Source organism: Athene cunicularia (assembly GCF_003259725.1).
Source record: "Athene cunicularia isolate RWA chromosome 13 unlocalized genomic scaffold, athCun1 chr13_part1, whole genome shotgun sequence".
Taxonomy (NCBI): Eukaryota; Metazoa; Chordata; class Aves; order Strigiformes; family Strigidae; genus Athene; species Athene cunicularia.
In genome coordinates, this window is record NW_020799117.1 from 15274557 (window position 1) to 15346645 (window position 72089).

Here is a 72089-nt window from a genome sequence, read left to right on the forward strand (position 1 = left end):
ATATTACATTAATAATCTTTTGCATTCTCATCAGATCTTTGAACTCCTGTGCCTGATGTTACATCATTTAGGTAACTTGCATAGAATGACTTACTCAAACTGTGAGTCTTGTGGTATCTCATCCTCGTTACACTTTGCTGTTCTTTTATAGTAGCTAATGCAGCTACTTTGTTATAATAATAATAATTTAAAAAAAAAATCCTTGCAATCCACCCAAAATGGCAGTGCTATTAAAGCAGTGCCATATGCCATTATTATTTTGAATCAGAAATCATATTCACTGCACAATGTTTAAACAGAAGTCTGTAGAATTATCTTGTGGTATTGAGCAAGGCTGCTGGCAAGGCTCTCTGACCCATCTGGAGTGCTGCAGGCTCATACAAGGCTGATTTCCAAGCTTTCAATGCAAAATAGCAGAGGGGAGGGGTCTAGGAGTGATTTGTGTGCAACAATGCATCACTGTAAGTACAGATACAGTGTATAGGAAGTATAGTAGAGATGTTACACAAGCAAGAAAGAAGTCTGACAGCAAAGGTCTGTAGCTTTAGAAACATCTCTGGACATCTAAAAGGGTTCTTTTAGTTCTTTTTCCTTCTTTGGGATAGGGGCAGAATGTTAATATTTTTTTGCTTTTGTAAACAAATTTTCCTTTATAATCATATGGGGCTTTTGCCCTTTTTTTTTTTTTTTTTTTTTTTTAAAACAGCTTCTTTCTGCTGTTATCTTCAGGCCTGCCCTGCTTGAAAAGTATTTATTTATTTATTTATTTTCTTAGACAAGGAGCTTTGGCTCCAAGTTGTTAAATTGGAACTATGAGGTATTTTATCTTAATAAGGAAGGAGTTAAAGTATGTCTTCAATTCATGTTGCTGTGAGTTAGAAATGGACAACATACAGTCCACCTGGGGATTTTTTGATTTCCAAAAGTGACTACAACATCTTTAAACTTGGCCTTTTTTCTGTTGCGTCGGTCCAGGATGCACTGTTTAGGCCCTTCGGCTTCCTATCCTCAGGTAATACAAAAACCTTGCTCTTGTGAGGAACAGCCTTAATCTATGGTACATATAGAGTGTTAGGGGACCTCCCTCTCGTCTGGTGGTATCTTTCATGGTTAGAGGCTCCATTTCCTTTCTCTGTTGAGATTCCAGTGTGTGGGATATCCTTCTCAGGGTAGGCACCTAACAGTCTCATCACACCAGCTGGCATCTCCTGCATTTGGATTTCTGCATTTTGTTTTCTGGTTTTGTTCTACAATGTGAAAAGATCATTCAGTGTTTGAAAAGGTGGATTTTATTTCAAGGATGTCCTCATTGTGGTCAGGGGCACTGAGTGTATAACCTCAGAGAAGCTTCACTGGTGGCTCAGGGGTCTTGTTACCCGCCCTCTTGAAACTCTGAACTTCTAGAAGAAGCAAGCAAGAGTTGAAAGGTAAGCAGGTAGCTTATTCAAGAAGAGATTTGAGAAGGGAAAGATCTAAGCTTTTGTTCTCAAACGTTGCTAAGTAAAGCAACTGGTGTGCTTTGCTCTTTTTTGTATTGTTCTACTTCACAAGAGGAAGGAGATGATGATCAATAGTATACCTAGAGCTACTAAAGAAAAAGACCTGTGGGGAGAATATACCTATGGAGATGTTTTGTTGGTGTTAGAATGCGTGGAGTTGGACACTGATGCACGCCTTTAGTCCTTCAGTGTTGTAAACTGGTTTAACAGAGGCACTCTGTTTGATCTGAGCATTCTGACTGACTCAAATAGCTTTGATATGTAAACACAACTTTATTTTTGATTGGGAAAACATTCTTTAGACTGTTGTAACTGTTTCATAAGTTGTAGGATCATTAAACTGTGGTTCTAGCCTGTTCCTTGATTTTTATAGGTTTTGCACTTGACATTATAGATGGCAAAATCAGTATAATGGTACTTTGTCTACACCTCATTCCACTTCCCATGTGTTTCATTAATGCTAGAAAAGCTTCCCATTTAGACTGCTTGTCACACACTCGCCAGCAATGTTTGTATGAGCTTGTACATTAATTAGTACTGGCAGGAATAAGGAGGATACAGGAGAGGAGACATGACCCAAAAATGTGTTTAAGTCATGTTCTCTCCTGAGATGCCTGTTCTCGCAAAGTATATCTTAATAACATCTGTGTCTAATGCCATGGCTTATCCCCATACTCAGTGGGTTCAAGCAGGAGGATTAATAATGATTATTTCACCACTACTGTAGCAATTTCTGGTTACCTGAAAGCTTTTAATTTACTTTCCTGTATTCATTCCTTTAAACTGTCTATTTTAGTACCTTTTTACTTCATTAGAATTATCCCTTACAACCATGACTGCTGTAGCCATAGCCATCATTTTCTTTCCCACAATACTTTTGGAAAAGCAGGTTTACTCTGTTTAAGCAGTGAGTAGCTGATGGCCTGAAAATCTGAGCATGACTGATGCTGCACCTAAAAGAAACAAAAGTTTAAGGAAAAAAAAAAAAAAAAAAGAAGTATGATTCTCTGTGCTTATGGTTGCTTCTGTTCCTAGCCATGGACAGAGTGGTCACAGATTGGCAGTTCCATCCAAATAAAAGAAACCCCTTAGAACTTAATCACAAGCCTTAACATTTTGAAAAGGTACTTTCTTCTCTTGCAATGTATTTGCATTTCCTGGATCTGAAGATTAGCAGAAGCTGAAATAACAAAACTGCAATAAACGGATAACACCGAACAGACATTAGTTGTGGAAAGGCATCAAGAATTCCAAAGTGATGTATTATCACGAGATGTCAAGAACAGTGTGACTAAATATGACACCAAACTAATTTATAAAGCTTTTACTGTTGTTTCTGTTGTAGTGTAGCTCCTTCAAAACTATCCAGAACAATCCCAACAGTTGGAGAAGATCAGTAATGTGCAGAAGCTACTTCTGTCCCCTTTAGAACACAATTTTCACAGCCTTTGCTGAATTAATATCTAAAGAATTCCATATTACAAATGACTGTGCTCATATGCTATCTCTGTAACAAAAACCTGCTGTAATATTGTAAGGTCTCTTAGACAAAGCTGGAGACTATATGGCTTCTGCCTTGGGGGTTTGGTAATTTATAAAACATTTGTGGCATTTCACTTTTGATAAGAGAAACATTTTAGATCTGTTAGACTTTCATTCCTGTTTTCCCTTATTTTTTTCTAAAATCCTTTTTTTGTCTTTGCTCTGCTACATGAAAGAATTGATGTAGGTAATAAACCTGACCTAGTTCTAGTCTTAAAACTGCAACTGACAGTAACTTGTTAGCAAGTTTGATCTCCTGTGAACTAATGAAGGCTTGGGTGGTAGCCTCTCTAGGAAGTAGATGGTATAAAAATTCCTCAACAGGTAACTTTATAAATTGGAATGAAAAGTCATAAGAAGAATGTCAGCAGAAATACTTTCTTAGATCGCAGGAAACTGGTATCTTTCTGACATACACAATGACACACAGTGGAACTACATCAGAGGCAGAGGTATTTTTCTGTTTCTTAGAAAAAAGAAAAAAAAAAAAAAAAAAAAAAAAAACAACAAAAAAACCACAATTATCAGCTTCAAATTATCAGTGATCCAGAAGAGACTGTATAGGAGTTAGTGTTGCAGTTCTTAGGGTAGTGGGGAAGGGGGGGAAGAATACAGCTCACAGCATACTCATTGACTAAAGCTCGCATCAAGAATGAAGATAATTTAATTGGCAAGTTTCAACAGCTGACACACATCCATTCTAAACCAGGAAAAAACTCCTGGAATGAAAGTGCTTCTGTCATTTATAAGGAGTTCACCTGCTAACTGTATTGACCAGTGAACTAAGCAGCTCACTGTGTTGTCCATTGAATTATGAATAAAAGTGAAACATAAAGCTCTAGAGATAAAAAGCAACATATAATATTGTCATTGGAGATGCGTGTCAGTTACCTAGTGCTGTATATAGCAACCATGACACTCAAACAGTGCAGCCTGAAGCAGTTACTAAAGGAGTACATAAAAAGAATATTTGCATGTCTGGGGACTAAAATAGTTAAGTGGAAGTCATTAAATATGTTGTGATGTACTGTACCGTGATCCTGGTCCTGCTAATGCTTATATGCACAGATGGCTTTCATTGTATTCAAATCCGAATTGGCATATAGCAGTTTGCAAGGTTATTGGCATAACGTTGATGGCTATTGGACTAAGGCTGTGTCTGCTTCTGAAGCAGGCTTCTGAAAAGGGCTGTACATACTTAAAATAGTCATAAAAGGACTTGATTGTGGGAGTACAAAGGAAGGCGTTTCCACTTCTCTGCCTTCCTGAGCATACAGGGAGTGGAAAGGATACAGTGCCAGATCTTTGCATGCCTGAGTGAATAAAGATGCATTTCTGTGTCATCTCACATATACTCTACCCAGTTAATGTGCTAGGTATGAGCAAAGCAACAGTTGCAGGGCTGTGGCAGATTTCTTCCACTGTGCAGAAGAACAACTCTGAAGTCATTATGCTTATTTTTAAAAATAATAAATAAATCTATATTAGTCTGAATCTACTATCTATGCTTTTGCTGGACTACTGCTGAGAAGCGCAGAAATCCAACCCAGTTCCTATTTCACATTTTTTATGTATGGCTTAATTTGAACATCAGGTTTTGTCCAGAACAATAATGGTATGAAATTCTGAATTTTGGTAAAGTTTATTAGTAGAAAAAGTGGATTTAGATGTTTCCTTCCTAAGGTTTCTGAACGGTAAACATATATGGGTCTACTGCATGTGGACCTTACTGAAACTTACTGTAATCACAGATACTACTGCTGGCTGCAGTGCTCTTCAGAGCAGGCCTGGTGTGATGAGTGGATAAAAGTATAGCTTCCATCTATAGCTTTTGTTTCTTGTTCTTTTTGTAGAAGTTACAGCTAATGCATCATAAAGTGCTAAATCTTCTTTTAATGTAAATGCCACAAACCAGAAGAGGATAAAGGATAAATAACACAAATTTTGGAATGAAGACTTTAATTTGCATCTGACTATTTTTGTTATCAAGACTTGTGACTTTTCTACCCTGAATTATATTCCAGATGAAAAGTTATAGAGAATACATTCATTATCTATGACATTTGTTTATACCATAAAGCACACAAAGCAATCTTTAACTATCACTGTATAGGATATCAAGTTATCTTTAATTATCACTACAGAATTTGTTGCAAAATCAAATACTGTTGCAATCAACATTCATTATACAATAGCGTGATTGCATCTGTTCATATTACTAGATAAGCAGAGAAAATCAAAACAGTGTCTGATTTACCCACTAAAACAGTCTGAACAAAATATTGTATCTAACTCTCTTAATATCTCTCAGTGACTTTGATCTGATTAAAGTCCAAAGATACATAACCACAGATGCAAATTTTCTTGTGCCTCATAAATTAAATACTGTTATATTTCAACAGACTGAATAGCTGGAACCATACTCCAGCTGACATGATTATAGGCATAGTCTAAACTTATGATCGAGAGCTGTCTAAATCTCTGAGGCCGCAGGTGCAGGATTATAGTAAACCCCATTGAAACATACAGTATTCTGCCTAAATGCATGAGTACAAAATTAATTAGGCAGTTGATCACATAATAAAAGTATGATGGATAATCTGATAGAAACTACCAGCTCAAAGTCAATAACAAACCTGATTCTCTTATTAGATGCAGCTGATTTTCAATTCCTCTATTTACAGGATTTTGTGCTTAATAGAAGATAAGAAAAAAAAGTTGGGGTTTTTTTTTTTGAAAATGAGAACTCAGTTACAGTATTTATCTCTGTTGGAAACTATAATGTGTAAGCAATGTAGAATTTGTAGACAGACATATCTGCAAGTAATTCTCTGAGATACTTGGCTGAAAAGCACATCAAAGCATGGTGAAATAATGAGACAGGCTCCAGCTGTTGGATTCCAACAGCTTTTGATTTGTGCTCTAGTAGAAGCTCCAGGTTTTGATTCTCTGTTGATTATTTCCATGGTACTGGAGATGATTTGTGCATTATTTAAAAAAACAGGCAGTAGATAGCAAACAATGGTGAGTTTGCAAACTGCATCTGAAAGGACATTTTGCTTTCTGATATAAATTATTGCTTCTTATTCCTATGCTCTCCATGACTAGCTGCCCTAGTTAAAAAAAAAAAGACATTGTAAAATATATATATGTAAAAGAATTTATGAAAATAATAGAAAAGGTCATCAGAAAATGGCGTGAACAGAAACTCTGGGGATGTCAGTCTTCAGGCAGCTTGCTACTTTATATGTAGAGAGGCTATTGTGGATGGTGTTTTTTCATAGCCTTTGCAGGGCACATCCTACCATGAGTCTGATACCATCAAGAAATTACTGCCAGTAGGAAGCAAGTACCTTGAAAGCACTTTGGAGGCTTTATGGAGGACATGAGTTTAGAGTCAAATACATTTATCATATTGCTATGTGAATGTGCTAATGTCACTGTGGAGATAAAGGTCTTGCTCTGGAGGAAATTCCAAAAATCGTGTTCTGAACTGCAGTCTCCCTGATTTGTCTTTAGAATGACAGAATAAAAATTAGAACACTTCAGGGAAAGCATTGTTTCCCAGTTTTTCCCTGGATTAAAGCTTATGTTTGTTTCTGCTCTAAATTTTAGTTAGCGTATGATTTGATGATGTGTTAAAGGAAGGCTGCTGCTTGTTACCAGAATGTCAAAACTCAACCAACTATAGAGAAAAATGTTTGTGTAATTATGTACCATGATTTTTTAAAGTGTACTCTTTTTCTGGTACAATTGCTTGATGTTTCTCTGCAGTTTATTCAAAGCCTATGGTCTTGAAAATGTATTATAAAAAATTCTTCGTTTTTAAAGTAATCTAATGTTTCTATTGAACTAGATTTCTTATTAGAGCAGGTTTTGAAGTTCTATCTTTACTTACAAGATGAAATCAGAGTAGGCAACGTTTGCATCTACAGATGCCATTTAACAGTAGGATCTAGCTATAGTTAATATGCCTGCCTCAAACATTCACTTCAGAACAAGTCCATTGTAATTTCAGTTGTTGAATCCCATGACCTCTGTGTGTGTGTGTGTATCAGCTGCTAACTAGGCCATACTATTCTCAGCTATGCACTAAAAAAAATGTTAGCTGCTAAAACATTTTGTGAGGAGCTCTGACTGAATTGGCTTGATCTGAGAAGACTTGGATAGATGAATCCTTAATTTTTGCTTGGTTTAAACCTATACACAATTTGAAACTCTACAGTCCTGCCCAAACCTCAAGATTTAGTGACAGAGAAATATGTGCTTAAAACTTTGGGGAAACTTGAAAATAGAAGATGTGTGGAGTTTACAGCTAAGCAGGTGTTTTCAAGACTAGTAGATGAAAGTTAGGAACATACATCTATTACAGATGTCTTTCTGCTTTTAGAGGACTTTGAACAGGGTGTTGTAAGTATGTTAATCATATTAAAGAGAAGTTAGTGAAATCTACAGCTTGCAATCGTGATGTTCTTTTCTTTAGTTTCCATGTATGATAATTATTATATTCTATCCTAAATGTCTGACGACTATCCTAGAAAGAAGCCCGTGTTTGATATTAGGGCTTGTCTGTTTTCAGTTCTATTTGTTTTTCTTTTAATCTTGGTAATATTACCCTTCCCCTCTGAAGTGTAAATTGTGAAGCTAAGAAGACGATGAAGGCACATCTTAAGCAATTTACTCCCAGTCTTAGAAAGATATCTTCAATCTACATGATATGAGCTAGTGCTCATAGACTCTAAAAAAGTTTTGTGGCCAAAGACAGATGATTAAAATTTTATTTGCATATTTGCAAATTCATCTTGAAATTTTCAGGAACTGATTTCTAAATATTTAAAAGATGATTTCCATGGTAGTGTGTGCCACTGGAGGGACAAGAAATAGGAGTTGTAGGTTAGAATTTACAGATCATCTAGCCGTGAGTTTGTTCTATGACACTGGTATGTCTCTTTTAGTCTGACTTCTCTCCTTTTTCTCCACTGTGGAAACAAAGTGCTTCCTGGCTACTACTATCCAGTCCAGCAGCATTGTACAAATACTTGTTTAGTTTAGGCCATAGACAGTAATTAATCTAGAGAATAACAATGCATGTTCCACTCTTTCTGTTAAGTTAATCGTGTGCATGAGAAGAATGTTGTTGTTGCATACAGTTGTATCATTTTGTTAAGCATTCAAGTTTGAAAAAGAAGATCCTTCAGAATAGAGTATCAGCAATTTTACAAGCAAAACCTGATCCACTGAGAAGTATATCAAACTTATCCCACTGTGTCATTATTAAATAATTTAAAAAACATAATTGAAGGTGCCAGAAGCCATTGACAACATTTGAATAGTCAGCACAGTCTTCACACCAACAAGCAGAAACTGTCAGAACAAGTTCTAGCTCACAAGTATATCTGTAAACTAGCAGTAAAGAAAGCGAGTTTCAGGTTTAAATTGCTGTTTCACAGGGTTAAAACTGGTCCTCTGTGCACTTGTAATTCACTTTCACTTGGAAAAAAAAAAATGTATCAGCTATAAGTTACATTGATAGCTTATGTAGGAAGTAGTGATACCCTGCACACTTGTAAATAGGGGAGTGCTAAGTCCATTTTGGTACTAACACAATTGTCAGAATGGATTTCTAAGCACCTTCAAGTTGTACTGAATATTAAGATTCGAATAATGAATATGCTATTGGAATATGCTTATTGAGCACTTTGGAGGCTAATCTAGGTGTCCATTTTTTGTTTTCTAAACTAATCTTTGGTTTGATTTTTATAGATGTAGTTCATCACTTCCATACTCTGTGTTTAAATGATAAATGTAGTACCTATGAAAACAGTGACTAAAACATTACGGTACATGCCATCACAGAATTTGGTAATGAATACATAGTCAAACATCATTGTAGTAACAGAATGTCATTTTAAAGATCACGGTATTTATCAGGAGAAAACAAACAAAGCAAATGGCTGTGGTAGTTAAATAGAAAACAATAAACTACTTTTTTTGATTAAGAAAGATCTGAATTAATTAGATTTGTGCTTTAATAATTCAAAGCAACAGATCTGTGAAGATTTCTGTTCTCAGAGTGGTTAACTAGTCAGTAATATTGGCTTCAATACTCCCATTTAAAAAATGACCTTTTAAAGATGCTCCATAAAATTAAATTTTAATGAGTGGTAATAAATGGTGATACTTCCATAGGAGGAAATGCAATACTAGCCTGAAGCTTTTGCTGTATGCCATCAGTTTCAGTACTGTGTTATGTATCCTCTTTCATTATTTTCAAGCATAGGAAGTATGATGGTAATACAGCACTTTAAAGAAATGAAAACACCTTTAATAGTATACTTAGTTCAAGCTGTCTTCTTGACTGAGTAATGGTGCTTTCATGATGCTTTTTCTGAGACGTACTCTTTTTTTTTTTTTTTTTTTTTTTTTTTGTAAATGGGACAGTATGCAATTTTAAGGTTCTTACAGTTTCCTTGTGACTAACTGAATGAGAACTGGCTAGTTGAAGAATACTTTCAGATCAGCAGCATCAAAACATAGGTGTGTACTGCTAAGAATTGTACTGTCTTTTCCCAAAAGAAAGAGAAAAAACTTACAAGCTAGTGACCCTTCCAGTATTAAAAAAAAAAAAAAAAAAAGTTTGATGAGGGGCATGAGGAGAGCAGAAGGCGAAGCAAAGAGAGAGGAGGGGAAAGGAGTGCCAACTTGATCATTAAACTGGTAAATGGTACTAGAATATCAGCCTCCCTACTATCAGCAATGATTGGAATCAATCCAGGAATTCAGAATGGGTCTGTAAATGTGTCTTCAATTGTAGCCTTTGGCACAGATTTATATTCTCACTCCCTTGGGCACTGAATTTCATTTCCCCATTTGCTAAATGAGAACAATTTATCCTAAATCAACGATAATCAGAGTAAACACTATTATTAATTTATTGTTTCCAGGCTAGAAAAAACACTAAAATGAAGCTCTTTCCTTTTATCAGTGCTTTCCCTACCCCTTTTGCCCTGAGGATCCTATTAGCAGAAAGCTGAGCAACTCTGTTTCATCAGAAATAAATTATGCCTCACTTTTTTAATGTAAGTACTGAAGGGTTATAAAGATTAGAAATACGTTTGAACCCACTATCACTTGATGTTATTTTCCTTGATGTTCTGAGCTTCTTTAGGGGAATGAAACAACATGTTCTTTTGAAAGCAAAGAGCAGAGTTGCTTTAAAAGAACACCAGCACAGATTTTGGTTGATACACAAAATAATTCAAAATCTGTAAAGAAATAGTTAAAGTAATATATAGGCAGTCTGAAAGAGAGCTGTCAGAATTTTTGGCATGTATAAGAGGCAGAATGCTTGCAGGGCAAATAGGTGGCAGAACTAGTCACCCTAAATTTTTAAATGATTAGAAAACTGTAATTCCCCAGAAACAGTAGGCTAATTCTCACTTTCTTCATAAAGGAGCTAAGGATGAAAAAACACCTTTTAATTAATAAGCAGTGCTGGCACTACTTTGGTAACAAGCTGCTGTAAATGAAACTCTTAATTGCCTCAGAACAGAGTATTGTATACAAATTTATTTTACTCTTTAAGTGCTGTTCTTTGTTATTGCTATTTTACATTTTCATAGGAAATAAACATAGCTTGGCCAGCCTCCTTGTCACTGGAAGTAATTCCTGTCTGCTCACCATTTGTGGGTAGCACTGAGGTTAAAAAGCAGTCTGAAACATTCCCTTAAGCCATCATGATAGCTAGACTAGTTAGCTCTCAGTGCAATCTAAATCCAAACTAAATTAAGCTGTGTATGAAGTTTTTAATATTGAGCTTATACTTGAAATTTTATAATAAAATTGTATGATGAAAGAAAAGAAAAATAATTAAGTACTTAGTTATAAAATCATTGTGTAAGGACAGTGTGTCTGTACATTTGTGTGTATATATATGAGACCTTTTTGCACAAACTGTGAATAAAAGTATTTAGGACTTTTCTATAAAGCAATGTAAATAATACTGTTTTCTTGTGGGATGTGTTCTGAGATTTATTTTTTTTTTTTTTAATCTTCAATTATTTTCTTTTGGCTGTAACTGTCAGAGAGACTTCTGAGTTAGGCAGGAGTTGCATCTTTTACATTCATAAAGAAAGCACCAGAGAAACATAATTGGCATATGAATATTTTGAATATGGGCAGTGATGATCCTTTGATTTTTGAATTCTATGGACTCTTCTTTCCATTATTAGGAATTTTTGAAATACAAAACTGTAGATAGTTGTAATTTGTGAGGCATACCTGCATTGAGACCACAAGGAAAAGACCTGTAGATGGATCTGTACTTAAGGACTGTAGAGACTTATTAAAGACTGGAGAAACAACTGTTTTCTTACACAGACATGTTCAAAATGAATGCAGTGATTTTGGTTATGGGAAAACTTGAAGCAAGTTGTAGAATGCTATTCAACAATTTTTTAACTATGTCACCTTTAAATGCATGTGAAAAAGCCTGAATCTGGGATATTTATATCAACTTAAACTTTACCTTGACATAAGCATTCCTGTTTTCTTCTTTTTTAGAGTTACGGAATGAGTAATAGTCACCAGTTTTGAAGAGTGTAGAAAAACAGACTGGTGAGTAGTGAGACATTTCTTTTTTTAATCTAGAGTGGAGAGTGTATTTATTGTGAAAGAAAAAGTGTTTGGAATTGTTGTACTGGAATGATTTGATGGTCTAAACAGTTCAGCAAAAAATTATTTTTGCTGCTTAGCATAGTGCCTTTGTGATACACTTAGTGCACATACAGACATGAGGATTCTTGATGTGTTTTGTTGGTGTGGTTTTGTGTGTGTGTAGATTGCTTTTAGAGGCAAAAGGCATTATGAAGTTCAGCCTTTGCAGAACAAGAGGCACTTACTCTTGGTAATAAGTCTTTGCCGCATTGGTTTGTAATGGAATCAACAAATATAAAGACATAGTGCTATTGATTTTTTTCAAACTATTGGGTGAAACTTAATTAAAAAAAAAAAGAACAGAATTTAAGGACACTTGTCATTTTAAATTTATTGGCTGAGATTATGAATGTTCCTCTGGCACAGATCAAATCCTTGCCAGCCAAGGGATCCGGTAGCTTCTTGTTTGTAAATGTCACCCATTAAGAATATTTCCTAGTAACGGGACTTGACAGTAGAGACCAAGGATCACAGGCAGATTCCTACCTCTTTCACCTTCCTTTAGGTGCAATCTAATTGCTCTAAACTCAGCGCACAGATTTGAGGAGTAATGCTGATTGCTGTTCCAAATTAAGTGCTTTGTTCAAAGTAGAGCAGATGCAGCCCTTCTGAATTCCCACAACAGATGGAATAAGGAGCCGTATTGCAGAATATTCTGGAATGGTTAAGAGTTATGACAGATTTGGCTTTAAATCCCTACTTTCAGGTAGGCAGAGAGAAGCTGAAAAATTCATTCTCTTATCACCTAGAAATGGCTTTTTGACCCTTATCATTATGAGGTGAGAAGAGTGCACGCTAGTGTTGGATAAGTTGCTATTTGTACAAAATAACATTTGCTAATAATAGGAATCTAAATGAATGTGATGCTCCACACTCTGATAGTTAGGACACAAACTTCTGGAATGTGAGAAAACAGATGAAAAACTATTGAGGTCAGAACATCGTGACCTACCTTTCTTATGTTTGCCTTTGGAAAACAGCATGTTTGAAACACCAAGAAAGTGGGAATGTCCTTTCCTGTTTATAATTCCATGCCTAACCTTTGAAGTACATATTTTTTTGTTCCTTCTTTTTTCTTTTTCTAGTGGTTCTAAAATTTAGTATGGTAGTATGCTAGCTGTGAAAGCATGAACTATCATACCCAAAATCTAATTAAAAGGAAAAGCAAAACAAATGGCATATGGAAATGGATGCATTAATATCTTGGCAGGGGTATCTTAAGGTGCAGTTTCAAGATCAACATAGACCCCTCTGAGTCTGTGCTGCAGTCAGAATGGCACCTTTGATTTCCTCACCTCTGACCCTGTAGTCTGTCTCCCCTAATATATTGGCAATTGCAGGGGTGCAGTAGCCTATTCAGAGGGAGGAAAATGCCCCCCAAAAAATCAGACTGCTGCCCCCACCCCCCCAGGACAACTTTGTCATTCAGAAACATAAAAATATTTTTTTCCTTTAGGAATAGGTTTGGGTTTGATGTTACTGTGCAGTTCTGCAGTCAGTGCTGCCAGTGCCAGGGGAGAGGGAGGTGTGGAGTAGCAGATGAACAGCAGCTTTGGGTACTCCTAGATCAGCTTGAGCCTATTGTGGAACTGCTCCCAAAAATGCTCTGAAGTCAACACAATCAAGAGAACAACTCTGTGAGTTAGAATAAACTTTGATTATGGTATAAACCTTAGCTCATAAGCCTCTATGATTCAGCTTCCTATAGGATACAATTTTAGTTTTATCTTGAATCATAGTCCAGCAGTAGATATAACTGGTATAAATGGTGATCTTTCTTTGATGAGTGGCACTTACGAAGTACTGCAGATATCATTAGGTGCAATTTCACCCAATCAATTGCCTAATAAGGTAAGTTAGTGTCATAAAAGTGACTTGAGGTTTCTAGTAATCCTCACATTTACTCTTTTGCAGGCAGAATAAAAATGGCACAGCTCAGTTTATTAACAGTTCAGATTTGACTTGCACTTTGGACATTTTTTTGTATACTTATGTTTAAATACATTTGCAGATAAGGAAATTTAGTATTGTCATTGTGATATTAGTACAAATTCTTTTTCTGAAGAAGTCCAGGAGCAGTACAAAATTCCAAGAACTGCATATTTAAAAATAAATAAGCAAGGTGATGATTGCAAACTACACAGACAGTGTTTATATCTTGGTGCCTAGCAGGCAAAAGTTTGCAATCCAGAAAATGTGCATAATCATTTGTGTTATTCAAGGTCATCACAGTAAAGATAGCAAGTAAATTTCAGAGTTATCTTTAAGATTATTAGGACTGCTGTAAAATCAAGCCCTGACATAAGGAATAAAATATGGTTAAACATGAGCCTAGACAGGTTTGTGACAGATAGTTATTTAAGATAGTTTTTCTTTAAATAACTCTTCTGTTGATCCATGAATGAAAGATAAACTGAGAAATAAACATATACATGTATATTACAGAATATTTGCAATTACTTGATTCTTTGAAAAGTAGAAATCTGAAAAAGAAACATTCTGGGAATTATAAAATAAACATTCTGGGAATTATCTGACTTACAAATGACTGTAGTCTAAAGGAATAGTGAAAGACTTACTCCAAAATTAAAGAAGAAAGAAAGAAATAGAGTAACTTCAAATGAAAAATCTTATTTTGTGAACACACACCTCTCACTGTGGTCTTTATTTCCAGTGTCAATGGCAAAATGCACATATTAGTAATCTACAGTTTATTAATTTTAATAATTAGTTGGTAAGATGCGTCAAACTTTGGAAGATTTCTCATGTCGATAATGTTTAAATAAAAGATCCACGGCTATATACAGCTGATTCATTCACAATGTATATTAATCAAGTTTCAGTAAAATGCCAGTGATAAAATTTTAAAGTGAAATAAGAGAAGAATATTTCAGCTTGAAGAATATATTGGACTAACCTAAATAAATCCACATGTCCACAGCACAGATAACACTTATGATTAATGTAGGTAGAACAGTTTTATTGTGTACTGTTATGCATCACAGTAATAATTGCATGGACAATAGTCCTTTAATGAGTTACGTCTCATTTTGCTTAAAACAGAGCATAAATGAAAAGTGATGAATAAAATATCTTTCACGACAATTATAAATAAAAACAGATGCATTAAAAAAATAACAGAATGTTGTCTGGAAATCACATACTGTACAGGAATGTCTTCCCTGTTCAGTTTTTTAGAAGAGGATTTCCATGAGTTACAGTAGAGTTACTGTAACCAATAGTTAATTACATTAACTAACCAACAGAAATCTTGCACTGGCCTTCTGCTGAAGATGTTGCCCTGGAATGGGAAACTGATTTACAGTTTTACAGGGTAGATGGAGTGTAGTATATTTGCCTGAGGTGCAGTAATTTAGATTTCCATCAACTTAGCTTGGAGATGTCACTTGTTTGGTTCAAGTTGGGCAGCAATTGGAAGGCATGTGAAAATGCAGATGGAAGGGAAATCAGTGTGTAACAAACACAACAGATAATATAAAAAAAAAAAAAAAAAAAAAAAAAAAGATGAAAACGTTTCAGGTTTTCTTTTAAGTCCTTGCTCTTGGAAGTAGTTTTGGGGAAATTTTAAGTTAGCCTGTGACTGAAGAATTCTTGTTGTTGCAATGGCACTGTTTTAGCAGCAGTGCAGGGACTGCTGCCCGTCTCCTGAAGGGAGTTACCTAATTAAATACTTTGTATTAGCTTTCTGAAAATATGTTGGAACTTTCTTATGTGTGGTTCCTCCATACAAAGTGAAAAGTCTGTTCAAATAAAAAAGTGTAATAGACTGTCTATTGGAAGTCACAGTTCTGGGCAATAATATGTAGTTTTTAAATTATAGCTAGCTGTACTGGAACTATATAATAATCCGACACTGATAGGTAGCTGCAGTTTGGGTATGTTTTATCGTGCAAGTACTGCACTCTGACTTTATAACTAGGAATTTTGGAAATAATATTTCAGATGCACTTTAATTAGGGCATATTTAAGATGCCAAATCCCAACATTTGAGTGCTGTGAATATACTGCAGGGTGAAAGTCTTGATTTCCTGCATATCCCTAGATTTTTGTTCCATTTCTAAATTTCAAGCTTTAAATAAATAGCTACCTCTTAGTATTATGAACCTGGAATCTTTCATGTGTGTGAAATAACTAGTGTTGAATAAGAAGTCAGAAATATAACCTAATAGTCACTTCTTATGCTCTTCCCTTTGTATTTCAGCATGGAGAAGATTTTAATGTCTGTAACAGTAGAAATTACTATTTGATATCAAAAACCTGATTGTATTAGGTGCAGTATATACAAAGAATAAAAATTTTCTATGAAGAAGAATTTAATATATAGTTTTTGGAATTGCATAGTTTTTAAAGATACATGTCATAAAATCAGTTTAGTCTTTTGGATTCTGTCCTTAAGTAATGAACGGGCTTATAAACTTGCGATTTTAGAGGCTTAAAATGTACAGGAATATTTTATATTGCTATGGTAATTAAAACAACTTATTATTTCCTCTTGATTAAAAATAATAAAGATCTGTAATGTCAGGAACTGTTTTCCTATAGCTATTTTCACAAAAACTGGTCATTGCTAGAAATTGATTTTCTGTATAAAAGCAGAAGTGGGGAATGGAGGACAGAAAGGAAAATGGGTTTTAAGAAAAAAGGGTGGTATCCTAGCCAACTGCATCATGATGACAAGGGCGTGATAGCACATCATAGCAAGGAGCTAGAGTAATTTAGTGTAATCATATGTTTAGAGAAACATAATAAGTAAAAGGACCAATGAATTCAGGTAATCCGGGTTTTGCCTCAGGGTCCTGTAACTGACTAAGCATCATTTTGCTATGTAATAATAATACATCATCTCCTTTATGCTTTCTGTCTTAACTGTTTTAAACTACATACTTATCAGGTCAAAAGCTAATGCATATTGTGTATGTGAACAGTAACCTATTACAATGAGTGTATTTGTCTTAGTTGCTTAAATAGCTCCAGTGCCATATGCTCCTAATCATTGCTAGTGACTTTTGCCACTTATAGTGTAACCACTACGTAATAACAGCCATAGAATTTGGTGCGTATATAACTTAAATATATCTTCTGTATAGCTGATATCTGTCTGAGATGAATACTGTGCATTCCTTGTAAGTAGTTTTGCTGAAACTATACTATCATTTGAACACCATACTTGCATTCATATTATTTTGCTATAATCTAAAAACTTCTCATAAAAAGAGGGAGGGGAGAGTGCTGTTGTCACTAACATTGAGTAGCATTACTGAGAATTTCTCTTCCTATTCCAAACTCTCAGGAAAAAATAACTTTTTCTAACAGTGAAAATGGAGAATTTTTAAAAATTCTCTAATCTAAAAAAATGTGGATTAAATACTGGAAAACTCAACCTGTCAGCTAAACAAGCCTGTATAGCATATTGCTTAAAAATTTGAAGGTTACTTTAGAATTTGGATATGTACACAAGATCCAGATTCTCCAGTTAATGAAGTGTTTCCTCTCAAAAAAATTCTCTCAAAAGCTTCTTCAGAACAGTTCTAATACTTTCTATCTGGCAAGAAATATAACGAACAACCAAGCCATATTTGAATTTTTCTCCTCTAAACCTGAACACAACAAAGGAAGTATACTCAGATGGAACTGATTTTTTTCAAACTTTCTTCTTGTTCTGTTAGTGCATGCCTAGAACGTTTGAGAGAACACAAGTGTATTTCATTTGTAGTTTCATTGAATCTGTTTTCACTTTTTTGCCAATTCAATATGGACATTTGAGAATTTTTTAATGTCAGTTTTCTATCCTTTTTAACTCTCCCTTTCTTTCCAACTGTGCTCACTTATTTTATATGTATCATTTCACACCTGTATTTTTCTCTAGTGGAAAAAATAGGCTAGTAAGACTGTTTACTTTCTGAAACTTGGAGGTTTTTTTCATCATTTTCCCTAAGAGGATTAAAAGAAGGGAAATGTAGAATGCAGTACTGGAAAAGTTAGGAATTCACTGTATTAATGAAATGCTTGGCAGGGGTGAGGTGGGGTTGGCGTGAAAACCAGATTCCATCTTTCTGAAAAAAAAAAAAAAAAAAAGTTGTCACTGAATCTCTGTCAGGAAAAAAAAAAAAATCATTTCTTTCTTAGAAGAGAACATTTAATAACAGTAAACATTTGTCTCAATAATCCCAGTGTGCAAATAGGTGTTGAACTTGTGTTTTGATTGTTTTGGAGTGAAAACTGAACTCTTAAAATGCAATTTATACTTCTGGATTTAAAGCAAGTCCATAATGATTTTGCAGTGCAACCTTCAAGGTAACATAGGCCACAGCTAGTAATTCATATTGGATGGAATTATCTTTGTACTGTTGATGTCTTTTTACATTTATGATTTTAATCTATCATTTGTATTGAATACACCTGTGAAAAATGCAAAAACTTAAACAAGGACTCTAATTCTCCAAATATATTGCTACATAAATTAATTACTGTCACTAAGGAATTTGGGGGTTGGGGGTGGGTGGTGGTGGTGGGGGGGGGTGTTCCAAGTTCAAGAACAAATAGTTTTTCTGAATAGGAAGTATTCAGAAAATACTTCCCTTGCCCTTTATGTGAATTCTTCCCTACTTTAATCAGAAAAGATCCTACTAACATCCTGCTTGTGCTAAGTATCTCCTTCTCTGCAAAAACAGTGGAAGCAATAACTGGGGAAACTCCTCGTTGTGCCTTCTTTCCATGCCTGTTCCTGTTATCTCTTGACCTTTCCTCAGATCCCTCTCTGTATCATTTTCAGGTGGTTTTGAGCAAAGTAGCCAGCAGAGATTTTGATTTCCATTCCAAACTAGAGGAAACCAGCAGAGGATGGTAGAGCAAAGCCATCTTTGTGAACCTCTTTGAGGATTAGAGCAGGGACCAGTGTAGCATTGGCAGCAGCATATATGAGGCAGTCTCCTGCTTGCCCATTACAGGCCCTAGACTGATGATTAAAGTTTTTAGTTACGGGCAGCACATCTATCTTCCTTAGGTATTAATTGTTGAAATGGAATGTATTGTAGATCTTCTGCAACTTCACTGGAGTACAGCACCCAGGTATCATATGGAATGATATAAATATAGAAGTGTAAGATTTTATAGTAGTTTGGTATAAGCAATCCCTGTCTCTTGCCTGTGAACAATTCACAGATCTGTTGTACTCCTACACAAGTATCCACTTGCACCTACTGGACATTATCTATGAAATGCAGTTACTAAACTGTCATTTAATATAGTTTATTCAAAGTGGGTGTCAGCAGAACTAAGTATTTGCTCTGGAAAGTTAAAACCAAACTAACAGACCTTGGTGACTTAACAGATGTTTACATGCAGTTGGGTACTGAATGCTTCCAAAAGGAGAGCAGCCTTCAAGCAAACACCTTTACAGCAAATTTCAGATATTTTGGCTAGTCATTGCTGTTGGCAACTTCATAGGCTTGCTAACAAGATTTACAGCAGTCAAGACTAACTCACTAAGGTAAGATGTTGTCTCAGTGACAAAGACCACTGTTCCTCTCCAATAGCACCTGATCCAGTACCCGTGTTAGCATCAGAAGCAAGGGGAGAAGACATGTCATTTCAGACATACAAGGTATCAGACTGGGTCGCGGGGGAATGACTAGCTGCCTTGCCCTGCCTTCCTAAATAGCTTATCACCTTTGGGTAGACCTGTCCCTGTGGCCATTTCACAGTCTAGGAAGTTCTATTTCCTATTTATTTAATGCCAGCATGTGATTATTTGCATGCAGTTTCCCTCCTGCTTTGCTTTATTTCCCTTAATCAGCTTGCTCCAATATACACATTATTTCTCTAGGCAATGTATTATCTCCTTTGGGCTGTCTTACATTCTTTCTGATTGCAGTTCTTTCTATTTCACACAGTTTGTTACTGTTCCTTACCATCTATAATACATTGTAACCATAGATACCATGCACAATTCAAACATGAATCTTCAAGGCTCCACATTTTCTCTTGTAAATATTTTGATGAAAAGAGTGATTATATTTTAGATCAAGGCTTCAGCAGAATATTAGTTAAAAACATTAAGAGAATTAAAGCTACATGGTCAGCAGTGTGTATCCGTAAGAGTACAGGATGAAGTTGAATCTGAGACCCACAGCTACTGCATGTCAGCACAAAGTGCTACTGAAAGGTACTTTATTTTTGTATTAGTGATCTCTCAAGGGCTGATCCAAAGTCAATTGCAATGAAGGTAAGACTTTCCATTGATTTTAATTTGCCTTGGAACATAGATCTTTTATAGTTTTAATTAATAGCTTCAAAATTGTGTTTTATGTAAAGTGCTCAGGATGAATATAAATGTAAAATATTATTATTCTCCATTCCAGACTTAAGCAGCATTCACATTGACTACTCTGAGAGTGTTCAACTGCAGAAGTAGTTTAACTGGGTTTTTTGAAGAGGAAAAAAATCCCATGCTTATTATGAGAATATTTTTGATTTTAATATTGTCTTTACTCTTATTAGGGAACTCTTTTGTAAGGATATTTAAAAGCAGAAGTTCTGTCTCTGTATGTGGCTATTAAAATCATTATATGTTTTTAGGAGTAAATAAATTTAGGAGAGAAGAAATGCATAATGCAGCACCCTTTTATCAAGGGCATATACCACGCACCAGATGGAAAACAAACTGTGTTTACAACATTACCACTATGGCCACTGACACTACTAGATCTACAATATGTTATAGCAGCAGCTCCATTAACCTTGCTAGTTCTGTTGGAGTTGCCTGGTAGTTTGCCCAATCTGTGTTTGTTGTCAGCAAATGGATCAAATTAGGAGATTTTCATTCTGTTTATTGACCTTTTCCCTCCTTCCTCAATTTAGGCCATAGTTCATTCAAAATTGTCCTACTATTGCTCTGTAAAATACTGCAATTAGTTATCTATGGATCTGTCTGCTACTACATATGTAAATTATACTGTCCTACCTCATGGGTGAAACTTCAGGAGAACAGCTGATAGCAAATGTGCTGTAAAACCCCAGATCTTACCTAGTTGATTGCCACCTTATGTAACATGAGTTGCCTAAGCTGTTAAGCTTTACCTGTGTTAGGACACACTGCTGTCTCTAGGCAGGCTTGCCCATAGGGTCTTTCCCTTTTCAAATAAAGGAAGTTTCACCACTCTTATTTACTTATTTAACATTGTCATGCTTATTTATTTGAAATTTTTGGGGAGCAGGTGGGGATGTTTGTGTTTTTAATATGAATTAACTAGAAGAGTGATTCTCCTTCCCTTCCCTCGATGTCTTCACTCCAGGCTAGTGAAAAGATAGTGGCTAACCTGTGGCCTGTCCTGATGGAGATACTTCACACGATAATTCCATTATCAGTTTAATTCAGCAGGAACCACTGCAGTCCCATATGTCACTAGGCATTGTTCCCACCGTGTGTATGTGCTACAGAAATTCACTTACAGCCACATGTCAACCCTAGTCTGTGAACTGATCCAGCCCAAATGAAGTGTTCTCTGCTGCTCTGATTTTCAGCTAGATACATTTCTTGCCTCACTGTGTGACTGCAAGAGCACCACACCACAAGGGAGAGAAACAGAACCAAATGCCTTTGGGTGAGGAGAAGAGCAGAGTCACCCTTCTCCTTAACAGAGCTTGCCAGGCTAAACTGATTGTGGACTGAGATGTTACATTAGCCAGAAAATGTGAATGACTTAGGGAGCCATTTTCAATTGGATTATTATTTGGAATTGAGGGATGTCCTCCATATATCAACTGGAAGACACCTAAGCTATTTCTTGACTTTCTTTATCACTTTTTTTTTTTTTCTTTGGCAGTTCAGTTTATTAACATTATAAAGGAAACAAAGCTGTAGGGGTAAGAAAATTATTTCAAAGACTGAGAAAGTAGTAACCTGATAGCGGCTCTGTGCAACCTCCCTTCCACTCCTTCCTGTTGTGTGAGTGGCGCTGATCAGGCAGTTGTGATTTAGTTCAACACTACTTGCCACAGCAAGCTGAATAACCTCCTGACCTTCAGTTCTATTGTGATACACAGGTTTCATTTTCTCTGAGCTAAAAGCAACTTATACTGATGGGAAAATAAGGCCTGCTTCTCAGTATAGACAAGATCAAGACATCGCATCAGGAATCAGGCAAACTGAAATGGTAGGGGTTTTTCTACTGTATAAAAAATGGCAAATGTGCACGTTAGCTGTTTTGTTGGTACCCTTACATTCACCTACACCTTGCGCAGAAAAAAAAAAAAAAAAAAAAAAAGTTTAGATTGCTGTATGAGAAATAATGAAGAAAAAAAAAAAAAAGAATTTTCTGCATGCATAGTTGCAATATCTCCATTCTCCTTAAAGCATGTACCAACATAATGTGGTCTACCTCAGGACAGCCAAAGTAACACATGATTCTGAACATTTACACCCAATTTATTCTTTAAAATTTAAATAACATATGAAACAGTTTGTACAACAGTTGTAGTAGCAATGATAGGAAGGAGCTATTTTCTCTATCCATGAGTACTATTTTTGCATCTTAATGCAAAGGTTATCTTGCATTGGATCTGGAATTTCACTGGATTGGCTAAAGCCATTTGGCGGAAATACTTAGTTTGTGTGCCTTGGTAGCAGCTTGATGTTTTCAGATATGGTGTGATCTAAGCACTGAAAAAAAGTCCGTAATAAGCATCACTGTTGGTAGGAGCAGGAAGGTAACAGATGTAAATGAGGTTACATTTATGAAATCATCAGTTCATCATTGTAATTGCAGGATTGGTTCTACCATGAGATAAGTGTTGACTGTATACTTCCCTGGTTTTATCAGGGGACAGCATTTGAGATACAGCTTATTCCAGTAGGAACTGATGCATAGTTTATGGACATATATAAAAGTAGTTTGAGAGCTTCCCTCCACCTCTTATTTCACAGATGGCATGATGTCTCAGACTGTGGTACACAGACCACTAAGCTGAATCTAAACCTTCCTTTGTAATGCCTGTAGGCCACACATTCTTTCTGTAATGTATCTGCATACACAAGTGAGTAAAAGGATCCTTTATACTTAGTCAGGTTTAGTCCATGGGTACCCTTCTATCAGAATAATACTATACCAAGAAAGTTAAGCAGCTTGTATTTGAGGTAAAACTCAAAGTCAGTACTCAGATCTTTCCAGTTTTGTCTTTCTGGCATTTGCTTGACAGACTTCTAAAGAATGCAGTACGCTGGGGGAAGACCTGTCCCTCCATTGCTGTACTAAATTAAACTCTGTATTCCTAATGGAGGAAGGTGTGTACTTTCCCAGGTAAAGGTGACTGCCTGAATTTGATTTGTTCTTGAGAATTAGAGAAGACAAAGTGCCTAGCAGCTTTTTTTTTTTTTTCTAGTCTGTCTTAAAATATTTAAGAACAGCAACAAATATTATATACACCTTTCTTCTTCATGGATATTATTAGAATTATTACAGTAAGTATTCATTCTTAAAGATATTAGTATTATCCACATTTCTCTTCCATATTTGCTTTTAACATGAGAAATAATATTTCTGCTCATATTGGATATTATTCCTTCTTAATCTATCATAACTATTTACAAAAATTTGGTTCTGCCTGAAAATACTATGCGTAGGTACATGTGTATCTGCTGTCTATGAGATTTCTTTTATTTACTGCTGGAGTTGGCTTCTCTGCAGAACTGTCAAAGCAGGTGAAGCCAAACAGTTGTGGAAACCTCCATATAAACTGTCATATTTACGTTTAACTGCAGTACCAGGCTGAAATCTGGGATGTCCTGTCACGGCAAAGCTGAAATAGTGCTTTTCTGGGTACCTGATAATAGAAGGGGTCACTTTTTAGAACAGCTTACCTTAGAGGAAATGGTTTAAGAGAGGCACTGGTGAGCTATCAGTCATTCGAGCCTTTTATAGACAGTTCTTTGTCTAAAACAAGACAACAGGGAAGTCCAAATTGATAGCTGAGTCCTACCGATACCATTTGTATACTCATTCCTTCATGTACTTTGCAGTGTTTCTGAAAGATAAAATAGTGCTTAGGTTGATGAGAAGGAGTGGATAGGAAGAATGGGGTTTTAAACCATTTGGACATAATGAGAAATAAGGTATCTTACAGTAGAATTTATTTGTTTCTCTTTTTCACTGACACTCCGGACATCATATTCTTTTAGAGGCTTTATTATGAGAACAGTTTTATGTATAATGCATGTGGGCAGGTATGTAAAGGAGCAACAGAAGGGAGAGAATTAAAAAAGAGAGGGAATCTAACAGCCACAGAGAAGATACCAAACTTCTGTGAAAGCATCAGTCAGGATAGGAAATGAGAATCTTTCCTAGCAAGGAAGAAGAGCTGAATAAGAGTACTCATGGACTCATGACCCTGGTTGCTCCATAGTGAGGTATTCTATCTTTGTAATTTTTCTGCTATTTTGGTCATGCATTGGAATATTAAATATCTATGAGGGATATTTGGTTTTACTCAGATATTATTGCAGTTATGCTTGTGGGCATAGATCCAGAATCATGCAAAAAGGACAAGAGTGTATTGTCTTCATTGTTGTCGTCTACTGGATTGCCAGCATGAGTAGAAGTTGAAGTACTAAATAAGCAGACAGGAAAATGCATTAGACAGAAAATTATTGGTCACCTAATAACTGCAGCCATTTTTCTGCACCATAACTGAGACTGTGCCCTTGTTCTTTATGCTTTTATAACATCTTGATTTCATTATCGGAGTTCTGTCGTTATAGACATGGCGCTGCAATCTATTCGCTCTGTAGTAGCCTTTGCAATAAAGAATAGATTAGACCTGTTCTTCAAAAGATTCATTGGCTCCCAGAGTGTTGTGTATACACTATTGCTTTACAGTTCAGGGTGGTTTGGGCCTCAGGGGACACTAATTTCTGCCAGATTTGTTGCAACTTGTTATTCAATATCTTTGCCAATGATCTGAGTCTTTTAATTGCTAATCAAGGTTGCAGTTGGAAGGAGTGAATTGCAACAGGGATGAATTAATACATGAACACAAAACTGCAGTGTGACTTAGTTAACCCAGCCAAATGTACAATACTTACTTCTAGGGAAAAGGAGTGTAAGTCACAATTACTGAGTAAGGGAAGGTATCATGGAACTGGTTGACTGAAAATATATGAAGACATTAGAAGACAGCAAAAGAAACAACATAGTGGGGGACTATGTTGATGCTGTATGTGGGTCCCTAGAGTACAGACACAGAAATATAGATACCTACTGAATGTAAACATGCCATCATAATGCATGTAAGAAAGAATCTGACCCATGGGTGATGCATGAACAGAAAGCATACATAAGAACATGTTTGGCTAGGAATAGGAAGAAGGCATTGCATGTCCTTAAAACAGCATTAGAACTGTTGCTATCATATATTGTTTCCTACTTTTGTTTGCTTCAACAGAAACACAGAAAATTGAAAAAAGAGCTGAAAATAACTTGAAGTCTGAATGTGTGCTTTTTATTAGTAGAAAATAAAGTGCTGTGTTACAGTGAGAAAATGTGTCTTACCACAAGACATGAACACACAATTTTCAGGAAATTTAAACAAATTGATTTACTTTGTCATTATATTGCTGCACAAAGGATATCATGAAAGACTATTACTAGGTTCTGTAGCTGATGGCATTCATGGGCAGTGAGAGTTAATTTTGGAGGAGGGGTTGAAAAAACCAAAGCCATAAACCCAGAGGGGAGAGTGAGAGAAGGAAAAGGAGAGTGCTTATCTCTAGTGGCTAGCTGGGAAGAGAAATAAGAGCAACCCCAGACAAGTGTCCTTGTCTGGCTGTTCTCTCCAGTGCAGCAGGTGGTGATGATGCATGTGATAATGACTTCCACCATGCTCTATCCCTGCTACTGTCTACTTTTCATCAGGACCTGCTCAAACCCCATTGTTTGTGCCCACTTACGATGATACTAGCATTGACTGGAATTTGCTGGATCCAGTGTGTTGTATGCTGAATGGTTTTCAAGCTTCCATGTGTATACAGTATTGGTTACTACTTATCCTATGAATTATAGTTACTATACTTACAATGTTATCTACTTCATTAGGCACTAAGTTTTTGTTTTCTCTAATACAAACTAAAACCTACCAAGTTAGGAGTAAGGAAATGAGAGAAGGGCGAGGGTTATCACACCATTGTTGCTGCTTCCCACAAGAACAAAACAAGATAGAATAACATCCCTACTGATACTGGGGTTTGCAAGTGCAAGGCTGTAAGAATAACAGTATGAAAACAGCAAGCACACAGCTCTGCCACTTAGCCTTTGGAAGAACACAGGAACTATATACAAGCTTTAAGAGCTGTCAGCAAAGGCCCATTAGAGAGATTTCAAATGTCTGACCCTTAGCATTAGAAAGGCTAAGACACCTAAAGCATGGTGCAACTGTGACTGCTGTTCAGAAGGACCAATGTATTGTGACCAACATACAGGGGAAGAATATTGCAATCTGGTCTGCCTTCGAGGGTGGCTCCCCCATCCAGTGTCTTACTCCTGCCTGAAGTAGGGGTGAGGTATCGCTTGAGTGTGGTAGGTGGGACAGTATAGCCATATGGATATCAGGACTAGCACTACAACCGATGTCAATAATATCACTGCTGGGTGTATAATAATAATATCACCAGTGAAAAGGCTGATGATGACCATGTACTGAAGGTGTCAGACCAACCGGAGGTTAAGGTTTATTGTAGCCTTTTTTTTTGTTTTCCCCCAAAGTAACTTCCTGCATTCTGTCAAGTAGAGATCCTGCAAATAAAGTGCTGTGGATATAAGCTTTTCTCAACATCCTCTGTGCAACAGAATGCATATTATTTCAACTGTTTCAGACAATAGGAATTATGGAATTCAAGTCCTTCCTTGCCATTGTATCACGGTAAGGCATGTTATGTAGCCCTGTAGCAACCTGACTTCTTCCCTAGGATGCCCTGACTAGCATGGAAGAGTTATGCAGCAGTTGTGTCATTGGTAAGCTCACTCAGCTGAGGTGACTTTTTCCCAACTGCTTTTCTTTCTCCTTTAAAAATGGAAGAGCCTGATACTGTGTGGTGCTGAAAGCTGCATACAAAAGAAAGTTAAGAGACAAGGTGAAGCTATGTAGTTCTTTAAGAACTGCATGATGAGACCTGGAGCCCCTTGGGATAGTATGTAATATGTAGAAAGATGGACAGAAAGTGCTTCTTAAGGATTTTGTTTATTCTTCCATGGATTTTTATGGGTCCCTTTCCTGATTTAGCACTATTAGTTGCTTTGAGTTTGAAGGAGCATCTTGATGACTTTGCCATTAAGAACCCCTGTGTGGGATAAATCCAAAGGGAATCGAAACATTTAACTAAAACTATTAAATCAGCACCTTTTCAGTACAGCTTGGAGTGAGATTTCTCACCGGATGAAGATCAAGGCAGGCAGGGGAAGCCAGCTCAGTCCTAACACTTTACAGGATTAAGGTTTTCCTTGCAAATTGGAAAATTGTTTCTTCATGGGAAGACCTACATATCCTAACTAGACATATGTGAGCTTTCTATGTAATTAAAAGTCAGTCCTTAGATTTTATAGGCTGCAATTATTTTGTATGTTGAAATTAGATTGTTTTCACATTTGAAAAAGTAAAATAAATTAGAATAATTTATACCCTCTTCTTTTTGAAAGATCTGAGTACTCATCTCACTGAAATCCCTGATAATCATGAATCTTCATAAACGATAGATCAAAGCTATTTTAAAAGGTAAATTCTATAGGGCTCTCTCATTTGTACTGAATTGTGCTGTTTTGCAGCTGAAAGTCTATAGAAATTTCTGCAAGGCATTAACTAACTGAAACATAGAGCCTCGCACAGAGGGATCTAATGTCAATAGTGGCTCTAGGCATTTCCTTAAAAGAGGTATTAATTAAAATGGATAAATGTCTGGATTCTTCTGATTGTTTTGATTTTTAAAATTTCAATCTTAAATTTTATATGGAAATAAGTATTTAGTCTTATTAAAATACAACTAGAGGTACAGCTGTACTTACAGGACAGAGCTAATGACAGCTATGGCTTTTCATGACATCTCTTTGGTAGGCTTCAGAATGACCTTGTCAAAGTTAAAAGCTCATAACATTCGTATTTTGTTTTTATGGTATTATGATTCTGCATAACAGTGCTAAAAACAAAAACACAGTATAATTATACTGTCAATCAAGCCACCAGAAAAGCATTTTCCACCAGCTTTGCACCTACTAAGCTGTAAATAATTTATAAAATTAGAACTCATGACTAAGTGGAGGCATTTTGGGGCTAGTTAAGCACTTGTCATAGCTTTGTGGTTTAAACAACCCCACACATCGAGCTCTGCTTCCTTACTTCTATCCTGTGAGTGTGAAAATGGTCATTTGTTCTTGTATTGCTGTGTGTGCACCTAATAAAAATATCAAGCTGTCAACAGAGCTATGAACAGGTGTACGGTGTATGTTGTAATGATGTTTTATTCATTTGAATTTCCAACCCATTTAGCCTCATCCAACCAACAACAAAAATATTTTCTTCATTATCTCCAATTAATGTAAATGTCAAATGTTTGAATATATTATCACACTGATAATTCACTACATTGGTTGATTTGTGGAGTATTTGCATTAAAGTGACAATTAAAACAACAATAAAAAAGTAATCTAGACCACATGTTATCTGTTGTCATGCTGTTATAGAGATGTTGAACTTGTTTCTGTGAGATCTCCTTTTGACTCTGGTAAACAAGTTTCTTAAAGCCTTTGAGTTTACCATCAATTATATCTTGTCTCTTTAAAATTTTAGTAATTGTTTTGTATTCATTTTTAAACAAGACTTACTAGTTGTCCACTGTCTGTTCTGTTACTATATATAACATGTAAAAATTTAGTTGACAGATACTAATCTCTCATAATGGAGCTGTTCAGAGGGCAGAAGAGTGCTTTATAGATAAATAAAAAATAATGTGTTCCAATAGGGTAGAGACAATAAAATAATTACTAGATGTTTATCTTTCAATAGCTCTCTCTCCTTTAACTTATCTTGTGCTTATTTGTGACTTAGTCTTTGCCTGACTGCTCAATTATAATGTGGAAGTGAATACTTCTCACCTATTTCTTAGTTCTGTCTTTACACTTAATTAAACATTTTTTTATAGTAAGTGGGACTGAAACTCTTAAAAAATAGAAAACATTTCAGAGACCTGTAACACAGGTCATAAAAGCCAATGATGCCTAAAATTGGGCTGCCTAATCTCAATTGAAAATTTTGACTAGAAATTACTTCTACAGATGCAAATATACTTTAGTTGTCACTCAAAGTAATGACTGAACTATTCCTTTTTGTTTGTTTGTTTTGTTTTATCATATGGTACTTTATTCATTAGTAGATACTGCTTTTGGTCTTGCTGGAGAGAGTGGGCTGTATGTCCTACCGCAGCACTGTGGCACATAATATCTCAGGTCAAGGAGCAGTATAGATGTGTCAGCTGACTTTGTGCCTGGATGAGTAGGACACTGCTGTGTTCAGGACAACACTGCTAGGATGTTCTGCACATATCTTGGAGAGCACACTTTGAACACTAGAAACAACAAAAAAATACTGAAGTCACATCCTAATTACTTAGCACTTATAAAACTCTTGTTATTTGGTTTGATTGGTAGATCCCTTGATTCGATCTTTATCAAGATTTGGAAGACATTTTCTTTATATCTTTGTCAGATTTTTTTTTTTCTGTTTGAGTCTTCAATATTCTATGAACTTTACACATACAGATAATTTAAAATGGCCCTTTTTCACAAAGAGAAAATAACCCTGGAACCCACAGAAAATACATCTCGTCATCACACATTTTGCATGGGAGGAATCATGTGGTGGGGTTATTACACATTTTCATCCCAGTTTTGTGCATTATCAAAATGTGTTCTCTTGAGAATATTTGATATGTTAAGTTTGTTACTGTTCATACTTGTGCAAGTGTCCATGGGAAGTCATAAAGTGTTGAAGAACTGGATGGTCTGGAGTGCAGCAGATGTTGCAAGAGTATCTGGGCTGCAGTTAGTTTAGCTTGTAATAGATGAAATTAGATGCAAAGTTGGGGCATAAATTTTAGGCCTTAGATTCATAAGATAGCAAAAGTACGTTAGTACCTCTGATTTAAAATATAAAACTGAAATACTCGATATGGAGAAATAGTGGTAGAAATGTAGATAGGGAAATGCTTATACTTTCTGGATACTTCATGTATGCAAAGACATAAATAATAAAAGGTTCATGTTATTCATTTTCTAAAGAAACTCCCCATCTCTGTGATTTGACTTTAAAGCTGCTTTTGTTATGCCTGCAGTGGTTCAAATAAAATTTCTTAATTTTTAGAGGTTGGTTTGATTTGTTCGGTTACCTTTGCAGCATCATAAACATTCAGAGAACCAAATAATGATCCAGCAAGGTATAAAGTAGTTGGCAGTATTAATAACAGAGGAGGGACCTGAAGGGGAGCAGGGGGAGAGTATTCCTAGGAAGAGCATGCTTAAAGTTATTCCGTTTCTATAGCTGAGCTCACAGGGGACTGTCTTGTGTGGTAAAGCTTTAATGCTTCATGATCACACAGAAAATTTAATCCTACTCTGGTTAAAAATGCCAGCTTCATGCCATTGCAGAAGGAAACATACAGCTTATGAATTTGTAGAATAAATACAAGAAGAAAATATTACAATATGTGTTCATGCAGGCTAACAGATTTTTAGAATAAGTTTATAGTATAAATGTTGATAATAGCTGAAACGTACTGTGTAAAAATATGCAAGTAAAGAAATGGGATCAAGGTGTGAGAAGATCAAGCAATCTATTGTATAACTTATAAACCATTCCTCATCAAAAGATATAGTGCTATATAGCCTTGTTATGTGTGTAATATATGGAAGACAATATATTCTAGTTGAAAGGGAAAGAAAATTAGATGCAGTAGGCAAAATCAGAGGTAGCATAAACTGGAAATAATAAATGCATCTGTACATGTGAGCAACGATTTGTGGGACAATGTATTTTAAGTTACAGAGATTATACTTTCTCTAATGGCTTCCTCTAATTTTATATCATGATAAACTAAAAGTATAACGAATCTTAATTTTGTATCTGTAGGCTATTCTGAATTACAAAGGAGGGGTGGAAGGCAGAAAAAAAAAATCCAACCCTTTCCTTAATTCTTCAGGAGGTTGTTTTTTTTTAAGTTTCGCTTAATTGGTTTCCCTTCAGTTTTGCTAAAGTCTTGGCTGCTAACATGTGTAACTCACAAAGTTGCTCCTGTATCAGGCACTGTCACAGTCTCTGTGCATGCCTTCGCTGCTGGGGAGGTGGGGGCACAAATGCATGTAAGCCTACTGCCCTGCTACCCTTTCCTGTCACCATATCTTGAGGTGCTTTATGGAATAAGAGTTATTTTATGACAGGAGAAGCAAAAATGCTTCCATTTCATGGTTGTTTTGAGTCACTCTTTTTATGTTCTATCCCTTTTATCCACACTCTTCTGTGTCAGTATCTTGGCAGTTGTTCTGCTTTGGGTCAGGCAAGAATCTCAAGAGACTACAGTTCAAGTGTGCCCAAAAAAGGGAAAAAATGGCTCTTTTTAATATGACTGAAAACCTTTTTTGTTGTTGTTCTGTTTTTTTATTTATTTTTACCTAACAATATAAAATTTAATTTCAGGACATTACATGATTCAGTTTCAAGTTTCAGTGGGATTTTTTTTTCTCAAAACAAATTAATTGACCTATCCCTAGATGAAAGTTATTTGTTATTCCCAAATTCTCTGTTGGTTCTAGATGTCCCAATGATTTTCTCAGATTTCATGGCAGTTAGGATTATATGTAAATAATGGGAATAAAAGGAAAGGATTACAGTGAGTAATGAGAATTACGTATCTTCCCATTTGATTCAGGGAGTATATCATAAAGAATATATTTAACTAGAGCTTTTAGAATACTCTTATATACAACAAACAAGTAAATCTAATTACCTCACAGTTGTTATAATCAACTTTCATCAATGAGTTGAGTAAATAGCTATGGCTACATCATAGCTGACACATCTTTCCATACACATCAATGTAAATCTGGTGGATATCAAAATGTCAACACACAATTCACTGTAATTATGGACTATCTTTTCAATTATATTTTTACTTCCAATCAATTAATAGGGTCAGTGACTTCTGATCTTTTATAGAGCAACAGAGAAATACAGATAAGGGAAAATAAAAAACATAGTGGAAAATAATCTAACAAATTTTTAGTGTTCAGATTGTATATTACCAAGAAGTAGCCAAAAAACCCCCTAACACTGAACAAGAATAGGAAAAAGCTAAAATACTTCTAAAATGTCTTCCCTTGTGTACTTTCCCAAGAAGAAATAGCATGAGTGTCCCAACTCTAGTATGTTTTAAGTAATTGATGTGAACATTTTTTCTGATGATTACTTTTGATGTCTCTATCTCAGTGCATAATAATATTTGAGCCTCGGGCTGGGTAATTGTATCTTCTGCTGTCTGCATTAGAAATAATGCTTAGATTCATGTGCTTAATTCTACAGTCCTTGCTCTATTTGTAACATTCTGCATCATAACAAAAATGTATTTAAATAAATATGGTTTATGTTATATTGTTTCTGAAGTTATTTTAGAGTAACTGTAGTACGTGGAGAGACACTAACTAATCAACGTTGTGTCTGGTGCTAAAATGCAACAGTAGTGTATGTAAGTGGAGACAGATAAGCTTGTGCAGCTTTGAGAATTTTTAAAACCAGCATATTTTGGGGCTTTTATTTTAGTAATATAAAATTATTTCTGGCCTGCCCCTGAAAATGCTGAGTTAATGAGATCACATGCAGCAGGAAGCTCAAATCTGAGTTGAAAAGTAAAAATATGGTGTGATTTGCTCAAAATTGTTTTAACATCTTTTTTGTGCTAATGGTTGAATGACTTCTTAGAGAAAGGGGCCTCAACAATGTGTTTCTACAGCTCTGTATTCTATAGCAATCCGTTCAGTAATCCTTGCAAATTAGGGCTGCTTTAGGGATGTGACATGTCCCAGCGGCCACCCCAGCAAATGATAGCAGTCAGGAAGTAATAAGCCTCGGCTATTCAGGGTCAATGATTTATGAACCTAGAAGTAACATAAAGAATAAGTGAAATTTACCTTACTAGATATCATAACAATAACAAAATGGAGACTTTGTTTTGTGTCAATTGGAGTGCTACTGGTATCTACAATATCTTCCAGGAGATGTAAGACCAGATTTACAGATGGACAGTCATCAGCCTCTCAGGTTTTGAATTTTTTTTCCTAAAGTAGAATTTGACTTTTCAACTTGTGTTAATTAGTGCACAGGCACACATGGTTATGCACATATACATAGAGAATATTGATAGGTGTGCACTTCTCTGCTTGTAAAAGATCTGTAACCAGTGTTCTGTTTATAAAGCTGATAAAATATTGCAAGATAAAAAGGTTTGCAACATGTAACAGTGGTGAGTTACCGGAGGTTCACCTATTGCATAGTGTGCATACTCACATATTAAAAAAAAAAAATAAAATCACACATTAGCAGAGCCAACAGTGTTTAGGTTCATCTGGTTCTTGGCGCTTTGGGAAGACTATAAATGAAGAGTTAATTGAACAACAACAAAATACAGATCAAGACAATCCCACAACCCATTTTTCGATAATTGTTTCGTCTCTTAAGAGAACATTACCTCTCTCACAGATGGTCAGAGTGATGCATTTGGGGAAATCAGCCAAACTTGGCTTTCTTCCTGGTCTCTCTGCTTAGTAACTGCAGCATTTAACCCCAGAATTATTATTTAACTTTGCTCCAGATACCATTTTAATCAATAATACTGGGCTTCACAGTTGGAAAACTCTTTTAAGGTCTCTGAACACAAATTTATTTTTTTTTTTGGCCTTATGGAAACAAACTCTGCAATGTTAAATTTGCTTCCTTTCAGATCACTGGAAAAGAGATTCCTGAAATATGACTTGTAGAAAGGTTTAATGAATCATGTAAGTGTCATACTACTAGGAAATGATCTTCCAACAATGAAATCTGTGGTGCGAAGAAAAAAAGATTTACTCCCACCTCATACATAGGAAGGAAGATATATTAAACAGTTGAAACACTCATGTAGAAGCTGGGCGACCTGACTGTTAGGTTGAGTTCTTTCTCTGAGACTAACATGCAGGACTTAACTTCTCTATGTTGTAGTACATTATGCTCATAATAGTACATTCATATCAAGTAGCTTTGGTGTAAACTTGAATGTGTAAAAATGGTGAGGTGCTCAACCAGTAATAGGGTGGGATTGTGTAAGGACAGCTTAATGCTTCGTACATGTCTGTGTGTTGCAGTGGGGAAACAGAAGTTGTACATGATTCAGGGTACCTGTTCTTCTCCACTCTCAGGCAGAGTGATCTTCTTCCATCAGAAGCATCCCAGTGTCTGGGGCGGAGGGACAGGTAGAGAGATGGGGAAACATCCATCTTGCCCACAGCAATTTCCGAGTCAGGCAGAATAGAGGAGCTTGACATGAACCCATGCTTTTCAATCTCTTCAAAATTTGTGAAATCTCAGAGCTTCCATGAAGGTTGTACAAATACCAGTTTCAGAATAGCATGAAACTGCAGCTGAAGCAATGACACTTGGTGACTTACAGTATAAACTGCGCTCTGTTAACATGCATGGAAAATCATCCCATCGTCACTTCTGTAAAGAGCATTTAAGATATTTCAGATGACCTGTAGTTTTGGTTTTTTACCCCAGTGCTGTTCTGTACCTTGAAGGCAGTGTTTGTTCAGTAAGAAGTTTGTTCTTTATCCAGTCACTACCATTGTAGAGATTATTCCCTTTCTTGCTGTTTCTAGGTAAACTGGGCTTCCATGCTTCAGGATGCTTTGGTTTTGGCTCCAAGCCCAGCATCTCAGCACATTCCTCTTAATGGAGTTGAATTTTTCTGTCTCTGCCTGCTTTTCTCTTGGCTGTCTGTCTCTCAGTCCAAGCAAAATTTTATTTGTATGATAAGCATGAACAGGCCAGCCCTCATCTTGCATAGCTAGAAATTTCATTTACTTCCAACTCTGCTTTGCTTCCCCTCTATAGAGCTGAGATTAAGCTAGTTCTGATACTGTCACACTGCAACATAGGCAGGAGTAGGGAGCCTAGAATGGCAGAAAATATTTTAGCAATAATTGAGCCAGAAAAATATTAATAAAAAAAAAAACAAAAAAACAACCAAACCAAATAATTCCTTCAGGTAAAATTGTATTTATTTTTTGGAAAAAGTAAATATAGATGATGGGTTTTTTTAAGGTGCTAAAAAATTAGCTGTTTAAAAAATCTTTAGCCAAGAAAAGGAATTAAAAAACAAACAAACAAACAAAACAAAAACAAAAACAAAAACAAAAACAAAAACAAAAACACAAACAAACAAACAAACAAAAAAAAAACAAAAAAAACACCACGAAAACAACCACCTCACATTAACTAGCTCGTAATACTCAATCAACTGCCAGGTGCATTTAGGGCTACTTGTATTAATCTTCAAGTGTCTTCCAACACACCCATGGTTTTTTCCAGAAAATGAAAAATTCTATTTCCTTGCAGAACTGGGCTCCTTTCTGAACACTTCAAACCATGGACAGGTCTCCTTTACCAGAACAGTTTGAAGCAACCTTTACCACATGCCACATGTTATCACTCTCTGAGAGTTGACAACAGAGCTTTTTATGTTTGTTCTCCCTAATCTGTTAGAGTAAGAAGATCTAGTTTAGTGAAAGTGAGCTCTTTTTAAACTGCTTAGAATAACCTGCGTGTTACAGATTAAGAGGTTATGGAACACACAGATGAGCAGTTCTCTGGCAACTACGAGGGAGTGTTACTCTGATCTGGAGTGGGAAGGCAAGTGTCTGTCCCAGTGGAAAAGCTGTTTGCATGGCTGCTCATCTGTTAACACCTCTGCTGGCAATTATTCAGCAGTTACTGGGGGAGGAGACTATTTAGAAAGCAGAGTGTTATGAAAGAGGATCTGAGGTATAACTGTCCAACAGCTGAAGCAATTAAGTAGTTAGATATGCTGTAAAGGAAGCTTATGCAGAATGGAAATGTAAATATTGGTAAGGCAACCAAATGTTAAAAAGAAATAGTCTATTTTAACAGATTAAAAATAAATGCCTCACTATAGAGATAAGCGTTAAATGTTGTTTCGTAGCGTGTTTATTTCAGAGTAGCTGTAATATATTAATGCAGGAAAGTTTGTGATTTGTTCATAATGAACAATTCTGTTTGCTTCTAATTTTCAGATCTCTATTAAAAAAAAAAAAAAAGAACAAAAAAGGAAACAAAACAGTTCTATCAAGTAATTGCTTTTATTCAATTCCAGTAATAATAATAATAGTGTTTAATGCCAATATTCCAAAGGCCAGTATGATTTAGTCATTACCTATTTAGAGTATTCTCTCAAGCTATCTATTAATTGGTTTATGTTAAGAACAAATGGTTTATGTTTGAACAAGAAAGATTATTTGTATACTTTTACATGTGGATGTCATTCCATACAGAGCTCTAAATCCCACTGAGATGTGAAGCCTTTAGTCCAAAAGATTACCATGCAGGAGCGTAAGTATTGTAAATAGGCAAATGGAGCCCTGTCTTCTTAAAATGAGAATTGTGTGTCCCCGTGGCCTATTATAGGCTTGTTAAGACATAAAGCCCTAAGAGTGGGAAGAGGGCATTGTGAATGGCAGTGGGTAGGTTTTTTCTGAGTAAATTACTGAGTTAGTGGGAGTAGCTCCTGTCAACCTCTTATGCCTTTGCAGGAAAGGGGATCATGGAAGTGTGAACTAGCAGTTGATAGTACCAATAGCCTTCCTAAATTTGGAATCAAAAAGGTGTGTCCAGTTGGTAATGGTATCTCTCTGTGTTTTAGAGACTACTTAACGACTATTAGGTAATTTCTTTAAGACATGGCCAGGACTGGGTAGAATGATGAGAAATCCAGCTCTGTTGATCTGTGCATGAAAAGATGGAGCTTCATCTATCTGTGATTTTGTAGAAGTTTCTTGTGTTGTGTCTCTTACCTCTTCCCCAGATGTAGCTCTCTTATTTTGCTTCTACATCAGTTAAACTCTTAGAGGTCCAACCTGCACTGGGAGTATTTCAGGCTCCTGCCGTGAGCAAGAACATCTTCTAGTTCTACTCTCTAGCATTTTTAAAAAACAAGAAATAACTCCTTTTATTTATTTATTTATTCGTTTGTTTGTTTGTCTGGGTTTTTTTGTTTTTTGTTTTTTTTTTTTTTACTGGCATAAGCTGGAAAAATGAAGACTTCCATAATCAGAAAAGATTTTATTTGGCTAAAAGTTAAAAAAAACCCAACAAACAACTCATGTGGAAAATATATATATATGTTTGCCAATTTAAAAAATAAACTAATTGACAATAATGTGTATACAGTTTCTTCTCAGATTATCTTCTTCGTTTTCAAACTAGGGACAGTGGAGCTGTCTTACACCAAACCAATATTTTTTTTCAAATAGCTCTGCTATGAGCAGGAGTTTACCATGACTGTTTTTTTCCTTTTGTGTACTCTAGATGCTGAAATTACGGGCAGACTCCATATGAGTGAACAGGTTCTGAAATACAGACTCTCCACTTCTCTAGGGACAGAAAAGACCTTAAGGGTCAAATGGCCTTAGGTTCACTGCGTGGTGTAGCAGACAGATCAGAGACTGAAGTACCATGTTCCTTAGGACCTAGCTGGAAGTGGAATATGTACAGAAGATGTTAGGACATGACTGGGGACCTCTTAAGCTCCGACTTCTTTCCAATGAGCTGCAGAAAGTAGGCTTAGTTTGAGTTGCATCTCTGAGCCTTGCATCCTGAGACATACCTGTTCTTTGAGAGATTTGTCTACTCTGTCTATCGTCACCCAGGAGAGGTACCAAAAGACAAGTTTCAGAAACAAAGGAAGTTTTTGCATTCTTTCAAGGTTGAACGTGGAGAAGAAAAAAGAAGTGAAATGTGGAATTCTCTTGCCTTTTCGCTGCATTTTCATTTTTTTACGAAAATAGTAGAAAATACATAAAGAAATTTAACTCTTTAGAAGCTGCATAACAAAGCAATTTTGCCTGAATATAACAATAAATAAAGTGTAAACACAGTGTTTTTTGTAAACACAGATTTTTAATTAGGAAGAAGCAGCTCTGCTTCAGAGCCAGACTTATTTCCAGGTCTGCACTCCGCCAAGACTTTTAATTGGTCTAGAAAGAATCAAGAACTTGGTATGAGTTATCAGCTTTAGAGAGAGGGAAAAAAAAAAAGAAAAAAAAAAAAAAAAAAAAAAAAAAAAAAAAAAAAGGGCAAGGAAAATAGATACAAAACAGTTTTTATGTCAGCTAGGGAAATACAATTAATCTGTCAGATAGCATACATATACTACTCTTCAGGTCATTAAATAGTTGTTCCTCTATTAAAAATATTCTCGTGTGAATTTGGAATAAATGGAACTTTTTTTTTCCTCTCTGGTTCTATTTCTAATTCTTTTAATAACACAGTTTATTCAGCTGGTTTTTTACATGTGTGTTCTGGAGCATATCTACTTTTTAAATTTCCACTTTTCCTTTATTATATTTCTTTTTCCACCTACCACAGTTGTTGTGGTTTTTTTCATGGTCAGTCTTTTTCCGCTTGTCCCCTTTTTACCTCTCTATATCTTTCTCCTTTTGTCTTGCTTTGTTTTTTCTTCTTTTCAATAATTTCATTTACTTTCATTTTGTTTGCTAGCAAGTCTATAATGGATTGCTTTTGCCAATATATATGCTGAGTTACTTGTTTTTTTATTACCATGACATTCACGTCAATCTCACTGATAGTCTTAATTTCTTTTATCTTTAATTGCAAGTTTTTTAAAATTTTCCTAATATCACTGGAGACTTATTTCAAGAAGATTATTCGACCAGTTTCTGAAGATAGTGAAAAACTTGAATAAACAATAAGAAAACCTGTCATTACTTAGTAAATGTCTACTCCGTGGGCTATTTGTGCCAGATTTTGGCAGATTTGCTGTCACTAATAAAATTAATCTACTATGTCATGTAACATACTTTGTTTACTATTTCATGTCTTAGAAAAAACATTGTCATGCCATTCTATTTTCTTCAATAGCTATCAGAAAATAGTAACTGAAATGAGTATGTAAGTAGTCCCTGTTGGGAGAGCTGTAGCTGAATACTAGAGTGCTCAATATGGCTTAGAGGTTTAGGTTGCAGTTTTCTCCATTATTTGCTGCTCAGCTTTTTAAAGCATAGTGCAGCTCTAATACAGAAAAAAAGTTAGTGTGATGTGAAATGATTTTTACACAATACTGCTTTATCTCATTGTTTGGTTTGTTTTTTTAGTTTGTTTTTAAACATGATGGTTACCATTTTCATTCATTGTAGGCACTTGATGGCTTGCCATCGCAGTGTATATTTAATTTGGAAAGTGGGAGTTGCCTGCTTATTCTTTTACAAAAGAATGGAAACCTTTGTTTGCAAACACAGGACATGTTCTTCTGCATCTGTTAAATATGTTACTTCCCACCAGCATAAGAAATCCTCCCCCGTAATCCATCTGATTGCTGGGGTGATGGAGGTGTTCTCCATAGCTTTCCAGTGCAATGTCAGCCAAGTTAGCTTAAACAGGTTTCCCCACCATTTGAAGCTACAGTCTGTCATTTGACTGATGAATAGGCGATGCACTAACACTTCACTTCTTTCTGCTGGTTAGCAGCAATAATGTTTGGCACAAGTGGGGTAGCAAGCACATCGCATGCTACAACACCTTCAGCCCCTCTTGACACTGGAAATTAATGTTCCCTTCCTGTGCGCCAGTTAGCCAGTGTATTGAGAGGATGGTGTCTTTGTCCTGACAGCAATAAGGAGTACAAATTACTGGAGAGAAGAGATGTGCTAAATATAGTTTACATAACCAATATCAACTAAGTCCTTTGTTGTTACCATTGAAAATACAGAAGTTCAGCATGTGACCCCATGCCCCTGGTAGGAAACAAGGAGACACACCCTTAAATACCCATGTCCTGTAGGATTTAAAAGTTTTATTCTACACCCTTTTATTTTAAAAGGTGTAGTCTTCATATAAAGTTACAGAGTTAACTAACATTATTGTAGCTCGCTGTTAGAGGTCGAATAATTGACTTTTCTTAGCAAATATAAGCAATTTTAATTACAGAGTTCAAAGAGAAAGGAATTTACCAGAATGCTTTACCCAGTATAGAGGAGAATGAAAGGTGAAGTACAGAAAATTAAAATGCTTTGGTTACTGAATGTGTAATGAGAAATGGTAGGAACTAGCCTTAGAATTTGTATATGAAGGGAAAGGTGGAAATATATTTGTGTATATTTATATGGCTGTGTGTTTGCAACATGGTGGTTTAGAAATAGATCCAGAAATGGCAGATCTATATTTATATAGGGCAGATTCAAGAAAAAATAGGAAGCTAGTTTGGAAAAGGATTACTTAAATAATTTATCAGGTTTTAGTTCTTGAAAGGGACAATAATTGCATATCTGTTGTCTTAACTATATGTGTGTACAACTGCAGTCTGAAATGCTGCAGCTTTTAAGAATAAAAAAAAAAAAAAAGATAAAGAAACTAAACTGTACTTATCTTCAGTAAATAATAAAAAAACCCACACCTTTCTCCTGTTAACCATGTAACTCTACCCTATTTTTTGGGGGAACCTTTCTGTTTTTTACAATATACAGTTTTGTGTAAGAACATTCAAGGGACAGCTCCTCAGTCAGTAAAACCACATCATTTTATATCTGACCCTGAAAAGGCAGTGAATTGTGGCATTAAGTTTAGCATATTTTTTCCCTTTGGACTGATCCAGAGAAGAGAACTTCAGTGTGTCCCATGAAACTAGTGCTTCTGCTTAGCTATGGCTTGTTAAATGTTAGAAATGTAGTGCAGGCCAGATAATCAGTTAGCATGTCAGAAGAGGTAGGAAGACTATAGGTGACAGTAGTAGAAGATGTGTTAAACCTTCCTTTATTGATGATCCAAACCTAAGATGGCTGAGAACTTAAAACTTAGCGAAAGCTTTGTGCCATCTGAAAGTTAAATTGCAGAGTGTACTGTCTTGAGTGGCAGGATTGAATATACTGTTCTACACCAGGAGTCTACTTGAGAGTGTTCATGTTGTGGAGCAGCAGATGTGCTGTTTGCATCCTTGTACTGATGCTACAGCAAAATATATACAGTACTTGTATTTTTACTGGGAGCCATTCAATAAATTGTCTTCTCTCAGTTCCTTTGGCAGTATTTTCCTCTTTACACATCTATCTGGTTGTGTTTAAGAATTAGCTTCTACTTTATCTCCATCTAGTCCAGGATGACAAACTATTAATTAACAGGATAAGCTGCTGTTTGGTACAGAGAAATTGCTGCCAGTTCCTCATGTGTACTCTGGCACAGGATTCCCACACTGTGTAAGGAATCATACGTTTCTTGTATGCAGGTACTCTGGGATTACCAACAATTTTTTCGTTATGTACAGAATTATGTGAAGAGATTGCCTAGTTAATGCAGTGTCTGAACAGTTGATGGAGGCAGGCTGTACTGCCATGGAAAGAGGCTGCAGCTGCCTTACAGAGGCTGTTAATTCCCTACTGCCCTGCCAGGGGAGTGAGCTCTGGACTTGGGGCGAGTCAGATGTCAGAGGTGATGGAAGCGTTTGAGATGTTGGTGACTGGCTTCCTTACTGGTGCTAGACTTCAAATGTGTCTGATCCAGTCAGACTGGTGTCATTGCTGACTTGAATCTACAGTGTCAGTTGGAGAGAATTACTGGAGATAGATTTTAATGTTGAGTTACTCTTTTAGCACCCATCTTGAATTACACATATTTGATAGCATACAAAGCAGGGTTTACAGGGACAAGAAGTTCTCACAGCTTTATGTAGCATAAGCAGGCTAAGCACAATACAGATGTAGGAACTGCCTGTAAATACTTTCAGATACGATTAGCTTTCTGTGTAAGTAGCTAATGTAGCTGTTACCAAGGCTTAAGCCCTCATGAGATGATACACGTAGTTCTGAAAGGAAGGACCAGGATTTTCAACATTATGTCAGATAGGATTTTTTGGAAATTCTCTAAGGTTTTTTTTTGGAAGTTCTCTGTTGCAATGTTTTTCATTGTAAAGATGGAATCCCAGCTTCTTCATCAATAGTGTGATGTATAGGAGCTTTGCCAGACAGAGTATTATTTGAGAAATCTGTAATTTAGAGACACCCTTTCATAAAGATGAAACATCCTCAACTATGACTTTCATGTTATTTCCCAGTCATATTAAGAGCTTATGAAAATCATACATCACTGGCATTACTACTAAGAAATATCATAAGGTAACTAGACAGTCCTGTAGGGTATTTCATAACAAAAATTCTCTCTTTGCCAGCTCCTGCCATAGCTGTTAATATTTTCACTTTTTAAAATTTTTTTATTCTTTCTCCCACTGGCCTTTAAGTAATGTGCTTCTCTGTTACACCTTCACATTAAAGTCAGTAAGGTAAAGCACACTAGAGTTTTAAATGTTCTCCTGCTCTGCCTGCTGAATATACTCTGTTCTTATCAGAGAGCAAAAGTAATGATGCCAACTGTGTTGGCAGCCTTTTCGCAGCCAGGTGTGGTTACATGTGGATTTACATTCTACCAAAAAGTAAAGAAAATTTATCTGTCCGATATTAAATTGAAGTAGGATGTGCTAAATCATATAGAAAATTTCATCCACTTTTATTTTGATACAATTGTGTTCAAGAGAAAATAAAATACCTTTATGAAAGAAACAAAAATTACTCATTTTTAAGATTCAACTACCTTTCCAAATATATGTAGAAGGAAACAAATTTGAAGCTCTGCACGATTATTATTGTAACACACACCCCCTTTTCATACCTGGCTTCCAAAGTGTAAAATTTTTATTTTTAAAGGAGCTAAACAGATATATATGCAAGACAGAAAATCTCCGTGTGAATTCTCATATCATATGGATCCTTATCCCATCTGCTATCTGTTTCCTTACAGCTGTCCTTTATTTCTTGCTCTTTCTGTTGAGGAGTCCTAGAACCCACCATTTAGATAGTCCCTACTCACCTGAGTAATCCACTTGGAAGCATAAATACATTTTGGACAGATTAGCTTTTAAATCTTGTCTGCTGGGAAGAACAGCTTTTGGGGTTTGTCTTTTTGTGTTTTGTCTAATTAGTACACTTTTCCAGATATTAAGAGCTATGCATAAAAAGTTGCTGTGAATGCAGCTTTTTTGCTTAGAGCATATTGTCTTTTGGTGTCTCATGTAAGTTACGAGGATTTCTTTTGTCTCTTTTCATAGCATGTAGTGCGATTAAGGACTCAGTACAAATAAAGATGTTGTGGCATGACTTAAAATTTATTGCATTTATTAAAGTATTCCAAACTCAAACTTTTAAAAATAGTGATATCAATTTCAGATATTTAAGGGGATAACTACCTAGTGAGGATTTAGGGTAAGGTTGATTGAGGAAGTAAATCTACTTTCTGAATGTCTACAAAGAAAAATCAAACGAGAAATTCAGTATCAAAAACATCAAAGACAATAATGCAGTTGCTTTCATCTCCAATGTGTGCTTGCACTTCAAAGAAAAGCAAAATGCTCACCCTTCCGCCAGTACCCCCGAAGGAGGATGAGCCTATAGTTGAAGATAAGTCTCCATCACTTCTTTGAGAGAGAACAGTAAAAATATAAGTTAAATTTTTACAGGAAAAAGCAGCTTTACATTATTTCTTTCACTGTAATGGTTAGGACGTTTCCTGCACACAAGCATCCTCGTTTCATTAAGATATGCAAGTAATTATGTACCCCTCAAACCCTGCTGTTCACTCCAAAATTTTATTTCCGTTGTTTATCTCCGAAATCTAATGATAAGGCAGTGTTCTCTGAGGTAAAGTAATATTCTTCATCCTAATTATCACTTTTGCAAGATGTGCTGATTACACACATTTGAACATGTACATTTGCTCATTCATATCCTCACATACTTTATCTTGGAATTGATGATATTAGATTTAATTCTATAAAATAATTTTGTATTAACAATTGTGTGAGGGACATGTTCGGCTACTCTAGCAATATGAGGAGAGGGAGAAAGGTAAATCAACCCGTAATGCCTGTCTAAACAGTTGCTGTGAAACCAGCAAATTTTAGGACAGACCATGCTATAGAAAATCATGCATGTAATGATTCCCCACATTGAGGTACCTGATTCAGCTCTCTTGATTGTCAGTGAAAACTCTGTCTGAAAACAATCCCCAGAAATTAACAGGGGAAAAAAATCAGGACATTTCCGTTCTGTACTTGCTTTGGGTAATTTTATTTTTGAGGCAAAGCTTATTGCTAAAGTTATGCAGTAAACTGAACGCATGAAAATATCATAACTTTTATTTCTTTGAGTGAGAACAGGTTTAAAATGGTTGTTGAAATGAGACTAAATCCAGTTTTGGCTTTTTCTCCATGCTGCTTTAGCTCAGTTTCAAAGCTATCACTGATCAGGAAGCTTGACAGGCACAGTGTTTGCAAATCCTCACCAATGAGCAGTAACAAGATTTAAAAGTGAAACCTTTGAATAGAGCCAGTTTGCTCAGTCAGCTTTATAAATTCAGTTATTTAACCATCTGCAAGCGAGACTATTTTTGTCTATCAGATCTAAATCCTACAGTAGTAGGAGAGTCAGAGCCTAGTGAATATCATCATATAAAATAATTGTGCAGACATTCAGTGTTTTCATAACATACCAATCAGCCGAAAAGGGATTCACAAGACAGTAAGCTGAACAGGTTGCTTTTAAATGAGGGTCCATAGGAATAGAAGTATTTGGAAGTCACTGTATTGGGGAAGTGTATCTTTGGCCTTTGTTTCTTGTCCTTCTGTGGCAAGGACTAGACAGTAAGTTTAACCATCAGGCATTTAACGTTCTCCTTGCAGAATGTACATGGCCTGAACTGAAACCTTGTAGTCTGGTTGCCAGTCCAGTAACTCAAGTACAAATAAGGTGGCAATTTTCATGACTGAATTACGGTAATAAAAATGCCTTTAAGCACAGTAGGTGTTCTGTGTTATATTTATGTCAATGGTAAATTTTAGTATTTTGGCAATGAAGATTTTTACTTTTTTTTTCCCCCAAAGATGATTCCTCAGTTAGAGATCCAGGAAGCTTCCTCACAGTTTCAAGTATCCATTCATTCACCTAACTGTGGTGTCATTTCTGAAAAAACAGAAAGCAGAACACAGAACAGTATTGATGCAAACTCATGTAGCGCTGACATATTTTGTTGGACACTCTCATTGTTGTGTGAATGTATGGATACATAGATGTATTTAATATTAATCAGTATTTCTCATGAGGTGAATCATAATGACCTACTGTCATGGGGGCATCGTTTCAAGCAGCAGCAGCTTGGAATGTTACTTCAGTGACTGTTTGGGCCTCTTTGTTTTGCAAGAGAGAAGGGAAGCTATTGTTTCCTTTTCCGCAAACTTGTTGCTTATGGGCATTTTCATTCTGCCCAAAAGGAACAAGTAGTCATTAATTCAATTTTTAGTTCATGAATTTTTCTAGTCTCTACTGCACAGGTGAGATTATGAAATGGCTTGGTTTGGATACTGTAGCTTTATATCATTGCAATTTAGATTATACTCTGGGTAATATGGGGTTATACAGCACCAGTCCATATGGTAATCCAGTGTAATTAGCTGGAAATTATTATGAGACTGAGGTATTTGGAAACAGCAAGGTCATCAAGAATGGCATTGAATGATGAGCAGTAATAGAAATTTAATGATGCTTGTTAAACTGTTGTAACCAGTTCAAATGCAATCTTTTAAGAATGGGGGGGTGGGGGTGTGGGGGGGTGTTAAATTGTGATATAGTGCTGTTAGATTGTTTGCCTGAGATTTTGTTGTATAGAGTTAAGGACATCTGAATGTATTGAAATTAAAAAGAAACATGCTGTTTATATTCTTACTGACACAATGGTCTTAATTTCTTTCACATGCTATGAACTTGGTCTTTGTCAGAGTTATTTTGATAGGAACCTAGAATTTCTGCATTCAAACCCAACTTTTTAAATAAAGTCTTTGATCTAATTGCTTTTCAGGTATTTCTGCATATATGTGTGTGTAGATATATAAATACCTCTCATATATATTAGTTATATAAATAGCCAAGTATTTCATACATGTGTAATGAAATACCCATACAAGTATATGCATATACTGTATCGCATAAGTGTGCCTGTGTTGCTTACAGTTTTAGCCTGCTTTGACAGCAGACGGAATAGGGGAGGTTTTCCTTAGAGGTATCTTTCTTCCTCTGTTACATGTATGTAATTTTTTGGATATGTTTTCTGAAACATAATGACATAGTTATGGCATGCTTCCTTCATGTCTGGAGCAACTTCATGACAGTCTGTCAAGTCTACCCTCAGTATTTTAAATTTTCCAAAACCGAAGCTTTTTATTTTTTTTTATAACAGCAGAATACTAATTCACTGTCTCATGCATCAGAGATTTTTTTTTTTTTTCAAGAACAGTCCAAATCTGCTGATTTTCTTTTCAGAGAAAAGAGAAATTTTGGTATTTGTAATCATGTGTGCTCAGTGAATACATACATGTATTTGCAGAACGTGTACAGCATGCAAAACTCTGCTCTGTACTAGAAAAGATTAAGTTGCTTATGTATCCTACCCAGAAACAAACACATTTCAACAGGTCCAAAACAGATCATGAAGGCCTGGTAGGAAGGAGGCTCAAATGGGTATAGAATTGGTGGCTGGACCCAGAGTCTTCAGCGGTTCTAGCTGTCCCTCAACAGGGGTGCTACTTCAAAACTCCGGTGTTCTGCAAAGTGTAGGTCCAAGATGCTGCTCAGCTCTTTCATCTATGTTGAATATCTAGTTACAGGAGAAAGCAGGTAAACACACAACTGTCTTGTGAAACTCCTGCTTCTCTTAGAGAACTGGTGCAATGATGAAAGAGGTGAAACATAAATCTCTTAATTCTATTTTCTGAAAACAAAATTCCATGTGAATTTTATATTTTTTAATTAAACAAAGTCTGTCTCTACGACCAACCATGAGGCATTGTTCTTTCCTGAATATCTGAAGGGCTACATTTAGAAAAAATTACAGAAGAGGCAATATTAAAGACATAAGATTTCCCATTTTTGTTTGCTGTTACAGTACTTTTGAGGAACATTATGTTTTGTAGCTTAGTTGTGTATCAGTCTGCAAAAGAAATTAATGCACCTCAAATATAAATTGAAATTTATTGTTTTTCAGTGAGCAGTTTGTGCATGCTCACATGTACATGATCACAAAAAAAACCCCTAGTAGATATCTTCACAAAATGCACCAATCTTTGCATTGCGGTTTGAAGCTAACATAGAATTTCATTCATTTCCTCAGTCAGTGTCACAACCATTACATTATTTAAACATTTTACTTTTGTCTGTGAATGTTGAGTTGCTCTGGCCATTTAGTAATTCAAAACAGATGAAACCCTTTAAGGATTTGCTGGCTGGCACAAAAGCTTTTACTGGTTTTTAAAAAAGCTAATCTCTTGAAAATGTTATACTATTGACAAAGTTGCTTGCAATAATTAAGAAATTTAAATGAGTCACTCAGAGCTGTAACAATTGGGTATTATGGTTTCACAGGAAGTAAGAGTTTCAGATATTAAATGTTCATATTGTGGCATGAAAATATGCTTTGTGTTTTAAGAGTAGCTTATCTTCTAGTGGAATTAGCTCAAATCATTATGCATTAAATCTGATGTCTAGTTTCTTATTATTATTCAGAGATAGAAGTCACTGGAGCTTTCTCCCCTAGCTGAGAGACAGGGCCTGTGCCAAATCTTTTAGGCAATCAGGTCCCTTGGTCGGATGAGGTATTTCTTTTAGGTCTGTAGTGAATACACTCTCCAGACTGTTTCAGAAGCATTAGTGACTTGTCTTTGAAATATTGTGCGCTAAAGGCCAAGTTCTTGTCTAAAATAAACAAAGATCAAAATTTCAGTTGGTTCCATTTTTGCTTAATAATAATGTTGATTCCATTTTAAGGATTTTTCCATTCCTTTCAGAGACCAATACAAGTCCCTTAGCAATTTTGCCCTATGCTTAAGCAAAGAGGTTTGAACTATTATGACTTCATTATGTGCTTTTACATAAGTGTTTCTGATTACTTGAAATAGGAGGGTTAGGTCAGAAAACAATTACAGTGGCTTACCTTCTTAGTTTATATTCTTTTTAGTAAAATCCAATATTGATTTTGATTTTTTTCCTATCTCCTGTATTCATTAACTCTAACACCTGCAGTATGAGCCATCGTATGTGCTGTAATAAATGGCCCTATAGACCATAAGATTAAATTATTCTTGTGAATTTGGTTTTTGTGAGACTAATTGTATAGGTCACAGTCTTCCATCATCAGGGAACCTCAGCTAAGAATGTCTGTCTTCTGAGCCCTTTGAAATGCCCAATGTACAATCCCTTAGTTTTTACTAACATCATCACGAAGCAGACAGTCAAACCTGCCAGGCACTGTATCAGAAAACAGCTTTTCTGTCAGACAGAAGATTGGTTATTAGTTACAAGGAAAGTTTGAGAATTATTTTTTTTTAATAGTGAATCAGGGTTAAGAAAATACATTATGTAACTAAGTGCAGCACTTCACCTAAAGATGAAGAACTTTACCTTGAAAGAGCAAGTATTTCCCAGCTTATGTGCTACAAACTAAGAAGGCAAACTAACAAATATAATTTAGAATTAACTGTCAGTTAGAGTTAACTTGGATGTTCCACAAAAGTGGGAAAGGTGGCCTGTTATGGGCAGATTAAATTTGCAAAATTGAATTTGAAATTATTCACCTTTTGAATATACATATAAATATACATATGTTTACTACAGCTATAAAGCCTAGCATGAAAATGTAACCTTACATATGTAACTTTGATTAAGTCAAATTGTCCTTTGCAGGGGAACAGCAAATGTTTTATTTGATTGTCTCTAAAACTGTGTTCCTTCCTGTTTCAATAATCCCCTATCCCTGCATGAATGCCTTCACATTAATGCTTAAATGTGTTTAAATGTCAGTTATCTGGCATTAGAAAAAACATAATTAATGCCAGATATTAAGTAATTATCATGGCAGGGGAACTAAGGTTTACAAACACATTTCTGAATTTATTTATGATCTACTTGCAATCCTGATTTTCTGTGTATTAAAGCATGAATTAAAATAGTTGACAAATATTCTGAACATGAGGTTTTTAACAGACAGAGCAAACAGACCTATCACTTTTATGTTTAAAATATTTAATTATAGTTAATGATATGATGCTTATGAAGCTGAGAGACTAATAGCTTGATTTGTATCAAGAGCAAACTTACCCTCTTGGACACTTCTCTGCAGTGCAGCTCTCCATTGCATATTCTGCACTCATCCTGTGATCACAGCAAATGGAGCTAATAGACATGATGTGTATGGACTAAGCAATAGGTATATATGCTATGGCTAAGAGCACTGCTGCATAGATCGGTTCTCCGTGGTGCAGACAGACATTGGGAAAGATTTACCATGATGCTTTGAAAGTACTTTTGTCCTCAACCGTATATCATTTCTGCTGCTCAGCCTTTTGGAGAATACAGGCTTTAGGCACAGCTAAATAAAGTGTGATGTGAATAAATGTGGGTTTAGGAGAGTGTGAAGCTAATTTAAATTTTTAACATTAGAATTTGAAGCTGATTTGTTGTCACATTGGAAGACAACAAAACAAGAGTTAGATAACAAGCAATGGTACCATTAACTTCCCTTTTACTTCAGTTACTCATGTGATGCAACAGATTTTAACATGCCCAAGAATGATTTTCAGTTGCTGGTAGCCCTGCCACATGTGTGGCAGGATTTGCCAAGGGAGTTCCTCTCCCACTGAAACCATTTGTTTCAGTGCCTGAAAGAAAACTAAGTGCTTTTGGAAATTTGAGCTTTAACTACTTTGTGTACAAAGATAATTATGTAATATGCTTTTTTTATTACTTAGATTTTGTTTTATTGAAGTTGCATTATGGCTGCATCCTAATGTGGGACTTAGACCGAGGCATAGCCCTCACTCAGTGCTTTCCATCTGAAGTCCTCAAAGCACTTTACAAAAGAGGTCAATGTCTTGGTCCCAGGGGACAAACAGAGCCTGTAATTGTGCAGGCAGCTGAGCCAGTCTAATTAATCACTGCTGCCTAATGTGGGAGCTCATGCTCCCACCCCTCTTCCAGCCCCTGCTCCCTTGTGCCAGTTTAGCAGGAGGAGTAGGAAATTGCCCTTTTGATACCAGGGTGAAGTCAGTTGACTTCAGCTTGTAGAACAACAGTAGACACACAGGGCTGGGGAAGGGGGGTGGGATATGCTGCAGTACAGAACCTAGAGAGTTTAACGTCAGTAAAATGCCTAGAGCTCATTTAACAATATTAAATTTTCTAAAATATACAGTAACTATTTCAAGGTTAAAATCTACACACCCATACAATGATGAAATTTTGTAGTTATTTATCACCTGGGATTATTTTAATAACAAATAATCCTATTTAGAAACAGTGTATTTCTTTACAATTTGTGGATGTCTTAGGATCTAAAGTCCTTGGTAATGTCTGATCATTCTTTATACAGATACCGTAGAAACAAGTCATACAAGAAAACTGCTAAGCACAGAAGGCCTCTATTTCTAGTATTCCCAGATACTTTTTAGTAAGTTTGCCTTAGCTGAGGTTTTAATTTAGCATTAACAAAGGATTTTGTGATGTTTTATATGCTGTAATCTAATATTCTGCCTGTGATTTCATTCAGAACTACTATACATTTAAATCTCAGTTTGGAAGCTAGATACCACAGGAGAATAGTCCTGGAAAAAATCTAAATTATCAGTTATGAGCTGATCTAAAACTTACAGTATTGAAACATCTTTTGAAATATGCATTAGAGAATCTTTAAAGAGATCATACAAAATTCATCAAAACCCACTTTTTAGAAGTAGCTACTTTTTCATCAGGGTTTTACATGTCGCTGGTTTTAGTTCCAGATTTTTCAGGCATTTACATACAAACAAAATTCTGTATATGCACATGCACAGAGCTCATCTCTTACCAAATTGTATGTTAGAAAAAAACAAAGCAACTGTAATACTCTTGAGTTATGGGAAACTGCATACGAACCTAAAAGAGTAGTTTAAGGACTGAGCAGGAAACAATTTCTTAAATACCTAGTCAGTGTTCCATTAGCAGATGGGGCAAAATTACCCTCAGTCATTTTGCAGATGACCCCAAGTTGGGTGGGAGTGTTGATGTGCTCGAGGGCAGGGAGGCTGCAGAGAGACCTGGACAGGCTGGAGCCATGGGCTGAGCCCAACTGCAGGAGTTTCAATAAGGCCAAATGCCGGGGGCTGCCCTTGGGCCACAACAACCCCCAGCAGCGCTACAGGCTTGGGGAGGAGTGGCTGGAGAGCTGCAAGTCAGAGAGGGACCTGGGGGGGTTGATTGACAGCCGGCTGAGCAGGAGCCAGAAGTGTGCCCAGGGGGCCAAGAAGGCCAATAGCATCCTGGCTTGTGTCAGCACTGGCATGGCCAGCAGGGACAGGGAAGGGATCTGACCCCTGTCCTCGGCACTGGTGAGGCCGCACCCCTATTCCTGTGTTCAGTTTTGGGCCCCTCACTACAAAAAGGCCATTGAATGACTCGAGCGTGTCCAGAGAAGAGCAACGGAGCTGGTGCAGGGTCTGGAGCACAGGTCGTACGGGGAGCGGCTGAGGGAACTGGGGGGTTTAGTCTGGAGAAGAGGAGGCTGAGGGGAGACCTCATCGCCCTCTACAGCTGCCTGAAAGGAGGGTGCAGAGAGCCAGGGATGCGTCTCTTGAACCAAGGAACAAGCGATAGGACAAGAGGTAATGGCCTCAAGTTGCACCAGGGGAGGTTTAGACTGGATATTAGGAAGCATTTCTTTCCAGAAGGGGTTGTTGGGCGTTGGAATGGGCTGCCCAGGGAGGTGGTGGAGTCCCCATCCCTGGAGGGGTTTAAGAGACGAGCTGACACAGCGCTGAGGGATATGGTGGAGTTGGGAACTGTCAGTGTGAGGTTAATGGTTGGACTGGATGATTTTCAAGGTCTTTTCCAACCTAGATGAGTCTGTGAAATACAGCAAAGAACTTTGCTAATGGTCATCCATAATAAGTACAAGTACACTTTTCTACCTTATATTTATTTTTTATTTTTAAACTAGACCCTTGTCTGGGAATCCTGTATAACAGCAGACAGCTCCTTCAGTCAAAACCTTGAGTATGTAATAGCATCTGACCTTGCCAATGTGGATTATGGTGTTGGAACATCTGTGCATCTACTTTGCTCATTCTTGTATTTACTTGTGTTGTCTCCATAGATCTCTGTCTAGTAATAAATAGATCTCTTGTATCCATGTCTTTAGTCTGCCTGTCAGAAAACTATAGCTTGGCTTCTCTGTGTTCTGTACTGAACAGTCATTCCTTCTGCTGTTAAATCTGTAGACTGCATGGAGCAGGAGATACCCAGGCTAATAGTCACAGGAAGTTGCATGAGAAACAGGAATTCCTGAAAGCTTTTATCCATAGAGGAAATGTGCTAACCAGGTGTGATGGTTTAGGCCCTGCCGGCACCGGAGGCCACGTTGCCGTTGTCCCTCCCCCACCCTCAGCCGGTCAGGCTGGAAATGAGGCACAAACCCCGGGTTAAAATAAGACGAAATTTAATATAACAGTGTGATAAATAACAATCTGAACAACAACAGTAGCAATGATAACAACAATAAACAGTAATAACAGTGAACAAGACAAACGATATACAGAGAAATACCACAGTGGACACAGACAGCCCGCACCTGCTTTCCCATGACAAAAGCCACAAAGGAAAAAACTTCCCGTGCTGCCGTGCTGGACCTGACCTCAGCATGGTATGAATAACCCGGCTGGAGATCCCTTCCCCCTCTCTGCTGGGGAAACTGAACCCTATCCTAGCTGAACCAGGACACCAGGAATAGAGGGAGAAGCACAAATGAATGAAATGTTGATCTGCTGTCTCCATGTTCCCCTAGATTTCTCCAGTCGCCACACTGCTTAGCAATTCACATATGCTGCGACTCCACATTACTTGTGTCCACTCCCAACCTGACTGTGGCTCTTCAGCTTTGCATGTGTAATAACTCCTAAATCTGCTTTGAAAAGGAGGCCTGAGAGGAAAGTATGGTATAAAAATAATATTTAAAGGTCTCTTTTAAACCTCATTTTGCAAGTTATGTAGCAGTTATATACATAGTTAACTTACATAAAATATTGGAAGTTCAGCTACATAAGACTTGACAATTACATACTTGTCCAAGAGCCAGAGTGACCAAATATATATTTAAATAAATATCTGTCAGAACATAAACATCCTTCAGTAATTCATTGTCTCAAAGCAACCTGTACAGCAGCCACACCAAACAGATCTACCTTGCAGCATGCCTTGAAGGTAAACAGATAATGAAAATTTTGACCAGCTACTTTTTTCCAAATCATTGTAAAACAACTTTGTCTCCTCTTCTTCCTCCCTGAGGCATTTAAATAACTACCTAGTTAGTAATTATTCTATTTAATGTAGTAAATCCCTTTCCACATGTAAATTTGGATTTCTTTGCAGAACATGTGATTTTTATGTGAATCATGTATCTTGAGAGCACTGTGTCTAGCACAGAACTAAAGGAGTAGTTTTGTCTTGGGTCAGTTCTGTACAGCATCAAGCACGGACAGCTGGTACTCTTAACTAACGAACTAGGAAGATGCACAACAAGTCCTCAGTGTTGGTTTGATAAAATCTCTATGGATTCATTTGTATTGCCCTTTTTCCTGAGGCAGTAAAGAGAGGGGTTGTTTTCAGACAGAGTATTTTAGTTAACAGAAGCATTCTGTGGCGGGTGTGTATATGCTGGAGAGACTTGATTGCCACCTTGCTGACTTTGCCTTAGGAAGAGTAAGTGATTATTTTTGCACTGGCATCATTCTGAAGGATTGCAACATATTTTACTTTGTTAACCTTTCTTATTCTATTGGATTATTTGGTCAGAGTCAAGAGACGTAAACTGGTGATTTTTACTTCTGTGATTTGCCAGCCCTTATAACTGGTGGAGTGCCAGGTTCTCTCTGAGCTGTCACTGGGTGAATGTGTTCCAGCTACATCCACCTGTTTATGCTCTGGCTGCCAGGAGAGTGATTGGTTGTCAATTTGGCAGCTTTGCCAGCTCTAAATCCACTTTTTTTTTTTTTTTTTTTTTTTTTTTTTTTTTTTTTTTTTTTCTTGGGGAGGAAAGTAGCTGGCATTGGTAACTTTACAATTGTGTATTATGAATTTTCACAGACATCAGGACAGGCACTCTTAATACAATGGCTTGTTGAATTATGGGGTTTTGCATATTTTAGTGAACCCATGGATATTTTAGGTGGTACTTTTAACTGTAAAAGTAGCATTTCATGGTTGAAAATGCTCTGTGTTGTGTTAACTGGCTAAAGCTGTTTAAGGTAGTCATTTTCTGTCTTCAGTTCATTTTAATCTATGCCAGTGCTTAGTTTACCACAAAAACATTTGATCGTGTGCAGGGATTTTTTTTCTTGTTTGGTTTTCCCTAGATAATAGTGTTAGCAGAAAGAAATAAAATCAGTAGTTGATCAAGAAATGTTTCTCTGTCACCCTTGTCAGTAATGAATTGATATGAAGTGAGTGAAATGGTTTTTTTCATAGATTGTGTAAACCTAAAAGAAAGTAAACCGAATGAAATAAAAAACTTCATCCAAGGCAGATCAGCCTACCACTGTGTCTCCATTAGCATTGTAACTTGATGTGGGCTGTCTTAGTATCAGTTTTGTTTGGATTTTTTACTACAAAAGACTTGATGTCCCTCTCAAGTTGTCTTTCAGATAGTTGTAGATTACCTCTATACAAAGTTCCTGGGGAATTTTGCTTGTCACAAATATGCTTAGCACTAGAAAGTGAAAATCTTCACTGTGTGCAGCCTGTAGGTCTTGATAATGGGTAATACAACTAATTTCTCTGACAGAGTACACTTCTGTGTGCTCTTTTGTCACAAGTGAAGTCAGGTAGCAGGCAGTGCAGGGGTCTTCTGTCTTTATATTGTTATTAGTGGTGGGATAGGAGAAAAAAGAAGGTACTGAAGTGAGGGAATCATCTTAAAGTGAATTTTCAGTATGTACAAGTTCTCCAAATTGACAGTCATTCTTTAACAGTCCATTAGATCAGAGTTAAATGAAATAGACAGTTAATTTCTTCTTTTAATTCTGGTGAGGTATCCCTTCGTACAGGCTGTCCTGAACATCCTACTGTAGTAATTTCTAAACAAGAAAGAGGGGTCACAAAAGAGCACAGAAGCTAAAGAATGTATATATCCACATCCTCAGAAGTGGTATTTCCCCTGAGAACGGCAGAATGTCTATGTTATTTGCCATACCGTATCACTCAAAAAATAAACTTATGCCAGTCTTGTAAATTGAGAATCTCTTGGTACAATGTAACAGAAATTTCAATTTCATTCTTTAAAATATTTTTCAGGATTGTTGGTACTCTCTAGGTTTGATGAAAAACGAGGAATTCTGACCAAATTTAATCTTTCAGGTAATTGGTTTTAATCTAGTAGATAATACTCTCCAAAGTTATGCATTGTTCATAACTGAGCAAAACAGAGGGCAAAGTTAAGGGCTGTAGTAGAGTAAATGTTAGTTAACTGCTAAGATGCAGAAGTACTACATGGCATTTGAAACAGGTTGCATCTCTTACCATCTGCTTCTAAATAATTATCTTCCAGGAAACTTTAGGAATTTACTCTTAAGTTCACTATCAGGAAGGAGGGCTTCTGTCAGTTTAGAAGTTGTTGCTCTCAATAGCTCCCAGTGGTTTTAACAGTGGAAAAGGAAACAATTTGTGTCTTTTCCAGCAATGCATTGGCTAATTTCAGGGCATTAGTTCACTCTAACATACTGAACCAGCCTCGGAGCTTGCTCGGCAATTTATGTTGGGCCAAAGAAAGAATTAGGGAAAGGGCTATCATGGATTATTTTTTCACTAAACTGTTCACATGTTCATGGTCTCCCTCTGTTACCTTTATATTATAAATTTGTCATTGTTCGGTTAACTAGCTGATCTGTATCATTGACATGTCCTATAGGCTGTGTTCTTTAATCTTCCAAGGTGGGATCTTACTGGTGCAGATGACAGCTCACTTCTAGCTCCAGTACTTTGGTTTCATTCCCATAGAAACTAATGGATGGGAGTCATAATGGTGAGTGGAGAAATGTCTCTGTCAGCATGGAAGGAGCATGTAGCTTGAGCTTATCCCAGGCCTGAGAGCTGGAACTTCCCAAGAACTCCAGTGCAGAGACAGACAGAGGCCTGTCTCTGCCAGGTCCCAGCTGATGTTTCTGTTCTTTTACTTTTCAACCCTGGTAAAGCCACTCGTTTTGGCTTGGCAGGGGTTTCTCAGTCTTTGTGGAACATTTCTGTTCTTCACAGTCAGATATGCCTGACAGTGTTTGCTACTTGAATTGTGGACTTAATGGTTTGTTATGCTTGAGTACTGATGTTGGTAGAAAGATGCAGTGAAATGTGGTCTCGTTTTCACAGAATCATTTAGGTTGGAAAGGGTCTTTAAAATTGAGTCCAACCATTATCCTAACGCAACCAAGTACACTACAGTTTCACAACATACAAGAAATTTTTAGCCTCTAACCTTGAGGGTTCTATTCATGGGGATGCCTTAGTTTTGGAAGCCAGAAAGATAAGTCTTTCAGTATGTGTTGAACTCTAAATTCTATCTAGAGTGAGTAGTTAGTACAGACCGCTACTCATGACTACATAGCAGCATACCAATGTTTTACGTATTACAGCAGGTAGGCTCTGGCCTACCAGAATGTGGGAGAAGAAGAGAAAACATGACTTAGGTCAAACTGTCATTTTAATTTTCACATCTTGAGGCCTTCTTTATGTTGGAGAACATATCATTGATCAACGGGACCAAGAGACAGCAAAGAAAATCAGAAGGAAGACTAATAAAATGTCCCTAAGTATTATTCATCAGATAGTTTTTCTCTCATACCAGCATCACTGGACAGATATAGCTACCTGTTATAGAAATGACAGAGCAGCTCTTTCTTGTAAAGCTAAAGCTAATATCCCCTGAAATAATTTATAAAGCTCATAATGAAATAAATTGAGTTGTTCTACTATTGTACTACATAAAAAGCATTGTTTTCAACTTCAGAAAGATTTTGTGTGTGTATGTGTGGTATTGTAAATCTTTGATATGTACCTTGTAACAGACAGTGAAAGTTGTACTATCAAATTGAAACAAGTATTGAATTGAAACAAATATCAAAATTAACATTGTTCCATGTTGTCATTATATCCAGTGAATATTTTTGTTTAAAACCTAGCAAGCTGAATGCAGTAGGGAAGTATCATTTCTGAAACATGTAGAGCAAGCAGAAAGTTTGTAATTAGTAGGCCCTGGAGAGGTAAACCTTTAGCTTATCACTGAGTATGTCATCATTACAGACTACAGTGCAAAGGAGGCAGGACAGGAATTTGATTTGCTATGACCCATCATGGTTCCATCACTTGATGTCAACATTGTCTCTTTTCACCCCAGTCCTGACTGTACCCACGTTGTGAGAGGTTCACTGGAGATGGTGTCTAGGTACTCAGCTTCAATGTGGAGTGACACAGTTCTGAACATATCCCTCATACCTTGTCTCAAACAATAGAGATAAAGGCAAGCTTGCACTGAAGACAAGCCCTTCTGCACACAAAATCACTAATGCAGATGCAGTCACTGAGACACTGTTGTGTTAAACCTAGCGTCTATATTGCCTCTATATGAACACTGAGAGCAAAGTGTGTTACTGTGATGTGATGCCAGAAGGATCAGCCAGTCTTTTAAAGCATGTTTGGCTTGTATGCTTTCAAGTGTAGGCAAGTATTAAATTTTCATTACAATGAGACTGCTTTTTGAGCACGTCAAAAAAAGGATAGACTGCCATGATTCAAGGACAGAAGTGGTAGCTGGGAAAGAGAAGGGAGGGCTATAAGTCTTACATCTGCTCAAAGTGACAGCATCCAACTTCTTATCTGAATAAAATAAACATCATGTTCAATTTGTAATATGTTATAATTATTACTACCAATAAAACAATCTGTTGAGCTAGAAGAGGAGATATATGCCAGAAAGAAGCAATGCCCAGACAATGTGACCTTAGGGCAGAAGGGGGGGATGCACAAGTATGTACACATTGGTTCTAGAGTGATACAAAACATGGTGAGATGGCAGCTAGAGAACTGTGGAGAAAGAGCATGTTGTAGTTGTGCCCAAGTGAATATTTGTATGTGCTAACTTAGTATGCTATTAATTTACTATATTTTGAAATAATAGTATAAAATAAATATTATTTTATCTGAGTACATGAACTATGAATTATGTTGTGTAGGTCATTCCAAAGGACAGAACCGATTTTAGTCTGAACTACTACCACTACATATTATAAATATGCCTGATGTCTGTTGTAATTACCACACTGTTTCTATTCTCTGCTGAAATCAGATTTGCCCTTCACGTTTACTACTGCTAATTATCTAAATAAAATATGAAGTTGAATAAAGTAACAGTGGAAAACTGAAAATAAAATAACTTAAGAATCGAGGACAGTCCATATGGGGTCATTGTATGTAAGGTCAATAATTCAGTGTTATCTTGCAGTATAAGCACTATTGTCTGCTTTATACTGGTGGTTAAAATATTTGGAATTCATGGTGACAACACTCGATACTAGGAAGGTTGATGAATAACTAACTGATTAACAATAGACAAGGTGTTTTCCAACAAGTGAACTATAGTTGTTGTTACAGTACGGCCTCTGAAAAACATTTTTAATCATCACAGACCTATTTCCTGAAAAGGTATCTTGACTGGATCTCAACAGGGAGCCCTGTCACAGTGTTTCACATTATGGGGCCTTTGAAAATGGATCCAGATGGATGGGCATGAAAGTTGTTGAGTTGGTCACTTTAATCAAGCTGGTATACAAGCATTTGAACAACAGTGATGTTGAGCGAACACTGCTAGTGTGATCCAGGTCATGTTTGGATACCATCTTTGAAAGATGAATGATCTGCTGCTTTATTTACTGATGCTTGGACACAAAAATGTAGAGGCAAAGCTTGAGGCATTAACCTCATGCAAACTGTACCCTGGCAGCTGTTGCTAATGGGCAGGGCATGTGAACATAGAGAAAATTTCTCAGGCTGGACTGAAAAATTGGCATTTGCAGATATGAAATACAGTAATGCTTTACTGGGGAAAGTTTACATCTGCCTGGGGGACAGCTTGTTAGGGCTTGTAGCCTGTATTTATTGCTTTTTCATCTGGATACATTGACTTTTTAAAATTTATTCTTATGTACAACACCTTAGACTACCACCAACTGTAAGTACTACCTGCAAAATGGTAAAAAAAAGTCACCAGATTTGTCAGCCTTTGAAATTTAAAGGAGTTAAATGAAATTTAAAGGTGTGGATCTCATTCTTGCATGTAAATTTTCTAAATTCCTCCTGTCTGTATCCCTTCCCGAACCAAGATTTTGGTATCTCTTGTGTTTAATGATATTGAGAATTTATAGCAATTTTTTTCTGCTTCACCTTAGCGTTTGTTGTGAGTTTACTGTTTCGTCTCTCAAGGAGGTACTGTCTCTCTGTTTTATGGTATCACAACACTACACCATGCTGTTCTGCAGGAAACAAGCCAGGACAGTGTCATGCACATGGAGGTATCCTACCTACAGACTTTCATATTTGCATTGTTTCTCTTCACAATAGTCAATTTAGTTCTGATACTTCCTGCAAAATAATAGCTAGTATCTAATCAGAAACTTCAGAGGTTATTTCAAAGTCAACTTCCCTACCTGAATACCTGTCTATTATACATGAAAATAGAGACAGAGCAGCGCTGCTGCACAGTCACATTTTATTATAATGGTAGTTTGCAGGGTACCATGCTGATGAAGTTGGAATTGGCAACTACTGTATCATGTTGTGAAGCAACTAGGAGGATTTGCTTTTGGAGATTGCTTGTAAAGAAATGAAACACTCTTCTAGCCAGTAGGTTTGCTGCTATCTTGGTTTTGCTATACAAAATCACTGTAACATGCCTTCAAACCTTTATGTTAATTTATCATTAGACATATTAAAAATCCATTCATCCACAAGATCCTGTTACTTCAAGAATAAGAAAAAAAAAAGTGAATACAAATGTCTGCCTGTAGGTACATGGTGCCATTTAAATTGGTTATAGCCTATTAGAGCTCAGTAGTTCATAACATTTGAAAAAAGTATTAATTGAACTAGTGTTCATTCTTCTGTTCCTGATCTTATATTCGTAATAATGAATACAGATGCATGGAATTAGGAGCAATGGTCCTTTTAAAGGATTTTAAATAATTTTCAAGTTGTTGCTTCAACCTTAAATTTTAAAAAAACCCTCTTTGGAACAGCAGTGGTTTTGTTTGATACTGCAGCAATTTTAATTTATTTTATTTTTTTTTAATATTTTACCCATTTAGAGAGAATTGATTGGAAACTTACTTTCAAAATGTATTTTCAAAAATGTAGTTTTGAGAATTTTAGTTTCATATTATTATATTTAATCCATATAACCATAACGTAGTTAGGTATAGAACCAACTGTTAAAATTTTATAACCAGCAGCCAGTTTTATAAACAAATGAAACAAATGTTATAAACTCTGGTGTGCTCTGCTCCTTCTCATTGCTGTCTTCTCTCCTTGGATCTGTGCTGCCCAGGCTATGTCCCATTGGCTGCACCTCCTCTGTCAGCTTCTCTAACTTTTTTTTCTTCTCATCAATTCACAGATTTTTCTTATCTAGTTTTTTTTACTATTTTTTTTAATATTATATTACTTCAATAGTAATTGTCTTGGACTGTGTCATCATTAGTGTTTTATTTCAGAACGATAGTGTTGTTCAGCATATGCCCTGATTAGTCTCACTTGTGCCATATTGTACCCACTTACTGCACCCACCTCCATTAAGCTTTTAGAAGTGTAGAATCCTTTCAAAGGAAACCATTTTTGAAATTTCTTTTCATGGGTGCACAAAATTCATTCCAGCCCTTAAAAGAAATGTCCAAACAAATAATCATACCCCTGTATACTTCTTAGTAGTTTAATTAGGGATTGTAGGAGGTTACAAAGCTAAATGTATTCCAGAGTAAGACACGTGAAGTGCATGCGATGCACATGTAAGAACCTGAACTACTAGCTGGTACAACACATTGATTGACCAAATGCACCAGCTGTGGATATTTAAAAAAAACACAATTCCAAATCACATTGATGGCTAAGTACTGTTTGCCTTGCAGGCTTGGGTTAAGGATGTTAACACCTAATTACAGCAGTAAAGAAGTTAGAGTCTGGCCAATCTGTCATGGTTTTTTGCTGTTCTGCTGTATAACAAATCATGGCATCCTTGGACAAAAATTATTTTCTTCTGCTCTTCTGGATTTAATAATTACAATACTTTAAACTGGAAACAGGAATTAAGATATTAGTTTTAATTTTTATATTACTTTATAATATAAATAGTTTCCCTCATCCTCAGCCAAAATTTGTTGTGAAAACATGTAAGAAGTTCTTCTCTCCTAGAGATTAAAGACTGTCCTTTTTATGTGATTCTTCAGTCCATCCTTGTATCCTTGTGACAACTGCACAGAGTAAGTGGTTCTGATTCTTACTAGCATGAAGCTGAAGACTTGCTGGAGAGCAGTGAAACTTTGCCAGCATCTACAGACCATTAGCATCAATTCCAGAAAATAGCTCAGTTCAAAGTCTGAGTCTGAGAAATTTCATGTGCATGAATCCAAGTACTATTTTCACACAGAAATACAGATTTTGAATATGCATGAGAGAGAGGAAGAGAGAGAAAGATTGTACTCATTTCAGAAATCTGGCTAAGACATTATTCCCACCAGGACATATGATCATTGAAAGAAAATGGAAAAGCATGGAAGCACCAGCTGTTTGTGAATGAATCAGATTTGGCCTGGTTAACATCAGAGATGAATCAAATATGGTTTTGTTAGGATGATAAAGACTGATGAATTGAAAAAGGTTTAGAAACCCTCTAAGGATTTCTCTGAAGATGGTGTCTGGCTAGTAAAAATACCTATGCTGTCAGTAAATAACCCAATAATGATTTCATATTTATTTCATTCACCCTCAAGTTAAAGCCTCCTTATCAGTTACCTGCCAGCATCATCCTACAGTATCCTAACGAAATCAAATACCCTTAAGCTTCCCTATTTTAGAAAGGAAGGTGAAAGTCTGTGTGCGAACATGAGCCCATGTGTAAATGCCTGCATATAATGTAGACTGCATTTACTCAAGTAGCTTGTCTGCTGGTCTGTTCAGCTTAGTTTTTAAGAGAAATTTGCAAATCTTATACTTAAGATGTGTTACATAAACTCAAAAAATATTTTATGTAGGAGAACAATGCTTCAGTGATAAGAGACCTATGCCGTGAATTGTGTGCAAGCTAATTTGTTTGAATTTTCCAAGTTCCTATTTATGACTTATTTTTAAATGGAGGAGAAGAAAGTCCAGGTGTATGTATATAACGATAGTGCTACTGTAAAATGCTGTTTGTAGCACTGTATACAAAGCAGTGCCTGATATATGATGAGAAGACTGGGTGGAATATTCTGTTTGTACTGTCACCTGCAGAATGTAAAAGTGAAGAAGAAAAGTCCTGTAATGAGAGACATCTGAAGTTTAGAAACAGATTAAAAAATAATATTAATAATAATTTATAAAACTGAAAAATTTTATCAATTGTAAAATGAAGTGACTGGGGTATTCATGGCCCATATACATTCTTAATTTACATGGTGCATATTAGCAAGTACAAAGATATACCTATGCATATATTTAAGAAAATGGTGCCAATATGATACGTTTTGCAGTACCACTGTCACTTGGCAATTGTCTTGGCTGCTGCTTTTAGCAGGAGTACTTCCAGTGTTCCAAACATTTGGAAGAATTCTGGCAGTGTGGAAATGCTGTTGCTGTCATTTTAATATGTCATACGTTCAAAAGAGAATAACCCAAAAACTCAAAAGCAGAAAGTTACAGTTAACTAAAAACAACCTGAAACTTTTAAAGAGACTTTCTGAGGGCATCCACTCCATGCTATACCTCTAGCTCAAAGTAAAAGTGCACTTGGTTTGACTTTCTGCAAATCAAAGATGCCTTCTGTTTAATTTCACTCAAATGTTTAGCTATGCTTCATTGTTACCACATTAGATAGCAAACACAAATCCAATAAAATGTAAACCTTGCTTTCATTTAGTTGAAAGCAACTTGCTTGTTCAAAGTCTTTGAGATAGTCTCTTTTAGAAAATAGTTTATTCTCAAAGGTAAGTAACCTTGGTCAACTTGAAGCTCTACTTAATCCCGTGAGAGTGATTGATTTTTTCGCTTAGTCCACTGTCATGCAAATCATTAATTTAGTTCATTCTGGGTTTATTTGTTCAGATCGAGTAAGAAAAAAAACAGGTTTCTACTACCAATTCTCTGTTTTCAAGGAAAAAAAAATCCATAGTAGCACCTAATATTACAGTGTTATTCTTCTTATGTTAATTGATGCTTTTAACTAAGTGATTGATAGCTTGTGTTCTTCAAAGTATATACTCACTCTGAAAACTGCCAATGTCATTTGAGAAGTAAGACAGTGTAGATGATTTAGCTCCCAATGTCTAACACCAGAATGTTTACGGAAATCCAGAGTAACAGCTCCTTCAAAACATTAAGGGCAAGGTTCAGAGTGACAGTAGCTCTAATGCAGACCTAGAAGAGTTGATGGATTTTTATCATCAGAATTCTTTCCAGTCACAAAATACTGTGATTTTATTTAATGAGGGCAGCTGTTAGAATAATGGGGCTTTTGCATCTGCCTACAGAGATCTTCCTTCCGGGTCTTCCCTGTTTTAAAAATAGAGGTTATGTTTCCTCTTTTCCAGTCAGCAGGAATTTCACTGGACTGCCACAACATCCCAAATATGAGAGATAGTGGCTTAGCCACTTCATCCATCAGTTCCCTCAAGAACCATGGATGCAACTCATTTTCTACCTGTAACCAACTGCTTGTATTTTATCATTTAGAGATTTCAGCAGTCTAGGATTTTGAGGATCTTGCCTGTTTTAGTCTATGGAGCCATTCTTAGTATTTAGCTTTATTTTACCTTCACATGGTCACAATATGGAGTATACAGTGAAGTGTCACCCCCCCCACCTCACCCCACCCCCCAAGTCCTATTGAATATTCTGTTCAGAGTCTGATCAGAATGGTAGACCTGGTACTGTCAGGACATGAATTTAAAGTCCATTTTACTGGTAACCGTAAGAGTTTAGTTTCCATGATCCTTCAAATATTTACACATTTAACTTTCCTTGTACAAAGAAAGTTCAATAGTTTTATTTGCATTTAATAGGCAAAATGAAGCAAGGACATAAAATGCTGTGCTGTACTGGCCTTGGGGAGCCTGGTGAAGTGCTCCTAGGGTATTTGCAAAAGGTGTTTGAGAAAGGCAAGCTTATTTACATCTGTAACCTCTTTCTCTCTGAGACAGTACCTATGCTGGAAACATCTAGTTTCTGTAAAATAAAGATTGACTCATTCAGACTAAAAAATTGCATCTCTATTACAGATTGCACATGCATAAATCACACAAGAATTGATCATGAGTAAAATCTATGTGGTATTTCCTGTACATCTGTTTGGAGGAACAGGAAATGGGTAAAAGCTGAAACATATATATGTGTGTGTGTGTGTGTGTGTGTGTGTGTGTGTGTGTATGTAGCAAAACATAACGGGCAAAATGTTTTAATCAAGAGGGTTTTGTCTGATTTTTCTTAGAATTATGTTGTGAAGATGGCCAAACTTTGCTTTGGCCTGTGCAGAATGAAGGTTTTACCTTCAAGCTGTTAGCTGTCCCCACAGAAGGGGCGCTTTTTCTGGGGTTCAGAAATAGTAAAAACATTAAAAACTAAAATCTTTTACTATAAGGTTAAACACACCTTTTGACTGTAGCATTAAACCCAAGTTTTTTGTCTACAAGTCATTCATAATAATCTTTTATTAGATTCACTAGAAGTGTTCTGTCACTTTCTTCTGAAAAATGGGCATCCACTCCAGTATAAATGAAAATCTTTTTTGTCACTGCTTTCCAAATGCATTATTTCAAACACTCTTTCTTGATGCAATAAAAAGCATTTTAGAAAATGTGAATCATGTTATTTAAAATGGAAAGCATAAGAAAATAAAAAGGCTGATATCAACTGGCGGGGGTTTTATTGCCAATTTTTATTATGTTTTTGAGTTATTAATGGAAAGTATGGTTACTGATTAGTGTTTTCTAATAAATACTTAATGTTTGATTCATTTTAATGAAAGAATACATAGCTTTTTATAGCAATGTGGAAAATACACATAGTAATTGTTGAGTTCAAACAATTATTTTGTTTACTGAAAGTCCTGAAGGAGTATAATTTTTTGGCTGGCTGAAATGTTTTGTTAACTGGTATGAACTGGCTTAAACCTTCTCAAGCAATAGTAAATGACATAGCTAGAAGGCAACAATGGTAAATTGCTTACTGCACCGCTGTGCCAGTTACTGTTCTCCTCCCCCCCCCAAAAAATCTCAATAGTAATAACAGTAAGGGAATAAATGAAACAATTTCTCCAGAGTCTGTCTAATTATGTTGGATTTTGTGTCCAGGAAAATTAAGATATAATAGTACGTCAGCAGAACTGAACCTGATACCACAAAGACAGTTTTGTTAGTATTGATCTCAGACTTGTTTGCAGTGGATTGGGGTGTTGGGAGAAATTGAATGAGTAAATCCAGATTAGCACTGTTTAACACTTTGTATTTATTAAAGTGGCAAACCACTGGAGTTGTAATTACTGGTCTGCATTACAAATTGCATGATTTTTACTCCTTGGGACTTGCACATTTCAGTGAGAGGACTGGGAAATTATTTTCTTAATATGCTTGTTAGCATAGCTCTCTAAAAGCTTAGTTTACGTTAATGCTGATATCTATGAGATTGTGCTCTTACACAGTAGTAGTATTTGGCGGTGTATTTACAAGAAGTAAAATCCATTCTCTTGAGAACTCAGTGGATGTCTTTGGGAACACATCTGTACTTCAGTTGTTTCTTCCTTCCTTGCCTCCCGTAACTCTGACAAAGTTCCAAATTTATTCTCAACCAGCCTTGTACTTCCAGGTAACTAGAAGTCAGTAGGATTCAGTGTCCTTCATGCACTGATAACTTCTATTTTAAAAGCATTTATGTAAAACCGATAGAGATAAATTTGCAAACCCACAACCCAGCATGCTGCATCAAAAACAGGATGATAACTGACAGCTTTAGAAACTGTCTAAATTTAGGTCTCTGAAAATTGTGACATAATACTTTTTCTTTTCCCTATGGCAACCTAGTAATAAAGTGCTTAAACTTGCCAGCCCCACCTACCAGTCAGTTAGCGCCTCCAGCAGGCTTCCTGCAAACAGAATCCTCTGGCATACATGTTTTTGAACCCTACTACATTTATTTTTTTTTAAGCAAATGATTAATCAGGTGTTTTTAAAAGAGGCACTGGCTGGTTTCCTCATGAAGTTCTACATTTTCTTGTTTTCATATTTCTTAAGCTACTGCTGTAGAATAAATTTTTCAGAGGATTTATTTGTAGTAAAAATACTAAATTTCTTGTAACACCAATCTTTCAATGTATGTGTCACTTCAGTCTAGGAATGAGTTCACATACTTGTATTCTGTGGCTCTGAAGAACAGAAGATGCTTACTGAAAAAGCTCTCTTCTGATGAAGTAGCAGAAACTGTGACTCTAGCACAATATTTAGTTGTATTTAACTACTATTTAAACTCAAGCATAGTATACTCATGACTGCAGATATGCACACCTCACCAGCATTCATGGGTTTGATTCCTTTTTCAGTTCCTGTGGGCTGGGACATCACAGAAGCCCTGCTCATCACTTTATAATACAGGATGCCTGTTAAGTTTCCTGCAGTGTAAGAGCAGTTGACTTCCTTCTTATGTTTGGATTATAAGATCTTTGGGACCATATTTTATGATGTGTGTGGGCATGACAATAAAGTGGTAATTTTTTGTCTTATAAATGAACAGAGCTCAAATAGGGAGAAAAGGAGAATGGTGTGTTTCTGTGTACTATTCCCTTAATTAGGTCTTCAACCACAAGCTGAAGTCAGCAGAGGTCATTCCATTAGTTTCACTTTCCCAAGTTTTTTTCATACAATTAGATGGGTGAAGAATTAGTTCTTATGAAAAAATGAAATTCAAGATGCTCAAAAACTAAGGGGTAGGTTCTGATAACAGTCAGTTAGGCAAGCTACTCCATACCAGTTTTAAGCCTTGCCTCCTTCAAAATTCATGATATTTCAGAGTCTCTGTATAAACTTTTTAAAAGTCTGTATAATGTCAACTAGTTATTGTGCAGGATAAAGTGACTGCATTTTTAGTAAGTTAAGAAGCAAGCCAAAATGTCTTTCTTAATGTTTTGCTTTTCTGAGGTGCAGAGAAGTTAGATTATTTTCTATATTATAGTACTCATAGAATCATGGATCTGCTCAGGCTGGAAAGACTGCATGGAATCTGTAGTCCAGTGTTCTTCTCAAAGCAACATCAGGGCAGAATTCAGACCAGCTTCCTCAGGACTCTCAACTTTACAATACCTTCAGGGATCATGATTCCACAAGCTTGCCGTTAAACCTGTTCCAGCACTTCTTTACCATCATAGTGAACTTTTTTGTTATGTCTTGTCTGAACCTCCCCGGGCTGAGGGTATGGCTGTTGTCCCTCATTCTCTCACCATGAAGCTTTGTAAAGAGCCTGGCTCAGTCTTCACTGTGACCTCCTTGTGGGGGCTGGCAGACTCACTCCTCTCTAGTCTTCCCAAAACCTTCTGTTCTCCTGGCTAAACCAGCACCCTTCCCTCAGCCTCTCTCTCTAGGTCATGTGGTCCTACTCCCTCCAAAAATTTTGAGTGTTTGTTTTGTTTTGTTTTGTTTTGTAGTCATGAAAGTTTTGAAACTGAAGAACTCAATCATCAGCTCTGTTTTCAGAAGGCTTGTAATCAGTTAGTTCAGAAAGAAACTACACAAAATAAAGATGATCTTTTGCTTGTAAGTCACTAGAATCTCCCAGGTGGGTCACCCTGCTGGAGTGCGGTGATAAGTTGTGGTACTAAAATAGCAGGAGCAGGGAAGAAAGCTTAGGCATGCCCCTATAGAAGTGCACTGCCAGCTGTCTAGGGCTGATCAAGTACTCTGATTTCTTACAAATATTTTTCTTTCACCATTCAACAAAGACAATGAAAAAAGGAAACAAAGAATGTATGACTTAAAAAAAAAGAAAACCCAACTCCAAGTAATAGTGACTTCCTAATTTTCCTCATTAGCCCTCCTGAGTTCACTTGAGTAACTAGAACCATGGTTGGAAAATACGTTATAGCTGCTTAGAAATTTTTTAAGAAATAAGTTTCTCAGGGGAAAAAAGAAATTCATCAGGAAATGTTATTTGTCTGAGAGTATTTTGCTTTTCATTTTAGACTCTAATCCTTTTCATAAATATGTGTGGCTTTTGCACCAAAAAAAGGGAAAGAAAAAAAAAAGAGAAGAAAAGCTTTTCAATGGTGATTTTCTGCTGTTACATAGAGTTCTGGTCAATTCATGGGTGACAGAAAAAGCGTTTGAACCAACAGAGTCAGTGGACACTCTGCTTGGTCATTTGGTTGAAAGGTTTGGAGCCAGGCCCTGGAACTTGGCCCCACCTAGGTACGCTGGGAATCCTAATGCTCGTACTCCTGAAGGTCTGTGTTTCTCTTCCCTGCTGTGTATGAATCAAGGTTTCACTTTCATCTAAATATGAATTTGGGAAGGGAGAAAGGTAGGACAGGAAATGTGTTTCTTCAAGTCTTGGGGAAGACGCACTGTACCCTGCTAAAAGTTTTTAGTAGAGGCTGCTTCACAGCAACCATATTAATCCTCTGAAGCACCAACTGCAGCTCCCATCTGTAGCATCTCTTCATAACATGCCCTCTTTCAGCTCCTCTCTGCATGGAGGCAAGTAAAAAATACACAGCATGTAGTTCTAAATATTTATAATTTCAAAAATTATACTTTATGTGATTTCAGAATAGTGATTGAGACAGTCATCTATTAACAGTGTTGATATAATTAATACTTTTTATCTATTTTTTTTAGAGACTTGATTGGGGAATAGATATAGGAGGTGTATTTTGGTTAGAGAGAGGATAGTGTGTTGGGAAAGTTCATCCCTAATAAGTGTTGGTTGTGTAAAAAATTGTAAAATTGAGAGCCTTAGACAGGAAGACAACAAAATGTTCCAAGTAATCTGTGTATACTCAGCATTCTCATAAAATCTCAATTCAGATGAATGTCAGTAAGGAGTTGGGCACTTTTGTGTGCAGTCATTGTAAGTTTTGTGCTGAAGGAATAAATTATTCCTACAATTTCTTACAGTTCTAAAATTTTCATCTGCTCTGGTTTTAATTTTCATTGAACAATTCTAGCTCAATCATAAGGTAGATGGGGACTGCACAGGTATACAGTATAGGACTCCAGACTTCTTGATCCATGGAAACTTCCCACACACAATATCTTAACTGTAATATAGGACTGAAGTGAAATCTGGATATTTTTACTGTGGGCATGTCATTCATACATGTTGTTTGATAACATCTTCAACATAACATAGTTCAGCTCACTTCACTGTCTTTTTTCTTCTTTTTAACAATATTTTGTAGTCCATTCTTCTTACTGTTACACATTTAGTACAGCCAGATACTTTAACCTATGATGAAAATACCTATTCTAATTATGTGGAAAAAAATCTTATTTAGAATCTTCTTAAAAACTAATTTGAAGCAAGTCAAATATTTAATTTTTTTAAGCAATTTTTTGGGGGGGAGAAAAAAGTATTTTTAAGACTTTAGGTCTTTATTTCTACAAAAATTATTATTCCTATCTAAATTTTATTTAATCTCTAGTGTATACATAATATCAAGTAATTGAATAATAATTGAATCAGAAAAAATCCACCAACCTTCAACATTGTTTAAGGTATTGGAATATTCTTCAGGTATTTCCAAATCCATTATGATGAAAACATCTCAAAATATGTCTTTATCTTGATGCAAACAGATTTTTCAGCAAAAATTTTGACGTTTTCTGACAGTCTTTATTCAGGAAAACAATTAGAATACACATCCATTGCTTTCCTTGTTATTCATACAGAATTTCTAATAGTTCAATAACACATTGTAAAATTATTCCTGTGTAATCTTTGTAGGAATCCAGCAAGCAGTATTCCTCCAGGTACAGAACTTCATAGGCAGGTTGTCAACCACTGAAAAATAACAAGTTGACAACAGTTTGAAAAAGGATACCCAGCTAATGGAGCAGTGGCAACAAACTTGTGTTAAAAGCATGATATATGAGAGAAGGAAAGAATGGGCAGAACAGTGTAACATGAAAAATGAATGGGCATTTCATTATAAAGGATTTCCCTCTTGTTTTCAAACACGTTGCTGTTTGCAAAATCCTGTGTGAATACTGAAAGTGGTTTGTTGGCAGCCAACAGCAATGTCAGAAGCTTATGCCTTTTCTTAGCAAGAAATTTGTATTGATGTGTCTTCGGTAAATTTTCAAATTGCAGAGCTACGCTACATAAAATGTCATTTTCTGAATAAATTAGTATTTTATGCTACCATCTGAATTACTAATGTCATCCTGTGTAATATAATGTTTATGGTCCTCCTGAGGCAGCCTCTTCAATTTTGCTTACACCTGTGGCTTAATATAGGACAGAAGGTCTTCCAAAGACCGATGCTCCCAATGGAACACTGCTGATTTTCAAGAAAAGGCTTGAAAATTATTTCAGTGTTTCTAGGTTAACCTCCAGGCCTTGTAGTTTTTAATTTGAACAGGCTTTTTGACGTGTAGGTATCAGCTACCACTGGGAGCAGCTTTTGTTTTATAGCTCATACTCTTCCCCTTGTAGCCTTGCACAAGTAAAATTGTTTTAATTTTATTTGGTTAGTTTGTGTAACTGCTCCAGTTTTCACAACTGGTCTGATGTGTAGTTGTCTATTCCCTCTGTTGCTAGAGTGAGAGAAGCTCGATATGTCTAGTGATCAATGGCATATAGAAACATCATAATGAATGATTTGGTAAAATAGTTGTAAGAGAGCTTTTTAAGGGTTGAAGATGTATTTTTTCATCTGATGTGTTTCGTCTTCCCCAAGTTATTATGTTTATATGGAGTCTGTTCATAACTATTCTTTTTTTTTATTTTTTTTTTTGAATCATTCATCTCTAACTTTTTTTTCCCCCATAAATAGTAAAAGCAAGGGTAATAAATATATGGTGTAATGTCATGTCAATCTATAGTGGAGACATCACTAAGGATACTCAGAGTGAATGATCTTTCACTGTAGGAGTTTAATTTGAGCACCCTTGGATCCACCATAAATTTCATCACTTCTTGCACTCCTTTTGGGATAAACAAGAAATGAGCAATCCTTTCTTCATGGGGCATTGTGCTGGGTCTGGCTGAACTGGAATTGGTTTTCCTCTATAGCAGCCCTCACGGTGCTGTGGTTTGTGCTGGGAGCTGGCAGGGTGCTGATAGCACCCTGGTGTTGTGGCTGCTGCTGAGCAGTGCTTACACAGCACCAAGGCTCTTTCTGATATTTCCCCCAGTGGGACGGGGTGGGCAAGATCCTGGGAGGGGACACAGCCAGGACAGCTGTCCCGAACTGGCCAAAGGGCCATTCCAGACCATATGACGTCTGCTCAGTATAAAGCTGGGAGAAAGGAGGAAGGGGGTGGGGTCACCCTTGGTCCTCCGAGGCAACCACTCTGTGTATGGGAGCCCTGCTCCTGAGAAGGCCTGACATCGCCTGTCCATGGGA